At 45.3% G+C, this 72089-nt stretch overlaps 1 protein-coding gene across 2 annotated transcripts; it reads right to left on the reverse strand.

Moving 5' to 3' along the window:
- Positions 1 to 316: 316 nt before the first annotated feature.
- slc1a5 (solute carrier family 1 member 5) lies at positions 317 to 36914 on the reverse strand. Of its 2 annotated transcripts, XM_069908510.1 has the most exons (8): positions 36111 to 36914; positions 23013 to 23055; positions 22047 to 22133; positions 17345 to 17511; positions 12333 to 12566; positions 11540 to 11734; positions 8248 to 8382; positions 317 to 6305 (listed from the first exon to the last, which is right to left on the reverse strand). In XM_069908510.1, exons 1-8 carry the CDS (start codon positions 36731 to 36733, stop codon positions 6080 to 6082), a joined length of 1710 nt encoding a protein of 569 aa, XP_069764611.1. In that variant the 5' UTR covers positions 36734 to 36914; the 3' UTR covers positions 317 to 6079. The 2 variants fall into 2 exon arrangements, with proteins under 2 accessions (XP_069764611.1, XP_069764612.1); XM_069908511.1 differs by lacking the exons at positions 22047 to 22133; positions 23013 to 23055; positions 36111 to 36914 and adding an exon at positions 21773 to 22021.
- Between the last annotated feature and the right edge of the window lie 35175 nt (positions 36915 to 72089).

Below are 72089 nucleotides of genomic sequence, written 5' to 3' on the forward strand. Positions count from 1 at the left end.
AGAGAGAGAGAAAGAGAGAGAGAAAGAGAGAGAGAAAGAGAGAGAGAGAAAGAGAGAGAGAAAGAGAGAGAGAAAGAGAGAGAGAGAGACCTGGAGGAGTGAGATTGGACTGTGAATCAAATAACTTTTCTGAACTTATACACATACATTACACGTGGGCTTAGAATTAGAAGGGGGTTGTTAGTTAATGGTAATAGTAAAATTAAAAGTAACATTTGTTAAAGTAACCATTTGTCTTGGTGAATTTCTATTGCTGCTGGGTTTTGGGGTCCTCTGGGCCCGTCACACTTTATAAAAAAATAAAGCAAGAAACTACTTTTCCACTTACTTCGATCGACAGAGATGTATTTATTATCAACATTTTTGATGAGATTTAATTTTTCAAAATAAACGTAACACTGCTAATCTTCTCTTCACACCTCACCATTTTGAACTTTGATAATGAAGAGAAAACAACTGCATAATTAGACCCCATCTGAATTTAACGCACACACACACGCAAAAGTACAATCATGACCATCACTTCAGTCAACATCATATGACACATTCCTGTTAGGTAATGACATAGATATATACAAAACACAAGGTCCAAGTCTCGGAATTACAATGTCAGAAAAAGAACTGTGTATTAAAAAAAAGACCCAGGATGTTAAAGCACTGAATATCATTATTTGGCCAAACTGTGAAGATATTCACCTCCTGAAAGAGTAGGCTGAGTCCCTGCCATTTTAGGCCTCAACACTCGACTAATGTGACTTCCCCATATTTTGAGGCCTCATATTATTCAGCAAAGTGCTCAATTGATGTTTAAAAAATTCACTCATGTAGCAAAGAATATCATGGATGTATCCGAGGCTTAAAAGCAACAAACGTACCCAGGCTCAACAAATTTCAAAGAGGATAAATTTGAACAGCATGAAACCTGGGCCAAGAGTCACCAATAAGACCAGTAGCCATTCACTTCAGATTTTGCCCTCCTGTTCTCGCTAATGCTTAAATTAATTAAGAAAAAACTTTTCCATCCTTGGAACTCAACAATGATTTCAACACAAATTAAATTCCACCACTCTTTTATCTTTCAACGTTTGATTGCTGATTAGTTTTATATACCTCCTCCACTGTCAAGTTTTTTTCTTGTCCAAAGACCATTTCTTTGCCTTATTGTCTCTTAACTCACTCATTGCCTCCATCACCCCATCGCAGACATTCCTCCTTTGTTCCATTCTTCCTTTACCTCCTGCTATCTTAGTAGCTACAGAACAGTTTATCTCTCTGACATGGTCAGTGGTGGAGGGAAGTACATTGGTGAATTTCAACTCGACAAGCATATGGAGGAATTTAAAGTGGAGGCAGGGTTTAAGGGTCCGCATAACATTGTAAGCCAAAGGTCCTGTACTGTGCTGTACTGCTCTACCTGATGCTTCCTTCACAACTTTTCACCCATCAATTCTCTCCTGAATAATGCTGACTTCATGTCGGCACTCAGGAGAGAGAAGAGCCTCTGAACACTTTTGTGTTTGGCTGACTGTGTTATACACCTTTATATCAATGTGCGGAAACTCAAGGTCTCTGTCTCCCCCCGCAACTGGATCCTTGACTTTCTCATCGGAAGACCACAGTCAGTACGAATTGGTCACAACGTCTCCTCCTCACTGATTATCATCGCATCCTTGGGGTGCGTTGATAATCATTGAGGACAGATAGTCCCTCGTTGCCATCAGATTCCTGAATAATTAATGAACCAAAGACACTGCCTTACTATATTTTTTTTAAATCATAATGCTGTAAGATGGTGATAATATGAAAGTTTGCCCTACGACGCTGCCGCAAAACACCAAATTCCTTCACTTGTCCATGACAATAAATTCTGATATTTTCAGTTGAGTTTATACAGTGGTCCCAGTGTTGAAATTCCAAAAATTTTGACTAAAAGGCTACAGGTGATGAATATCCATGAAGGAATCTGACTCCTTCTCGCTAGAAGATACAGCAACATCTTAGAGGAACCATCCCATCATTTCACTGGCAGGAAGTAGTGTGTTCTCAATTTAGGTACCTTTTCTTCACCATGAGTGACAGACATGTACCCAACAAATCAGTACCCACTGTACACCTCCACAGAATAAGAAACACCAGTTTTACACAGATAATGATCCATATTCCCAAAACTCAATCCCACATCTACATTAATGTGATTATTATATGACGGAGGCAGAGACCCATCAGTCCTATGCACCAACAAAATATAATATCAGATCTATATCCATCAGTAGTGCTAAATGTCCTCATGACTGGATGCTAGTTTTATGAAGTTTGAAATGTTCACCACTTGAAATAGTCAATAATAATAATAATAAGGGGACAAACTGCAGAGCTAAAGAGAAAGTAACTGAAGAAACAGTTCGGAGAAATGAGAGGCAGCATAAAGGTTTGGCAGAATAAAAATGCCCCTTAGGGCTGGGAACTTAAGCTGCTCTGCTTTTAATTTAGACAGAGCCTGGTACAAGCCCGTGCCGTCCAATTGCATCCAATTAACCTGCAAGCGCCCCACCCCCCCCCCCCTCACCCTGTACGTTTTGAAGAATGGGAGCACCCAGAGAAATCATACGCAGGAGACTGGGAGAACGCACAAACTCCTTACCGATTCGAACCTGGGTCGCTGGCGCTGTAACTGCGTTACACTAACTGTGACGACCTATTCAACCCAGGAAATCTATTTGATAAGTGTGATTTCATTTTCTTATTATCTAATATAATTTACAAGTAGAAGTAAATATTTAGTAGTTCTACAATATATACAATGCCCACCCATTGACAGGCTCCTCTTTTGCAATGTTATATAATTACCTTGTTAAATATAGCTCAATTTTTCTCTCTCCTGGTGGGTTCTATTAGATGAGGGAGGCTGCAAAAAGACTCACTCCGACTGTTCTCAGAATGTGGGGGGGGGGGGGGGAATTCCCTACATCTGGATCACTAACATTGAAGGTCCCGCTGAGGTACCACTGGAGATTTTGGAAACTGGATGAGAGAGATGGTACTGTGAAAAGGAAGACTGGATTTTGAAAAGTGTGGAGGTTTCCTTCAAGGGAAGAAAGACATTTGTGCCCTCCTCCCCACCTAAAATAGAAAACAGTGAAAATGAAGGGGTCAGTCCCTTTTGAGTAAGAAAGGTTAATGCCCGGCATAACCCTTCCTCTTTAGGTTCCAGCAAACATCTCTGAGTTTTCTACCATTTATCTGCCATTTCGATTTACCCATCACCTCAAGGAAAAATTTTGAAGCCTCGGCCTGGAAAATTTTAGCTCTGTCCGGGTTGCTAGTAATAGAGTCTCAGACAGCGGACTGCTGGAGACTGGCTGAAGGGGAACTGGGATGCGAGAGGGTGCTGAAGGCTTCCTGATCACGTTGGGGGTTCAGATCTGGAGCTCGGGGTGCTGACGGTTTGGACTGGGCTCTGTGTGGCTGCGGAAGCAAATCCACTCAGTGACTGAGGAGGGAATTCTCTTTTGCTTCTCTTTCTCGGACTTCAAGAGGCACTTCAGGCAATTTCTGCCGATGGCAAATCTGTCTGTTTTATGGCAGACTAAAGCAAATTTTATGTAATACTGTCTTTATTGTATAAGGATAACTCGAATCTTGAAACATTCATTCCTATTTTATTCTCTCTAAATTCTCAACAACCTCTCCAGATCCTACCACTCATCCATGCATTAGAGCAGCCAATTAATCCTGATGGGCCAATGCTCCTATATCTTGTGAACCTTCAGATCAGTACGTGGGAGGAAACACAGGCCGTCACAGGGAGAATGTGCAAACTCCATACAGGTAGCACTGGTGGTCAGGTCTGAATTTGGGTAATTAAAACTATGAAGCAGGAGCTGTGTCACTGGGCCTCCACCAAATCAGGCCCTTCCCTCGATCTCTCACCACCTTCGTAATTAGGTCAATGAAAACCAAGGGAGTAAAAAATTGAAAGATCCCAATGGAGACACTAGAGATTGCAGATGCTTGGAATCTAAAGCCAAGAATAGACTGCAGGAAAAACTTAACGGTTCCTGCAGCATCCTTGGATGGAAATAGGCATGTCACAGTGTTTTGGGTTGAAGCCCTGCTTCAGGACTGCCAACAAAAAATTTTTTGGGAAAATGACTGGAGCCAGACCTGAAGCAGGGTTTTGACCTGAAACTATAATTTTTAATTTCCCTCCATGGACACTGCCTAACAAGCTGATTTAATTTTTGCTCAAAAATCCCATTAGTTCATTTGACTCCTTCATCTTGGTTGCTACAATATCTTTGGTTCAACTAAGTCATTCCAGGCAGTCCTGGAGAGTAAATAACCACCAGGAAGCAACATTTTTAACCCATCTCGATTCACAGGTCCAAACATATGGGGTTAATGTGGGATCATCGGTCTTTACGTGATGTTGAGGGATGGATAAACAGGGGTCAAGATTCTTTGACATGTTGCTCCAAAAAAAGACATGGGATGTCTACTTAAGAGAGCAGTTGGAGATCCGATCTGAAAAACTGTCTCTCAGGGAAAAAAGTAGGGGAATGTAATTGACAATATTGCCCCCGAGAGAAGGCACAGATTCAATGGACCAAAAAAAGCCCCCTATGGAAGAGGAAGGAGGCTGCTAAAAGGCTCAAGCCTTTTTGTCCTCTCAAAAGGTGGGAAAATACCCAACATCGCTAGCATGTTAACAAGATACCATTGGCGATTCAGGAAGAGGTATGAGGAACAGAATGGAAAAGGAAGCTGTGGATTGAATAAGTGTTAATGTGAGATAATATTGCATTCCAGAATCTCAACCTGGATTTTGTGCTCTAGTGTCAGAAGGGGATCACAAGTGAAAGCTGCTACCTAATCTCAGGAACTTATGTCAAACTGAGCTTTAGATAGAGAGCAGGATACTGTGTTGTTAGTGATTTCAACTGCCAAATTCAATAAGAGATGCTTTGAAAAACAACACTAAAGATATTAATATCTTCACCGCCTCCCCAAATTTTCATCCTCTCCCACTCCCTGACTAAGCTGAAAGTTAAAGAGTGGGAGGTAGTCTTCTCTTTGACTATCTGAAAAGCAAATACAGCACATGGCGGAAATCCGAGATAAAAATCAGAATCTGCCATGGAGTGGCACAGCTTGCGTAGCACTTGGACAACGCTGTTACAGCGCCAGTTTCCTCCCACCATTCAATACGTATTGGGGTCGTAGGTTAATTGGGTGGAACTGGGCGGCGCGTGAGCCGAAAGGTCCTGCAACCTTATTGTATGTCTAAATACATTTTAAAATTAAGGGCAGGCAGCATTTTTGGAGAAAAACTGGGTGAATATTTCTGACACAAGGGCATCAACCTGAAATATTAACTCTGTCTCTCTCCAAAAATGCTGCCTGAACTAATTTTTTTTTTTTAAATTGGTTGTTTCTATCTCAGGTTTCCAGCCTCTACTTCATTGGCTTTTCCAATACTCCAAGAGAAGTCTGCAGATGGTGTCTGACCGCTGAGTATTTAATGGCAGCAACAGTTCTAATTTGTTCAGGGTATTAAATCTATTAAAGCCTGTCCCTCCCCATTTCACTCTCTCCCTTCACCAATAAGTTATAAGGATTTCACATACCCGCAACAGCTAGCCCCAGCACATCTATAGTGATAGACATTGTACGAGAAAGCGAGCTCCTTGGAAAACCAGGATATAAGGCCATTGGTTACACTGAGGGCAGCTTAAACATACTACAGGCTGACTAGACACACTATACACCTGTATTGGTTTTTGGAGGCCTGTCTTCAAGTCCATTGCGTGAATACCAAGGGATGCCAAGTTAGATGCATTATTAGAATCCTCACTGGCGATGGTTGAAGTTTCAAAGCTTGCAATGAAAATAGTTTCTAGGCTGAGGGATAGGGAGAAGCAGCAAAGGGGAGATAATGTTGCATGTTATCACAGGGTTCTCAAAACCCTTATTCACCCATTTCTGTATCTCTGGGGTTGGGGAATCCATTGCATTTCCTTAGCATGATGTTCTCAAGTATTTGTCCAGGTATAGAAACTCTGATCCACACAGCAGAGCTTCACATCATTGATTCCTTCTCCTGAGAGCTGTTGCAGCCTTCGAGGGATACTTTCACATCTTTCTTGATGAGGGGAGCCCCTTCTTCATCAGACTTCACTGCTGACACTCCTTCCGTTTTCACCTCAGTGAGTTCATCCTTGCCTTTCTGCTTGTCGGAGTAAGATTGCAGGAGACCAGCTCCGTAAGCATCACCTTCCACGTTGATGACTGTGCAGGTACGATCTCTGCAACGATACATTTAGAGGTAAACACATATGTCAGTCATGCCGTGGCGACCCATAGGTGATGCAGCCCTGACAGCAGTGCCCACCCGCTCCCACCTCAGCCCCCGCGTCTTCCTGCTGCCCATCGAATGGTGGGGTGGGACGGAACGAGATTGAGAAAGGGCAAAGAGTCGGGGAAAAGAGCAATGGCAAAAAGAAAGAGAGTGGAAAGAAAAGTTTGTTGGTTGGGACAGTAAATTGGGGAGTGGAGAACAGGAAGAGAGAGAGAAAAATGTGAAGTAGGGAGGGAGCAGAAAGAAGGTAAGACGAGAGACCATGTTAAAATAACATTCTTCCCATAGTCCTGGTCTCTATTAGATTATCTGATTATTATATTGGAAATTCTCAGAGGTCGCTGTGCAGAAATTAATTCTTGCATTTCCTCAATATTGCAGTGCAAGAACAGAGGAGTCACGCTTTATACAGTAAAACCCCTGGTATCCAGCACCTATGGGGATTGGTAGGTTCTAGTGAAGTGTGTTTTCCAGTTGCTTGAGACTTACACTTACAAAGCCCAACTAATACACCTGCCTTAAGAATAAACAGTTTCGAAGACAGAAATATTATACTGTATTTACACAGAACACAATTTGCTTGCATGAATATATAAACTTTAAAGCATTTTACTTTATTTTCAGTCACATTCTTAGAAAACATTTAACCGTCTCTGCATCTGCAGGTTCCTCCCTGTCCATGGAGCTGCCTGAATGACGAACAATAACATTATAGCTAATTAACCCCCCTTCCCCCAAGTTTACAGATAAAACCTCTTACTAAGCAGGTCTAAGGAGACACTTTAAGAGTGTCACCCCAACGGCAAGTGGCAACAACCATCTCTTCATCCTCGGCGACGCCAATGCTGTTTCACGCAACTTATCAATTAGCTGCTAGGAGCAAAGCCCGACCAAGACCCTCCACTGGGTGAATATATGCTCCCATCTTCACCAAATGTATTACTTACAATTTTAAACTTGTGTACTTTTTACCTGCTATTTTATTCTTATTTGTTTTAATTTTTTAAATTTATTTTCCTCAATTTTTTTGTCTATTGCTTGAGGCTGCCGTTTCTTTGAATTCTGGATACCAGGGATTTTACTATATATCTATAAATCTTTGAATATTGGAATGGATGTGGAGAGATCAGTTGATCAGATGATCCAAGGACTCATAAATATGACAGAAACTACAAAAGCAGCTAAATTATGACTGAACTTGATCGACATGAGTGGAGAACTGGATCAAATCAGCTTCATTGGACTCCAGGGGAAAAAAGTTGCTCTCCAAGAGAGGGTGCAGAAAAAGTTTGCCCAAATGGCTCCAGGAGGAAGGAGTTTCCTCCCATCGTTCAAAACGTAACGTGGTTTGTAGGTTAATTGGGTGTAAATTGGGCGGCACAGACTCTTGGGCTGAAATGGCTGGGTGTCCAAATTAAAACATTTAATTTACTGCTACAGGGCAAGGCAGGAGAAGCTGCAGTTATTCTGCAGTAAAGAGGAGATTTGAATTACGTATGATATAGAGAGTTCGTAGATGGAGGAAGTTCCCATGAGCAGATGATTCAGGGACAGGAGAAAACTATATTAAAGTTCAGACAAAAGAAGATTTTTTTTTAAACCACTGATTACTTAAGAACTTAGGGTGGCTGAAACTGAATAGGGTTTCAGAGTGGAACTGGACGGGCACAAGGGAACATATTTGCTGAGCTGTGGGGAAAATGTGGGAGAATAGGACTGATTGGCTTGTTCTACTGTGCCCTTTGGCTTTATCATGTCTAATGAGATACCTTTGCAAGCCTCTATACAATCTGGACAATCTGACGGGTAAGTTTTTGAAGATGGGATGTTAATGCCTGGATAAACAAACTACATCAAAACACTTCTTTGACAAGACAAGTTCTACTCACACAAGCCAGTCGACAGCAAGGATCAGTGAGATCTCACTGGTGCGCAATCCCACTGCCTCCAAGATGATGGCGAGCGTCAGGACTCCTCCCGCGGGAATGCCAGCAGCACCTACACTCGAAGCAGTGGCAGTCACCCTGTTCAAAAAACCAGACACCGCCAACATTAGAATGCCAAGACCCCAGATCCAGGATGAGCAAGGCCTCTATGCCACACGAGACATTGTATTGCCACAAAATGAAAAAAATAAGGGCATGGCTTTGTGCTCGGCAGGGGGAGGTTGTGGTTTTAATTTAGAGGCACAGCATGGTAACAGACCCTTCTGGCCCACGAGCCTTATCCTGCCCAATTACACCCTTGTGACCAATCAACCTACTAACCCTGCACGTGTTTGGAAAGTGGGAGGAAACTGGAGCACTCAGAGGAAACACACACGATTGTGAACGTACACGCGCCTTACAGACTTCAGGAGAAAGTATATTTGCTATCTAAGTGAAGAGCTGAGAGCATGGCAGTAAATATAATGTGGAAACAAATGTGAGGTTATCCACTGTATTACGCAAAACTATATTTTGTAATGGTGAGAGCTTGCATGATGTTAATAATGGGCTCTGGGCTTGCTTATTATGTTCACCTTACTATGAGAGAAATTCAATACAAGGAAGTCCTACTATTGCAAGTACATTGATGAGACTGGATCAGGTGTACTGTGAACACACTGAATGCTGGAGCTTGGACATCTGCAGACTGGGGAAATAATAAAAACACCAAGATGCTGGAGGAGGGTCTCAGCCGGTCCTTTCAGCATCTATAGGAGACAAAAATACGTCGCCGACGTTCTGGGCCTGAGCCCTTCTTCAAGGAAAAAACAGAAAGGCAGAAGGATCTATCAGAAAGTCTCAGAATTCAAGCAATGGGGGAGGAATCCAGACCAACAAAAGGTGGTGATAAGGGACTAGGTAGAATTGATCATGTCTGTGCAAAAGGAGACAGGGAATGGAGAGATGACAGGGGAAGAAGGGGGTGGGTTAATGAAAGCCAGAGGTCGACGTTACTGCCATCCGGTTGGAGGGTGCCCAGTCAGAAGATGTTGTTCATCCAATTTACGTGTGGTCTCCGTCCGCCAATGGACAGATATGTCAGCAAGGGAATGGGATAGAGAATTGAAATGTGTGGCCACTGGGAGATCCCCGCCATTGTGGCGGACAGAGCTGAAGGGCTCAATAAACCAATCTCCCAGTCTGTGTCCGGTCTCTCAGATGTATAGAGACAGCAAAAGCAGGAGCACTGGATGGAATAGATAATCCCTGCAGATTCACAAGTCAAATGTTGCTTCACTTGGAAGGTCTGTTTTGGGCCTTAAATGGTGCTGAGGGAGGACTTTCTGACAATATCCTACTTCTGTGTTTTCTGATTTTTCCTTGAAAACATTATCTATCTTTGTCTCCTACGGATGCTGAAAAGACCGGCCAAGTTCCTCCAGCATCTCGGTATTTCCCCAGTCTGCAGATGTACAAGCTCAGTTCAGGCTCAGTTTCTGTGGCCCCCACCTCCCCATATTCTCTCATAATGCATAGAGAGTTGCCGCCACCTTCCCAATTCTCAACCCACGGCAGTTGCCTTTTCAAGAAGCTATCATGAATGTGATGGGCTGAATAAACCTCCACACTGGACCAGGAAAAATGCCTGTGGCCCAGTGGATAACACTGTCACTTTTGAACCTGATGGTAACAGAATCAAGTTTTGGAACCGATTTCTAATGGATGAATATGGTCTGATCCTCCGGCAAAGAGTGGTTGATTTAAATTTAAAATTTACATTTTTTCAAATTTTAATTCAGGCATTCATACAGCACGGTAACAGGCCCTTTTGGCCCATGAGCCTGTGCCGCCCAATTAACCGACAACCCCATGACATTTTAAATGGTGGGAGAAAACAGGAGCACCTGGAGGAAAGTCACGCAGACACGGGGAGAATGTACAAACTGCAGCAATTCGAACCCCGGTCTCAGTCACTGTAACAGGTGTTTCACTAACTGCCTCGTAAACCGTGTCGCCCTGATGATACTAACATTTGGATGCAATACATATCCAAGTTCTCTCAAAAATACTTACTTCTCTCTTACTTAATATTGCTACTAAATCTGGTCATCTGGGTTGTCTTGCTCCATGGTTATCTCAGTTGATTAACAACAGGATAATGCCATAGAATGGAAACAAACTTATCCACACTGACCAAGTTGTCTATCCAAGGTTAATGTGTGAAAAAAATAGACAATCTGCTGGAACTCAGCAGGTCGAACAGCCTCCGTGAGAGAAAAGGAATGGTTGGCGTTTTGAATATGAACGCTGTATCACCCTTTGGTGAAGGGTTTTGGCCTGAAATTTTGTCATTTATAAAAAAATTCCATTGATGCTGCTCGACCCACCCTCCAGAAGAATGCGTTCAGCTCCACTATGCAGCATCTGCTATCTCTAATATGTCACCATGATTCCTGCAAGGTTCGATTCCACAGAAGTCCTCACTGTGGAATCACACTGCACAGAAAGAGCCCATTCGATTCATTGAGGATGTGTTGTATTTCTGAGAGGGCTGATTAATCCCTTTACTCTGCTCTTCCCCCACCGCTTCCTTGTCCAGTTTCCCTTTGAAAGTTATTATTGGGCATCATGGTTTAACATAGTGGTTAGCATGACGCTGTTGCAGGGCCGGCTACTGTGGTTCTGCCTGTAAGAAGCCTCCCCTTGGTACATGTGGGCTTCCTCCGAGCGCTCCGGTTTCCTTCACCCTTCAAAAACGAGTGGCGGTGGTGTAGGTTAATTAGGCGGCATGGGCTCGTGGGCCGCTTTTTGTCTAAATCAGTGGTTCTCAACCTTTTTGTTTCCACTCACATCCCACTTTAAGTGATCCCTAGGTCATCGGTGTTCTGTGATTGGTCAGGGATTGCTTAAAGTGGGATGTGGGTGGGAAGGGAAGATTGAGAATCACTGCTCTCGTGTTGCTGAAATATTTTGTTTGAGAAAAATTTCCTTTGGAGTTCTGAAACCGTGCACATAACGAGTTCATTAGGTACGATTAAAACATTGGTTTTTTTTTCCACCCACATACCAATCACAGAGTGCATCTGGCACAGGGAATACTTAAATGAGATGGAAAGAAAAAGGTTGAGAACCACTGGGCTAAATTGAAAATGTAAATTTAAATATTTAAATGTAGAATCTGCTTCCATTGAACACATTTAAATTCTGATACAACTCATTCCGTAAAATACTGTAAAAAGTGAATGTTCCTCACAGTATGGTGATAACCTGCACAAAGTCAAGAGACACATTGTTGAGCTGGGCTATAAACACCGCAGCCACACACTGGAAGAGGGCTGCACCGTCCATGTTCACCGTAGCACCAATGGGCAGAATAAAACGGCTGATCTGCTTGCTCACGCCGTTATTTTCTTCCACACACTTCATCATGAGGGGCAACGTGGCAGAGCTGAGGATGAGAGGGTGAAAGAGAGGTGTAAATGAGAGAGGAGAAAAAAAATTAAGAGCAAATGTTCTATTAATAGGGCATATCAATTTTAGTTTAGTATAACCATCGAGTAAGTTCTCCCACCGCTCAACGAGAGGGTTTGTGTGTTGCAGTGGTTTGAAGTTACGGGCAATGCAGCAACAGGGCCCATGGCACAATCAAAGGTGCAGTCTTTTGCCACACCAAATCTCGTGGACCCAATAGACCCTGGACAATGTTGATACCCCACCAGGGTTGGCATCAGAATAAGTCTAATCAGGGGAGGGGGCCATTAGGGTAACCGCAGTGGGGGAAAGGGGGTGCAATCTGCCGTTTGAAAACTCGCTCAGCGGGGCTGGTGGTGATGGTGCCGACTTCTACCATATGCCACACTTCCCCCTCCCTCTGACATAACGCTGCTTATATTGCGTGGAGACTAGTGACGCTGAGGTTGGAGGAGTCATGGGGGGGATCCCCAATGGCACCCAACAACAAGAAAGAAAAGCTGTTTGTGAGATGGTCCTGTGCACTATTAGGCCTGCTTTTCTACTCTGTTGTGGTTAGCTCCTCTCCAACCTACCTCGATGCAGTTCCAAAAGCAGTGGCCAGGGCTGTGAAGATGCCCCACAAGAAGCTGTAAGGATTCTTCCGGGTAAAGATGAAGTAGATCAAGGGCAGCACGATTAACCCATGAATAATGTGCCCCACTATACAGCAGCAGATGTATTTCCCAAGGCTGGTGAACAGCAACAAGACATTTTCCATCTCCACAATCTTGCCAGCTACCAGGAACATGATACCGAGAGGTGCATACCTAATGAGAAGAAACAATGCATTAATGAGGCAGTTTCCAAAACTGGACGGAAACAGTCCCTTCAACCCAACTCATTTACGCCTAACGAGTCGTATTTCCCTATATCCTCTAAACATTTCTTATCCATGTATCTGTCTAAGTGTCTTACACGTAGAATGTTACAGACAGTACAGGCCCTTCAGTCCTTGATGTTGTGCAGATTCCTATCCGAAATAAAAACTATCCCCTTCCTACCTCGCAACCCTCTATTTTTCTTTCATCCAGGTGCCTGTCGAAGATTCTCTTAAATGCCCCTGTAAAAGGTTAAAACCCTGTGCTTTTTGACTCAGTTAATTTTATGCCTATCTCTTTAAGAGAACTATTGTTTGTCATGTCACCATAGTGACTACGATGTAAGATGTTATAAGATATGCCCAGATTAACGACTTGCTCATTATTGTACGACATGTAGAGGAAGCGAGAGCACGAGAAAATCTTTCTTTGAATTTTTTGGCTCTCTAAATATTTTCAGTTTCTCTTTAAATACTTTTTGGTCCCTTTAAATTTGTTTTTCTATATCTTTTGAATCACTTTAAAGTTTGTGCATCTTTATTATACAGTAAAGGCTTTGTTATTCATGGTTATTAAAGTCTTAGTGTGAAATGTTTATTCATTTTAATAACAAATTAAAACTACATAGAACAGCAGCCACAGAGTTTGATTTTATATTTATATTAAAGAGATTGAAATTCAGAATATCGTAGCTCATGCTTTTGGAAGATGATACTTAAAGTTAGGATATATTAGAACCAGGAAAGTGTTGTCTATAGCCCCTATTGTTCTAGGCTGTACCACCATCCCTGGCAAGTCATTCCTGGTACGCACAACTCTGTGTAAAAAAAAAACACATCTCTGAGGTCTCCTCTAAACTTTCCTCTCTTCACTTTGTAGACATGTCCTCTGGTGTTTGCTACTCCCACCCTGGGAAAAAGGCACTGGCTGTCAACCTTATCTATTATCTCTCTTAATCTTTTACACCTCTGTAGTCTCCTCTCCTCCTTCTTCACTCCAAAGAGAAAAGTCCTAGCTCTGCTAACCTTGCCTAATCAGACTTATTTTCCAATGTTATACTTACTTATATAAAAAGTGAAGGATTGAACCCTGCAATTAGAAATCAGCCATTATAACCTCAGTGGGGAAACTTTCAGATTTATTTTGTTGTAATCATTTGTCTCTAATAATACTTCCTTGGGCATCCCATACTCACTACCCTCCATGTGAAAAAGTTGCTATTCAGGAACCCCTGAGTTCTATCCTTTTTCACTTAAAACCAATGCCTTTTGAGTTTTAAACTCCCCTATGTTGGGAAAAATTGGCTGACTGCCAACTGTTGATTTTATATTCACAGATTTTGTGGAGGAAATCAACCAGTCTTGCAGTGTCCAGAGGAAGTAGAGCTACTCCCCGACTTGCAACCTATGCGACCTATGTCCAGCCGCACATACAACCTCTAAAACTTATGCGGTTAAGGTGAAAAATCAGGCTTATCTATGGTGGCCACCATGTTGACTGGTGTCAAACCCATCGCGAGAGCTGGCCTTGATAGCCACCATGTTGGCTGGTGGGCAACCTCTCGTGAGAGCTGGCCTTGGTGGCCGCCATGTTGAGAAGGTTCACCGCATTTTAACTCCTTGTCCCATTTTTTCTGATTCTGTTTCTCAACTTTCTGATGGTCAGACAGATATTAGAGCCCAGTAGAGAACGCAGGGTGCTCAGGGGCTGCACCAACAGAGATCACGGACACATATCAGGGAGTACCTGCAAAGATATATTACTGACATTTCAGTCCTGTGCTCTTTTTCAAGGTATGAGCAAAAAACAGGAAGGCACCTGAATAAAGACTGAAGCCTGTCAGGGGGTGGAGTGAGATCAACAAAAGGTGTTAATTGGATTGACTTTAGCTCTGAGAAAGGAGACAGAGGGAAAAGGGAAGCGAGAAACAGAGCTGGGGGAAAGGCGACAAGGGGAATAAGTGGGTGGGGAAGAAGTAAACAAAAACAGGAGGACATCTGAATAAAGACAGAAAAATGTAAGCAAAAACAGCAAGGTGCCTCTTGCCTTTCCTCCAGCTCTCTCTCTCTCTCTTCCCTTCCCTCCGTATCCTTTCACAGAGACAAAATCAATTCTCACCTCTCCTCTTTTCATATCCATTTAACACCTTTTGTTGGTCCAGACTCCTCCCCCTGCCATTCCTCAGTCTTTATTCAGGTGCCTGCCTGCTTTTTGCTCATACCTTGAAGGGCTCTGGCCCAAAATATCTTTACCTCCTATGGGCGCTGAGGCACTGGCTGAGTTTCTTCAGCATTTATCTGCTTTTTTACTACAATCACAGCGGGTTTCGTGTTTCACAGGATTTGGACGACTGGAGCTAATGACCATCCCCAAATGACCCCTTGATTGGTCATTTCCAGCACCAATCAAGTTATTGCTCCGATCATCTGGACATATGGTCTAATCTGAGCGAATTTCCCTCAAAATCCATTAATCGATTTTGGTGGCAATGCAAGGTGTGTCCGACTGTTCATTTATTTTAATGTCGTGGGATTTTAACTTCTAATCATCATTAAAACTCTGGATTATTACTTCCTTATCTTAACTACAAGTTATCTATATCTGCTTCAAAGGATTTGCTTTAACTTTTTTGGACTCTGGCCATTTCTAACCTTTCATATATATATATCTGGGCTGAGTCAATGAGTAAGCTTTTACAGTAGAAACTCCAGTACAGACCAGCTGGTGATTGGCTATAAAACCAGTCCTGAGGAACGGGTACACAGAATATGTTGGTAGTCCCGGAAAACCGGGCCACAGAGACCAAACCATTAAGAATGATAGAATAATTTTTTTTTAAAGGATCATTTGTTTTGAATGAAAACCGACATAATTGCAACATGGGCTGTTTATCTCGACACATAAACCTTGGCTATTTGAGAGAATAAATATCACAGCTTATCCCACGAGTAGAACCAGGAGCTATAAATACAAGATAATCAGCCATAAATCCAACAGGAAATTCAGAGAGTGGTGAGAAGGTGGAACTCATTACCACTTGTACTGGTTAAGATAAATAGCACAACTTGATAAGATATGTAAACATTTGAGCGAAAACAAATATTTTGCTCAAACGATCTGTGGTATGTTAGGAGTAGAGATACAAGTACTAGTTATTGGGTCAAAGGCTCCTTTTTTTTCTTGTCACTTACTAAGTCTGGGACAACATGTGACCCTTACCAAGTCTACCCCTACCCATTCAGAATGCAGGGCTTTATTCCCTGGAGCACGAAAAGATTTGAGAGGGATACAACATTGTAAGGGGTACAAATGCAAGCAGGCTTTTTCCTCTGAGGTTTGGTGAGGAGAGAGCAAAAGGTGGGATGTTCAGGGGAATGTCTTCAGTGGTGAGAGTGTGGAATGAGCTGCCCACGAACGTGGTGAATGGGGCGGCGGGGGGGGGGGCCTCCATTTTGACATTTAAGAAAAATTTGGTTCGATTCGTGAATTTAGAGGGCTATGGACCAGGTGCAGATCAGTAGGGTGAGGCAAAATAATAAATCAGCATGGAGTGAGGTCTCTGTTTCCGTCGTGTTTGTTCTGTGGCGCTATGGTTCCAAGAGGCAGGCGTGCAAGTGGGGCACTTTATAGCCATTTATGCTGACCACCATTTGAGAAGGTGGAAGTGGTGAAGATGAGTAGCATAACTCAATAAGATAGGTAAACATTTGAGCAAACAAAAATGTTTTGTTCAGACGATTTGAGGAGTGTTAGGAATATACAGTAGATACAGTACAAGTTGTTGATCAAAGGCTCCTTTTTATACTTATCACTCTTACCAAGTCTGAGCCGACATGAGACCATTACCAAGTCTGGCCCTACATGGGACCCCTAGCCATACAGAATGCTGGACTCTCATTCACACCATCCGAGACTCCCATTTGCACAAAACAATATTTATTTATTCATTTTTATAGATAAAATGCCTGTCCTGCCTCTGTCTCTATATCTGTGCGATGTCTGGTCGTGTGTTTCAATGTTTTGCGTCGAGGACTGGAGAATGCCGTTTCATCGCTTGTTCTTGTGCAATAAGAACAATAAACTTGACTTTAGTCCAGGCCTGTTTCTTCAAAATGCAGCAAAGCCAAAAACTGAATGTAATTTTGCCCTGCCGCACCCTTCCTCCAAGAACAAACCTTCAGCAAATATTGGAATCACAATATCATGTGATTGCCAATTGTGCCAAATGCCTTTTTAACCATCCTACCTGTGTCGCCACTTTCAGGGAATAATGTACTTGTGTTTGGACAAAACAAAGTATTTAAATGTCCAAAGGCCATGCTAAGAGTAAATCCTGAATATGATAGAATAGTGGTGGCCCACTGGCTGTGCTCGGCCTGTGATCCAAATTTATCCACCTCTCCCGTCCAGCACCGCCGCCACCATCCCCCAGCCGTTCAACGACTGACATTGCATCTGGCCCACAAATGGAAAAAGGTAGAACATGGAGGAGGTGGGAAAATGGCACAGATACGTTAACAGTCTGATTGGCTAGCACTGAGGCCCATTCTATTCCTCACCTGTACTCAAGACTAAGAGGTCATTGGATATAGAGAGTTAGATCACAGTTTAGGCAGTCAATTCAACAGAAAAGGTTCAATAGCGCCTACTTCTATTCTTATACAGTGAGCTGGTGGCAGGAAAGTCCTGCACAGAAACACTTGAAGGAACCCAAGCAAGCCACTTACCACATGATCCATGAGACCAGGATCATGGTGGCCTCATTGAAGGAGGTGAAGAAATTTATCAGGTTCTCCCCCTCTGCCCCAAGTTTCCGGAGGGCTATTCCAAAGACGATGGCAAAGACAACCAATCCCAGGATGTTCATTCCATCCACGTTGCTCGGTACAGGGATCTGGAATGATGCAGAGACAAGTAAAATAAAATATAAAAGAAGTATTGTATTTCTTCCTCATTCACATCCTCAAGAATTCCCAAACAGCTTCTTACAAAAGAAACATGGTAGCCAATTTCTGCACAGCAAACTCCCATAAACAGCAAACCAATACCAGTCAAATCACACTGGACAATGAAGATTTCACTTCCTGTATTTTATGGATTTTGGGCTGTTGATCACACAAGAGGATGATGTTGTTTTTGCCATAACAGGAAATCATACAGTTTTGGAGTATTACAGATGACACCTAGACTAGCATATACATATGCATTTTTGTTAAATATCCATACACAAGACGTGATGTTGGCTCTAGGGGATGGAGTCGTGTAACAGTCATCGCACTGGATTAGTAACCGAAGTTCCTGACAACTGACTCAAGCATAAGCTGAAATGTCAAGTAGCAGATGGGGACATTGAAATCAAAACGTGAAATCAATTTGGAATTTAATTGAAAAGGCCAATCTCATCCTTGGCAACCATGAAATTACCAGGTTGTTGTCAAAATCCACCTGGTTCACTGCTGTCCTTCAAGGAATGAAATCTGCCATGCTTTCCCACTCTGGCCGCTCCGTGACATAAGAACATAAATAGAAGCAGAGTTGGCCACCCGGCCCATCGAGCCTGGTCCGCCATTCAACATCTTATCTGATAATGGGCTCTTCTCCACCTATCTGCCTTTTTCCCCATATCCTTAATTCCCCTACTTTGTAAAAATCTATCCAACCTTGTCTTAAATATATTCACTGAGGTCGTCTCCACTGCTTCAATTTGCAGCGAATCCAACAGATTCACCACCCTCTGGGAAAAGCAGTTCCTCCTACTATCTTGGACCTTGAGGCTATGTCCCCTAGTTCTAGTATCCCCCACCAAAGTGAACAACTTACCTACCACTATCTTATCTTTGCCTGCCATAAGTTGATATGTTTCTATAAGATCTCCTCTCATACCACGTGACTTTGATTTGGTTTACTAATTTGATTCACTCCTAACTGCCTCCTCAGTCAATACAATGAGGGATGAACATTGACTAGTGGAATTCTGCAGAAGTCTATTCTGGGACACCTTGCTCTTTCTGATTTTTATAAATGATTTAGATGAAGAGGCGGAAGGATGGGTCAGTAAGATTGTGGATGGTTCTGAAGGTTACCAAAAGATAAAGACAGGATGCAGAGTCGGGTGGAGAAGTGACAGATGAAGCTCAATCCGGATAAGTATGAGGATATACCTGTAATGGTTGGAAACTTAATAGTATGGAGGAACAGAAGGAATTTGGGGACCAAGCATCTCTCAAGGTTGCTGTGCAGATATTTAAGAAGGCCTATGGGAAGCTGGACTTCATTAGTCAGGGGATTGAGTTCAAGAGTCAAGAGGTCATGTTGCAACTCTACAAGTCTCTGCTGAGACCATATTTGTGTTCAGTTCTGGTCACCTCATTATACAAAGGATGTGGAAGCTGTGGAGGGTGCAGGGGAGATTTACCAGGACATTGACTGGATTGTTAATTAAGTCTCATGAGGCAAGGTTAGCAGAGCTAGAACTTTTCTCGTTGGAGTGAAGAAGGGTGAGAGGAGACTTAATAGAGATCTACAAGTATATAGGGTTGACAGCCAGTGCCCTTTCCCCAGGGCAGGAATAGCAAACACCAGGGGATATCTGTAAAGTGAAGGGAGGAAGATTTAGGAGAGACATCAGGGGTAAGTTTTTTTTTTAAACACAGAGTTGTGGGTGCTTGGAATGCCTTGCCTGAATGGTGGCGGAGGCTGAAACATTAGCATATTTAAGAGATTCTTAGACAAGCACATGGATGAAAGTAAAATAGAGGAATACAGGGTAGGGAGGGTTTAGTAAATTTTTTGGTAGAAATATATCGATCAGCACATTGAGGCTGAAGGGCCAGTACTGTGCTTTGCTCTAAGTCAGCTTCATTGACAGGTGTAATGAGGCATACTAAGAAAGTTTAATTGCGAGCAGTCCAGCGAGTTGATCCATTACATAGTACAGCAGTAAAAACACAATAAGGAGTGCAAGGGGAGAGAGAGAGAGATCACTAGAATGAGCACAGCAACATAATTATACCAGTATGAGGTTAACTCAGGAGCCTGATAACAGTGGGAAAGAAATGGTTCTTGAAACACATGTATGGTTTTTCTGACAGGAGGATCATTGTTTGATGTTGGCTGTTTTCCGAGGCGTGCGAAGTGTAGATGGAGTTGGTAGGGTGTGGGGTCGAAGTGTGATGGTCTTAAATGCATCGAGAATTAAAATTGGCCTTTATAGGAACAAGTAGACAAACCCATCAAGTCCTTAAGCGTCATAGCATTGAACCTCTTTCAGGAAATACAATCAACCGGAAACCCAAACAACTGGCCAAAAAAAAAAAATAAGTTTAAAATTGTAAATGCTCTCCGAAGCAGCACACAACTCCTCCGCTCAGCCAGCGGAGTGCCCTGATCGTGCCCTGTCCACAGCAGCTGTTTGAATAAAAATGGCGGCATCCAGGATGGAAGAGCTGGCTGATGCCGCTGCGGCAATTCTGCCCAGGCGTCTCCCTGTCCCTGCCCAGTAAGAGTCTTTATTAGGTATTAGGTATATTAGTGAGGCTTTATCTGTAAATTTGAGGGAGGGGGGGGTTAATCATGACAGTGGTAGAGTTAGCGTAGCGGCTAGCGCAAAGCTGATATGGCACCAGCGACCAGGATTGAATTTAAATTTGGTAAATTACAGGAATTACCCGATTAAAGTGAACTTTACATCATTAAATACAACATTACTGATGATTTTTTCAAATTACTTTATATTTTGCACTGTCTTTTGTCTTTTGAGCTGTGTATTCTTAATGTAGGTGTATTAGTTATTGTAACAGTGTGTCTCAGGCAACCGAAAAATTTTCATGTGCGCCATCCACGATATTCTTCACCATCCATATCACCTGGTCATTAACTTCTAGGTTTCCCTGCACGAGGACATTTGCACATCCGAGATCTGAATTTTAACCTCATCCAAATAGTATTTTGCCTGTTTGTTTCCACTGCTGTACATTTCTCTATGTTAAATCTCATCTGCCATAATTTTGTCCAGTCTCCTAATCTGTCTGTATCCTTCTACAACTTTACGGTTTCTACCACACTTCCTACTCCGCCGTCTATCTTGATGTCATCCGCAAATTTGGCCACAAAACCATTTATACCACAACCCAAATCACTAATATAAATTGTAAACAGCGGCAGCCCCAATACCGACCCCTGCAGAACACCACTCGTTACAGGGTGTCAGTCAAGTGGGCTCCTTTGTCCTGGATGGCTCTGAGGTTCTTTAGCTGCGCTCATCCAGGCAAGTAGGGAATATTCCATCACAGACTTGGGAGAGGATCGGGGAGTCAGAAAATGAGTCACCTGCTGAGGGTTACCAAGTCTTTAACCATATAACCACTTACAGCACAGAACAGGCCAGTTCGGCCCTACTAGTCCATGCCGTAGCAAATCCCCACCCTCCTTTGTGTTGCCTTTGGAGCCAAAGTATTTTTGTGGAGGCATATCTCTGCATTGGTGAGAAATGTCCAAAACTGCAATGCAGGTATGAAGGGTGTGTAAAACTGGGAGTGCTACCTTCCTCAAAGAAAGGAATGTTAAAACACTGGAGTTTCAGGTGTATACAATTCATTCACACAAGAGACTGGCACAGCTGGAATCTGGCACAACACACCGTCTGCCAGAGGAACTCAGCCAGTTGATTTGTATCAGTGGGAGACAAAAGGAAATGTCCGTATTGCAGGCCGGAAGCTGATGAAACATGTAGCATTCTCTTTCTCCTGCTGATGCTGTTCAACCCGCTGAGTTCTTCCCCCAGCAGATGGTGCGTGGTGACACCACTTATCTCATATCCACAGCACAGAGGCACTAGTCACCCTGACATTTCCACTTTAGGGCCTGAACAAATGTTTCCCTCTATTAACAGCAACAAATAAACCTCAGGCCACTTGGTGAGATCTTGTTATGGATATAACTGCCACATTTTCATCAACAATTGACAGTATCTCAAAGTGTGAAGCAAAATCCACAGTAAAAACGCCTCAGGGATTGGGTCGATCTGGATTCTCAGGCAAATTCAAATTTAAAGAGAATAAACAGGTCAATTTTGATAGTTTTTAAACATTTTTTCCTACAAAATACAATTTTATAATAATTTCAGATAATATAAAGAACAAAAAACATTTTCTTACGTTTCCACGACTTCCGCGTGGTCGCTTGTTGCCGCTGTGGCGCTTACGCATGCGCGCACAGAGACAAAGGCAGAGTGTTTTCGAGAAGTCCGGATTCTTGGGTGGTCCAGATTTCAGCCGAGAGCTTTCGTGAAGTCCATATTCTCGGGTGGCCTGGATTTCCGGCATCCGGATTATTTTGGACTTTTACTTGTAACCCGCTTGAGAGGGATAATAGGAACTCTATAAATGTAAGCATTTGTACAGGCACATTTGTCCTGCCTTTTCAACTCACCCTTATCTCCTCAGTGGTCTGGTTAAAAACTCCAAACTCGTCAGTAATATTTTTCAAAATCTTTACGTTTATGTAACTTGTAGCATACTGCAAAGGTGGATGGGGGGGGGGGGGTGTTGGAGAGAAAAAGATGGTTCAGACATGAGGAAGTAAATAAAACTGCAAAATTATTGAATAGCTGTGAAAACTGTCAATTTCTGTACTGGAGAAAGTCAGGCAATTGAAGACACAATAGTAGGCGTCTAGCACAGATATGGCCATTCGGCCAGACAGTCAGATGGACTTGTCATTCTATCCATGTACACAAATCCATTCCCCACCAGCACAACCCCCCCAACACCAATTTTACCACTATGTAATTTACAGCTGGCAACTCATCTATCAGCCTGCACGTCATTGGAATTGTGGGAGGAAAGAAGGGTACCCCAGGGGAATCCACATCGTTACACATGCTCACTGCAAGCACTACAGGGGCATTACCTCAGGCGAGGATAGAACGCGAGTTACCGGAGTCGCGAGGCAGGGGCTCTTCTGGCATCGCAGCGAAAGTGGCAGGCAGGTCTCTAAATTTTAAATTTAAATTCAGACCTACAGCCACGGTAACAGGCTATTCTGCTCCATGAGTCCGTGCCGCCCAATTTACACCCCCCACCCAATTAACCTATGATCCCCAGGGAGGAACCCACGCAGACATGGGGAGGGCATACTAACTCCTTATAGACAGTGCGGGATTCAAACCCTGGTCCCGATCACTGGCGCTGTAAATCACTACACTATCCTACACAATCCCATGGGCTTTAATGCATCCAAAAATTTCATTCCGAGGTTTTATTTCTTTTAAATGAATTCAAACTCACGGGTTTTGAACTTGCTGCATTGCTTTTCTTCGCCTATTATTTTATGATCAAATACATTTTAAGTTACATATGATGAAATAATTTTGTGATGAATGAAAACATGACTCACCGATTTAAATGCTGCCGAAACCAGGTTAGATGGGAAGATGTTCCTGAAAGAAGAAGTTGAAAAAGAATGACGGATTTGCCTTAAGAGCTCCCAAACCATCTCCTTTGGTGGACCTCTCAACCACACAGCTCTTAACCTGATGCCACCAAGCTCCTTCTTGCTACTTTCTCGCCAATCTGGTCTTCGACAGTGGGGTCATCTGAATGGAAAGGACAGCAGGATTTGGCCGCACGCTCGCGGAGTAAAGCAAGGGACGGAGGTCGCAGCCTTGTTGGGGCAGCGGAGTCAAGGATTATTATGGAGGTACGGTCTTCGGGTCGGGAAGGATCCGGCGGCAGAAGTGGTTCTGAAACCATGGTCCAGGAGTTTGGAGATAAGTTTGGTTGGAACTATGTTGTTGAATGTAGAGCCATGGAATTGCTTTGTTATTTTGTTCACTCCGTAAAAACCTTGGACGACCTCTTTAAAATCCATTCCCATCAAAGGAGAAGAATGACTCTCATTCCACATCAATGCAGTTTAAATTTAGCACGGTAATAGGCCCCACCGGTTCAAATACACCAATTAACCTACAAACCCCATATGGCTTTGGACCATGGGAAGAGACTGAACCATCCAGAGGAAACCCATGCGGACACAAGGAGAACATACATACTCCTTACTGAGAGGGTTGTATTCAAATCTGGGTTGCGGGGTTGCTGGAACAGCATTGCACTAATCACTACGCCAACAGGCCCCTTCGGCCCTTCTAGGCTATGCCAAATAATTTTTCTGCCTCGTCCCACTTACCTGCACCCAGTCCATAACCTTCCTTACCCGTCCCATCCATGTAACTGTCCAAATTCTTCTTAAATGTTAAAATTGAGCCCAAATTCTCCATTTCACCTGGCAGCTCGTTCACTCTCTGCGTGAAGAAATTCTCTCTTATGTTCTCCCTAAACTTCTCCCTTTCACCTTTAACCCATGTCCTCTGGTTTATATCACCTACCCTCATTGGATAAAGCCTACCTACATTTACTCTGTCTACCCCCCCCCCCCCATAATTTTAAATACATCTATCCAATCTCCCCTCATTCTTCTACGCTCCAGGGAATAAAGTCCTAACCTTTTTTAACCTTTCCCTGTAACTCAGTTCCTGAAGAATGGGCAACATTTTAGTAAATCTTCTCTGCACTTTATCAATTTTATTGATATATTTCCTGTATTTAGATGACAAGAACTGCACACAATACTCCAGATTTGGACTCACCAATGTCTTATACAACTTTACCACAACATCCCAACTCCTACACTCAATATGAGTATGTGAGTTAATTTTCGTATACAGCTATTCCCCGACATACGTCTGAGTTTCATTCTGACCGACTAGTCGGATCTCGAAATGGATGCAAGTCGGACGTATGTTCGCAGGCACACTATCAGTCTCTACACTGATCTCACTGCCCCGCACTCTCCTGTCAGTCCCTTCACTGATCCCACTGCCCCACGCTCTCCCAACACCCTGTTATCAGTCCCTGCACTGATCCCACTGCCCTGCGCTCTCCCGACAGCCCGCTATCAATCTCTACACTGATCTCACTGCCCCACGCTCTCCCAACAGCCTGCTATCAGTCCCTGCACTGATCCCACTGCCCCGCACTCTCCTGACAACCCGCTATCAGTCCCTGCACTGATCCCACTGCCTTGCACTCTCCTGACATCCTGCACTCAGTCACCACACTGATCCCACTGCCCCACGTTCTCCCCACAGCCCACTAACAGTCCCCACACTGATCCCACTGCCGTACTCTCTCCCCACAGCCCCGTATCAGTCCCCACACTGATCCCACTGCCCCGCTCTCCCCACAGCCCTGTATCAGTCCCCACTCTCTCCCCACAGCACTGTATCAGTCCCCACACTGATCTCACTGCCCTACTCTCTCCCCACAGCCCCGTATCAGTCCCCACACTGATTCCGCTGCCCCTCTCTCTCCCAACACTGCTGTATCAGTCCCTGCAAGTTTTCCGACTGAAATAAAAGTGATTGACCAGAGAGGGTACAAAGAACTCACTTTAGAGGAATTATCAAAGTTTACTGGAAAAATCAACAATGTTTGCGATGACCTCACTTCAACATATTACATGAAAAGTAAATGACGGCCACATTATTGTTACCACCGTAACTTCATAAAATCATGTCGGACCTTCGTAAATAGGGGTTACAACCCAATGAGACAGTGTTCTCTCGTCCTCAGTGTAAAACGCACAGGCACACAACCAGACATAACACACAAATGAACAATTAATGCATATGTAGGACAAGTAAACATACATAAAATTAATATTGTTTAATACAGATGTCATCAATGGGCGAGAGGTTGATGAGAGGGACGAGGGTGGAGAGATAGGAGAGGAGAGGGATCACGGAAGGAGGATGGAAAGCAGGGGACACTGAGAGAGAGGGTTGAGGGAAGGGAGATAGAAAAAGGAAGATAGAGGGTGAAAGGATGAGAAAGTGGATGGAATGAGAGGTGGTGAAAGGAAGAGGGAGACCAAGAGTGGAGGCATGGGGGAGTAAGATAGAGATAGTAGAGAGAAAGGATGAGAAAGTGGATGGAATGAGAGGTGAAGAGTGGGAAGCAAGGCTAGATATTCAAAGGTTTGATGAAAACATCTGTTAGGTATAGGAGCTGAAGTCTGCGAAATCCTTATTTTGAAATATCCCACTATTGGGGAGTCTATTCACCACCACCACCGCATCTGCCTGTGCCAGTCGTACAACAAACAAGCTCTGCATTCAACAGCCATTTCCTGAGCTGAACTCTCAACAAGCCTGTGGAATGTAAGGCAGCTCGTTAATTTCTGCACTGACGTGACCTAGTCTTTTGACCCCACCTTCAGAGCAACCATTGTTCCACTCAGCCCAGAGGGCATGAGAACCCCATGGAATATCCACAGTTTCAAAACAGGATGCCCACATCCTTTGTTGGCACATTTTCTACACCGCCGACCGTGCCTCCCCATCGCTGTTCCCGCAGGAACAGGAACTGTGTACACAAAAGCAGGTGCCATGGATGAATGGGAACGAGAATGGCCCATGCGGCCCCCCCTTCCCTGCATGAGCCCACCCCCCTCCCCCAAGAACAGCGGATTTGTACCCATACTCCATTAACCCATCAAAACCAACAAGAGGCGCAAGGGACTGCAGATGCTGTAATCTAGAGGGAAAAAAAAACACCGGAGATCAAAGATTTTGCTCCTTGACCACTTTATGAATTTTGGGCTGCTGTTCACAAAATTCACCTCAAACCAGTGGTTCTCTAACTTTTTTTTCCCCACTCACATCCCACCATAACTAATCCCTATGCCAGAGGTGTTCTGTGGTTAGTAAGGAATTATTTAAGGTGGTATGTGAATGGAATAAAAAAAGTTGAGAACCACTGCCTTAAATATCTCTGATCATATACCTTTTATTTAGATATAACCTACCTCTGCGATTTCCTGACCTATTTTAAGTCTACTTGTATATTGCCTACGAAGCAAGCTGTATTGGTCAGTCCACCCTTGCAGGTGCTATACAAATGTTATTTTAGGCCTTGGTATGCTTAGTCAGGATTGATGCAGACATGTTATAAAGGCAGCCCACATCTACAGATGATTATAGATTGAACACATGTTGATGTGCATGTTCTTCAAGGAATAGGATACTGAGTGTACTTAACAATAGCAATTATTGTCTTCGGGAAGATTCAATACAGCAGAAATATCTCGTCAATGTCGCAACAGCTGCGATACATTCTGTTACATTTGTGGCGAGTATACGCTTAAAGCTCAAAGACGCGGCATGACTGCATTTATTAAGAAAGCCTATGAGCTCTACTTCAGTTGTAAAATTGGTGACTAAGACAAACCCTAGGCCCCTCACATTTGTTGTGCAATATGTGCTGTCAACCGGAACGTTGAACTGACGCAATGAGTCCGCATCCTGACGTGATAAAACGTGCTAAATTCAATAAAAGTTAATTTAATGTTTCTTCAACTTCCTACGTGATACAGCAAATATGAAATTATCTTTGTGTTCAGCATGAAGTTGTCTATCATAATCCCCTTTTTTGTTCAGGAAGCAAACCTTTTGAAAAAAATGGTTGTCCAATGAAATCAAACTGCTGGAGGAACTCAGTTGATCAGACAGCATCTTTGGAGGAAGGGGTTAGGGCAGGAAAACTTCAAGTAGAAAGTGAAGTAAAACACGAAAGCCTGCAGACACCGAGGTTGAAGTAAAAACACGAGGCTGGAGAAACTTGGCAGGTCAAACAGAATGCCTTATATCGCAAAGTTAAAGATACAGAACCGACGTTTCGGGGTTGCGGCCTTCATCAAGGTATGAGCAAAATGTAGGCAGGCATCCGAATAGCTGACTTCTCTGGTTTCTGCAAGCCCACTCCCTCAATAGTGAGGAGGGTTTTGCCTGTGATGTCCTGGGCTGGGTCCTCTACCTTTTGGCACTGGACACAATCCACCTCACAAAATAAATAAAAATAGTGCAAGAAAAAGACAAAGTGAGGCAGTGTCCGTTGCTGCTTTCAGGTGGACAGAATACCTGATTGTAAAGCCGCCTATTCTACCCCAATGCTGCTGTCGAGTGACCACTTGAAAGTGGAGAACCCGCAGCACTTACCTAACCCTCCTCGGGTAGGTATATTCTCCAGCTCGGACCATCTCCCATTGCACCTGAACACAGCACCGTGAATGCAGCCCAAGACACAATCCTTCTAAGATATTTAATATAAGACTTAATATCCTATTAAATATTATTTCTCTTGCCATCAGGTAGGTAACAATTTAACAACAGCGCCTTACATTTAGTTTGTGACTTTAACGTCGCAAAGCATTTATTCCATTTTTTAAAAAAAAATACTTTGGGGCATTAGATTACATGACCAAAAACTCGGTAAAAAAATAGTACATTGCTTCCAAAACTCAGAACCTTGACAGCAAAAGGCAGGGCTGCCAAAGTTGGGACAATTAAATGCTGATATAAATAAGATCAAAATTAAAGGTCTGAAGAGATCTCAAAAGAAATACAGGGCTTGGAGAGGGGAAGGGAACGCAACAGTGACTACGGCCAGTCTACAGGAGCCGCGTTCGCCCAGACATGACTCTCCTTCAGCTGGCACGTTCAGGTGACAGAAAGGCGTCTTCTCCTCAGCCACCTGAACGTCCCAGCTGCGCTCCCCCAGCCGCATTATCTGCATCCGAGCACCTGAAAGCGGCTTTTGGTTCATTGTCCATTCAGGAATCTGATGGTGGAGGAGAAGAAGCTGTGCTTGTGCCGCTGAGGGCTCGTCTTCAGGCTCCTGCACCATTTTCCTGATGGTAGCAGAGTGAAGTGGGCATGGCTTGGGTGGGGGTCCTTTTGGATAGTCTTGAGCAAAATTGTCCCACTCTTATTAGAATTTAGATGAGAGATGTCTCTCGTGCAGCCATTCTCAACTGGGGCCACAGCAAATTTAAGGGGGGAGGCATGGGCTGAAATCATGATTTTTTTAAAAATACTTTTCATTTAATTGGTTGAAATATAGAAGAAATCAACTAAAGACTGCCTCAAAGGGAAGGGGTTCCATAAATGTTGAGGGGGCCACAGCCAAAAAAACATTGAGAATGACTGATCTAATGCATTGCTTTGTCTGATGCAATCCACACAAAGTCTGACACTATCCGCACAATGTCTGACGCAATCTGCCTTTCTTTTACTCTTCCTTCCCCTTATCACCTTGCTCCACATTCCCCACCCCACCCACCCCGCTTTGTCCTCTCTCCCTCTCTTTTTCACCTTTCAATCAACTGCCTCTGTCTCCCCCATAATCTTTCACCTCCCTGGTTCAACAGTTCCCTGACTCAGAATCAGTCTTCCCACCTCCATCATCAGTTTGGATGAAGAGGTTTTGATTAATCCCCTCTCAAATCAATCCCTTCCCTCTCCCCCCACTGATGCTGCTCATCCAGCTGAGTTCCTCCCACAGATCAATGACTGCTCTTTTTTTTCCTTTATTTGTTTGTTTTGCAATATCTGTGCTTGGTTGGTGCCAGCATTTAGTGCTCATCCCTAAATGAATTTTTTTTTTTAAAGTAAAATTTAGACACACAACACCATAACAGGCCCTTTCAGCCCACAAGCCCGTGCTACCTAATTATACCAAACTGACCTACAACACCACCCCCCCACCCGGAACATTTTGGAGAAAACCAGAGGACCCGGAGGAAAACCCATGCAGACATGGGAAGAATGTACAAGCTCCTTACAAATGGCGCGGGATTCGAACGGCCTGTCTCGAGACAAGGACAGACGGCAGATGGCCTTCCCCGAAGGAAAGGTTTTTACAACAGTCACTGGTTTACAATTTACTGCCACGTTATAACATTAAATTTCACAATTGCTAATAGGGTTTCAACTCAGATCTTCTCATTGTTACTTCTGGATTACAAACCTTGTAATCAACTATTCTGTCACACCCGCATCCTGGTTTACCACACCCTAAGGAATTCAAGAGTTATGGTGTGAATATTTATAACCTTTCCCTATTAACATTTGTTGTCAGTCAGTGATGTTGACAACCAGAGACCTGTTCTACACTGTCACTCCAAATGTACTTCCTTGGGCCCCTTCTAAGACCATGAACCTTGTCACACTATCCCCTGGTATCTACCTACACACATGCTTACACACACACACACACACACACACACACCACACAGAGCTCGGCCATGCCTGTATTCCACAGCCAATTTCCTCTTTTGAGCATGCAGTTAACAATGTGCAATAATTACTTCATTATTTGTTCATTTATTAAGTACAAAAATATTGGCTATGCACTCTTGCTATTACCACATTTCAAGGACTCAGAATCCTCAGCGAAATTTTGATCTTGATTCTGAACTTTTTTTGAACAAAAGACTGCAGGGAAGTAGTTCAGGACCATCAAAAACCATCAAGTTAACTGGATGTACTCAACAGCTTTTTATGCGGGCAAAGAAACAAATCGTTCAGTTCTTGAGTTAGTTACAAACCAGATTCTGATTTGTGCACATCACACTGAGAAGTTGCCTCCCCCATTTCCTGACAGCAGCGCATAATCTTGGCCAAGACTTCCAGCACAGAACCCAGTTGGGGAGCTGTATTTTCACACGGGGATGACGAAATGAGCCTCCTGACCCCTCTGTCATACAGCTATTCTCAAAGCGCTATACAATCCCCCAAGGGTGGGGGGAGGGGGGGGGACACACCGCATTCAAGGAGGACTGAAATCTTAAAAATGTTTTTATGTAAAAACAAAAGCTGGAGAAACTCAGCAGGTCAAAGAGTGTCCATTATACAGCAAAGATAAGATACATAACCAATATTATTGGGCTTGAAGCCTTCATCAATGAAGGGCTCAAATCCAAAACAACGGTTCTGTATCTTTATCTTTGCTAAATAAAGGACACTGTTTGACCTGCTGAGTTTCTCCAGCCCATGTGATTTTACTTCAATCACGGTGTCTGCAGACTTAAGTTTTCACTTTGTTTTTTGTATAGTCGGTAGGAGGGAAGTTGGGAAGAAACCAGCTAAACTTCACTTCCTCACAGGGAAGGGGGCCCCTAAACTTTGAGAGCACCCCCCCCCCAAAAAAATGGTTGAGAATGGCTGCTCTCGTGGATGTAAAAGTTATTTCCCACCCCTCCACTGTTCGGTCATCATCCTTATCTTAGGATCCTTCTGTGAAAAAGGCGCGGCGTTGTTAGTGCACTGGCGATCGGGACCGGGGTTCAAATCCGGCGCTCTCTGTAAGGCATTTATTTGCACGTCATCCCTGTGTCTGCACGGGTTTTCCCCGGGGGCTCTGGTTTCCTCCTACTGTTCGAAATGTACGGGGTTGTAGCTTAATTGGGCGGCACGGGCTCGTGGGCAGAACGGGCCTGTTACTGTGCTGTACGTCTAAATTTTTGGCACAGACCACTTCTTCCATTCAAGCTGCTATCAGTCACCCATCCGACACTCATTGTTCGATCAGAATAGGACCCACCAAGCCTCACCAACACAACGCTCTCTGAAAGTTTCCACCCATCTAATTTACTCAGTTTTTTAAAAATATATTTATCTGCAGGATGTGGATCGTAATACTCTACAGTAAAACCTCCAGTGTCCAGCACCTATGGGAATTGATAAGATGACGGATAAGTGAATTTTCCGGTGGCTTGAAACTGTGTGATACATGATAGGTGAACTGACCACTAGGGTGTGCCAAATTTTAAACTTTAATATTTTTTACCCATTTTCCGTGATTATTTTGCCAGTTGCAAGAATTCCAGGTAACGGGGATTTTACTGTACCATCATTTATTGTCCATTTCTTAAATGTATTAAGAGTCAATCGGAGGGGTGGGTCTGAAGTCAAACCAGATAATGCCAAAGAACGAATTTCATTTTAAAGTCCAGTGGTTTTGTTGTCACTCAGCCGGTCTTGCAGCGTCCAAAGGATAGGTCAGTAAGTTTATGGATGATACGAAGGTTGGAGGAGTTGTGGGTGGCGCTGAAGGTCGTCGTAGGTTTCAAAAGGATGTAGCGACTTCATCACCAACATCGAAGTACTCGAGATGGCAGAGGCCGACAGCATCGAATCCACTCTGCTGAAGATCCAACTGCGCTGGGTAGGTCACGTCTCCAGAATGGAGGACCATCGCCTTCCAAAGATCGTGTTATATGGCGAGCTCTCCACTGGCCACCGAGACAGAGGTGCACCAAAGAAGAGGTACAAGGACTGCCTAAAGAAATCTCTTGGTGCCTGCCACATTGACCACCACCAGTGGGCTGATATCGCCTCAAACCGTGCATCTTGGCACCTCACAGTTCGGCGGGCAGCAACCTCCTTTGAAGAAGACCGCAGAGCCCACCTCACTGACAAAAGACAAAGGAGGAAAAACCCAACACCCAACCGCAACCAACCAATTTTCCCTTGCAACCGTGTCTGCCTGTCCCGCATCGGACTTGTTAGCCACAAACGAGCCTGCAGCTGACGTGGACATTACCCTTCCATAAATCTTCATCCATGAAGCCAAGCCAAAGAAAAGAGAAGAGAGAGGATGCAGAGTTGCGTGGAAAAGTAACAGATTGAGTTCAGTCTTGATGCGAGGTGATGCATTTTGGAAGGTCAAAAGAAGTCCCAATACATACAACCTTCAAGGTTGCCGTACAGGTTGAAAGGATAGTGATGTTGGGCTTTATTAATGGGGGATTGTGTTTAAGTCGTCATGTTGCTAACCTTTTCTTAGCTTCTTTAGATTCAGAATTTATTATCATGAAGGTTGTTTTTCTGCGGCAGCGTCAAAGTGCAAACTCTTATATAAACCACTAAATAAATAAAAATAGTGCAGGAAAAGTCAAAGTGAAGCAGTGTCTGTGGTTCATTGTTCATTCAGGAATCTGATGGTGGAGGGGAAGAAGCCGTCCTTGTGCTGCTGAGGGGTCGTCTTCAGGCTCCTGGACCCCCTTTCTGATGGTAGCAGAGTGAAGAGGGCCTGGTGTGGGTCAATGAGGATGGAGGCTGCTTTCTTAAGACACCGCCTCTTGTAGATTTACTGATTATAATTGCAATTCCCCAGGTGCCGTGATGGGATTTGAACTTGTGTCCCAATGATCGGAGTCCCTGGCCAAGGAAGATAACTACCTGCCAGACAGATCTGCTAACAACTCCTCTCCCCAGCACTGCATTCTCTTTCACAATGCCATAAACTAGTAATCAAGCCACTAAACTTGATTCAGTCTTTGAGCAAGAGAAGGTCAAGAACTTCAAATTCCTGGGTGTCAACATCTCCGAGGATCTGTCCTGGAGCCTCCATGTTGATCTAATCAGGAAGAGGGCTCGCCAGCGGCTATATTTCGTGAGGAGTTTGAGGAGGTGCGGTACGGCACGGCACCAGAGACTCTCGGAAACTTCTACAGGTGAGCCGTGGAGAGCATTCTGCCTGGTACGGAGGTGGCAACGCTCGGCCTGTGACATAACGGGCACCGGACATCACTCCCTCGAGGACATCTACAAGAGGCGGTGTCTTAAGGAAGCAGACAGAAATGTTGGAAGAACTCAGCCGGTCTCACAGCTGAGCTCCTCCAGAATTTTTGTGAGTTTTTAATAACAATCACAGCTTCTGCAGACTTTCGTGTTTCACTCTCTTAAGAAAGCAGCCTCTATCCTCACGCGCACCCCCCCCCCCCCAACCCCACCTTCTTCGCTCTTCCACCATTGGGGGAAGGAGGTACAGGAGCCTGAAGATGAGCTCCCAGCAGCAGAAACCGACCAAAGTTTTTAATGAACCCATCTCGGGTAGAGAATTCCAAAGATTCACCATCCTCGCCTCAGTCCCGGACCACCCCTTGGGGGAAACATTACCCATGCCTTGACCAATGAGTCTGTTTCCAGATTGAGAGTAAAACACGAGTCTCTGCGGAGGCTGCAATTGAAGTAAAAACCCAGAAATGCTGGAGGAACTCGGCCGGTCTCGCAGCATCCATTAGGAGTATTCCTCTAGGTGTATGAGGAAGGGCTCAGGCCCGAAACATCACTAATATATGTTTACCTCCTACGGACGCTGCGAGACCGGCTGAGTTCCTTTTCTGTTTTTTTCCAGTTAGCAAGAGTGTGGATCAAACTGCCGGTTAAACTGTGAACATGGGCTCAATGATGGACACTTGAGGAAAATTTAGATCGGTATATAGATGGGAGGGGTAGGCGATGGTCCAGGTGAAGGTCAATGGAACGAGGCCTATAGTTCAGCACAGGCTGAAGGGCCTGTTTCTGTGCTGTAGCATTCTGTTTCCAATGCATAAACCATTGTCCGTGCATCAACAACTTTGATCCCCCGTGCTTGAATAAAGACACAATTAAAAAAACTCAGCAGAAATGCTAAAAAAGTTGGAACCAGAGCCAATGTTCTAAACTTCTGGGGAAGTTGGTTGGACAATAAATCTCAAGTACATTTCAGAGTTTGTGGATGCTCTGGTTAATATCTTTCAAAATTTAGAATAGTTTGGAATGCTTCCCACAGATTGTAGTGTAGCAAATGTGACCCATTATGTAAGAGGGAGTAAAATATGAAAGTCGGCAGACACGGTTGAAGTAAAAACCTGGAGAAACTCACCAGGTCATACAGCGTGCTTTATGAAGCAAAAATGAAGATACTTAACCAACAGGTTGGGATGAGCTCTTCATCACAGTGTGAACAAGATGTCGGCAGGTGCCTGGAACAAAATGGTGGGGAGGGAGGGGCAGGGGGACGAGCGCGTCCCGCAGGCAGCAAGTAATAGATGGATAAAGGAGGGCACACCAGCAAAACGGGGAGGAATTGGCCCTGTGAATGGAGAGGTGGGGGGTGAACTGGAAAAGATAAAGGAAAATGGAAGGGAGGGAGAATGGGCCAGCAGAAATGGAGAAGTTGATGTTAATGCCACTTGGTTGGAAAGTGCCCAGATGGAAAATTCTGTCCATGGCCTCGTACTGTCCAACCAAGGCTGCCCGTAAAATGGAGGAACACCTTATTTTCCGTCCGGCCGCTCTCCAACTGGACAGCATTAACATTGCCTCTCCAGTTTCTGCTAGCCCACTCCCCGTTCTCCCTCTCTCTTCCCCATCCCGTTGTCTCCTTTCCTCCACCCCCCCTTCCCTCTCCATTCACAGAGCCATCCCCCCCTCCCTTATCCTCCTGTTAACTCCTGACTGTGGGCCCGTGTTCCTCCCCCTTCCCCATCATTTTGTCCGTACCTTGATGAAGGGCTCAAGCCTGAAATGTTGATTATGTATCTTTATCTTTGCTACATCAAGTACATGGTTTGACCTGCTGAGTTTCTCCAGCACTAAGTTTTTCCCCACTGTGTAAGAACTATTGATCTAAGAATCAGTGTGTAAAGTTGATTCTGTAGCCTCAATTAGAGGATGAGATAACTACTGGATGAAGTTTAAAACCCGGAGATCTGTGAAACAGAATATGTTGTCTTGCCCTCACGTGGACGGAGATGTGCAAATATTTCTTTCTGTAAATGTTTTGAAATCTTTGGAATTCTCAAGTGTTTGGCCAGCTGAGAGGTGGAAAGCCAGGAAATCAAAAGACTATTAAAACACATGATCTTTGACGGAAACATCAGAGAATTATTTATTTGCACAAAAGATGTGGACATCAGTGACGATGCCCCTCTCGAATTGCTGTGTGGAACATTTACCTCTAATTTTTACCTAATTTTTGTTAAAAACCCCAGAAATGTAATGCTCTAATTGCAGTGGTTTTCAACCTCTTTCTTTCTTTTAAGTATTCCCTTTGGCATAGGTGTTCTGCGATGAGTAAGGTGGTGGAGGAAAATAGTTGAACTCGTCCCTCGTGGACTCGTTCTGTGCACGGGTTCAGATCTCCAAAGGAAACGGGCCAACGACAAATCTCCACAAGCCAACTATTTCAGTAACAATTGGGTCCCGAGCAGTGACTCTCAACCTTCCCTCCCCACCCACCTCCATCACCGAGCACCCGATGGCAACAGGGGTTCCTTGAAGGGGGGTCTGTGAGTGGTCATTCAACCTGCGCTCCTCCACCTATGCCACCGGTGCTCAGTGGCGAGTCAGGGATCCCTTCAAGTGGGGATTCGAGTGGAAAGGGCCACTGCTCGAAAGCAATCGATTCGAATTTAAAAGCGAGGCGTGGTTTTGGAACATGCCCCGGGTTGGCCGTCCCGGGCTCTGCCCCACACCGATCGGGTGAACGGAGGGGCAGAGCGGCCCCTCTTTCTCGAAGAGAGTCAGCAAGACTCGCTCGGTTTTACTTTGGGTGCCTCCACTCGCCCCGGCTCCCCTGTTTCACGTGGCGTGCCTGAATTCGCCCCGACCTGGCTTGATTGCATCAGACAAGGCAGCGGGCGGATTGGCAAGGGAGCAGGCAAATCGCACACGGTTTTAACCAAGGGGACGCGGGCGCTGGGGAGGGGGGCGCTGGGGAGGGGGGCGCTGGGGAGGGGGGCGCTGGGGAGGGGGGCGCTGGGGAGGGGGGCGCTGGGGAGGGGGGCGCTGGGGAGGGGGGCGCTGGGGAGGGGGGAAAGAGATCTCACCTCACTAGATCCAGAAAGGAATCAGTGACTTCCTTGGCTTCCGGGATCGCCTGCTCCATGCCCGGGAGCTCGGGCTTCGCCTGGGCGCCGTCTCCGGGCTTGATGATAAAAGCCATGGTCACTCCGATGGTGGAGGCCAGCAGGGTGGTGAGCAGGAAGAAGAGCATCGCCCAGCCCCCCAGCTTGCCCAGGGCTTTCGTGTCCAGACTGGCGGCTCCCGACACCAGGCTGCACACCACCAGCGGGATGATAATCATTTTGAGCAGCCGGATGAGCAGCTCGCCGGGGAAGGAGAAATAGATGATCTGCACCCTGGTCAGTTCCAGGCTTCTCACCGACAGGCCGATCACCACGCCGATGATCACCCCGGTCACGGTGAGAAGGACCAGCAGGTTCCCCTTGATGCAACCTCGGAGCTTGTCCGCCGGCTTCGTGCTGCTTTCAGTCGCTACATTGTTGCCGCCGCTCGCTACATTGTTGCCGCCGCTCGATACATTGTTGCCGCCGCTCGCTACATTGTTGCCGCCGCTCGATACATTGTTGCCGCCGTCCGCAATTTTCACGGCCAGGTGGATGTCGCCGTTGGAGGTGCCCTTCAGATCCTCATCCTTCCTGGTTGCCATGAGCCTTGCTAATGTGGCTTCTTCCAAATCCAGTCCGCCGCACAAAAATTTCCAGAGAGAAACGAGGGCCTTTTTAATTCCCGAGCGGCGAAGTGAGAGGCAGACGCGAGCGAAGGCTGTGTTTCACTCTGGCCCACGAGGTGTGGACGAGGGGCGGGCCAGGTACTCTTCAATCAGTCGGAGCCACTGAGCAACGTGGGTGGGTGGGAGGGAGGGAGGAGGGTTGCTGCTCTCATCTCCGGTTCCCTTCTAGCGTGTGCGTGAAGGAAGCAGAACGTGATTGCCGGACTTACAAGCGCCTGGTGTCTTTTTTCCATATATACGTTCCAAAGAATTTGCAAATGAGTCATCTTTCCTAAACATCTCCTCCAAAATCTCCAGATATGATCACTGAAGTGGGCAGGAGGGAGAGAGATCAGCTCGTGGAGTGGTATCTCGACCACATTGCACTCCCCAAATCAAGGAGCTTATTGTGGGCTTCAGGAGGGAATCAAGGCAACACGACCCAGTCCTCAGTGGAGAGGGTACCCTCAAGAACTTCAAATTCCTGGGTGCCAACTGTGGTGATAGGTAATTCCACCACTAGGTCACCAGGGCTCACCCCGGTGACCTTGTACATAAAGCAGTCCAGAGCTACAGTCTAGCCTTCCAGGTTCGTCTTGCAGAGAGACAAGACCTCTTAGTGTACATATTAGTTTATTAAAGCTGTCTTATACTCGCACTGCTGGTGTGGTTATTGTCAGTACACCAACATCTCCGAGGATCTGTCTTGGAGCCTCCATGTCGATGCAATCACAAAAAAGGCTCGCCAGCGGCTATACTTTGTGAAGTGTTTGAGGAGATTCTGCACGTCACCGAAAACTCTCCACAACTTCTTCAGGGGAGAGCATTCCGCCTGGTTGCATCACTGTCTGGTACGGAGGGCAGGAGAAAACTCCAGAAGGTTGTTAACTCAGGCTATGACACCAGACTTCCCTCCATTGAGGACATCTACAAGAGACGGTGTCTGAAGAAAGCAGCCTCTATCCTCAAGGACCCCCACCACCTCTTCACTCTGCTACCATTGTTGGGGGGGGGGGGTGGGGGGAAGGTACAGGAGCCTGAAGACGAGCACTCAGCGGCTCAAGGACGGCTACTTTCCCGCCGCCGTCACATTCCTGAATGATCAATGAACCACAGACACTGCCTCACTTCAGATTTTTCTTGGCACTATTTTTATTTATTGAGTTAGGTGGTTTTATATAAATGTTTTCCCCGTGAGGCTGCTGCAAAACAATGAATTTTTGTGACATGTTCATGACAATAAATTCTGAATCTGAAAACCCAAAGGTAAACATCAACCATTCTTTAACTCCTGCTTAACGACTGAGCCGAGCCCCTCCAGCGATGTGTTTAGCTTCAGATTTCAGCATGAGCTGGTCTCCTGTGTAATTCCAAAAATATCAGTAGATCTGTATTTGAAATGTTGAACAAAGAATGAGTATTGGTCAGGACCACAGGGTCTTCTTCAAAAGAGCAATTTTACAACCACTTGATAAAGTGGAATGGTTCGCAGTTTAAGAGAAAATCTAAAAACTGCAGGTCCTGCAAATCTATCATAAAATGGAAGAATCATGTCAATTTTCTTCAGGAGTACCATTCAGAATATACTGGCCGACTGCATCACAGTGAAGTACAGATACTGTAGAGAAATGGATTGGAGGACAATCTACAGGACTATAAGGGTGGCAGGAAGGATCCCTGGAGTCTCCCTTCCCACCCCCCCCCCCCCCCATAATGGACATGATCGACCAGGACCTTTGCCTGGAGGGTGCCCAAAATTATTGAGGACCCCTTCCACCCCGCACACGGCATGTTTCAGCGGCTCCCGTCGGGGAAGAGATACTTGAGTATCAGAACCAGCTCCACCAGGCTTCTTCCTACTGTCAGTGAGAGTGCTGAACGACCAAAGGAACTCTGTCATATTTATGAAATATGTTTATTTTTTTATATATGTATGTATGAATACTTGTCCTGGATATTATGTGCATTATGTCTGGTTGTGTGTCTGCGTGTTTTACACCTAGGACTGAAGAACGCTGTTTTATCGCGTTGTACTTGTACAGTCAGATGACAATAAACTTGACTTGAAAATACTCATCAGGTCAGGCTGCATCTGGTAGAAAGAGAAGCAGAATTAACATATCAACTTGAAGATGCTTGCTTTGACATCTCTTTGGAAAGATTGGAGTTCCAAAAGCGCCATGCTTCCTAATAGTATACTGGAGTGTTTTTAAATTGAGAAAATAATTGGGCAGGTACAGGTCCTTCTGGCCCACAAGCCCATGCAGCCCTAATGCACCCATGTGACCAGTTAACCTACAAACCCTGTACATCTTTGGGGCAAGGGAGGAAACGAGAGCACCCAAAAAACCCAGGTCACTGTGTACAAACTCCTTACACTCAGTGCCAGATTCAAACCCGGGTCAATGGATTTCTTGTTAGGCAATCCTTTGGGCTCAGGATAACTTGCTTTGGCTCCAATTCTACAAAGTGAAAGATGACGGACTGCGAACACCTTTTAACTTGGGGATAGATATGGAACACCAGATCCCATGTGGAATTTGCAGACCTGAGTCTCTCCCAGGGTGTCATGACCAACATGTGTCTGTCATTCAAAAATAAATTGGCAGACTGGTATAATCATGTTGATGTCCAATGGCAAAGAGGTTCAAGGCCACCTGAGATCAGCCTCAGGTGGACCAGAGAACATTGTTTCATCGGGTTATAGTCATGCAATCGGATGATAAATGAACTGGATATACTGTGTCCACTCATTAAGGAATATCATGGAACGTTTTATTATTATTATTAAGTGACCATTATTGTAACAATTCTTCTTGGCCTCCGTCGGTCGTGAGGTACTGCGCCTCTGGTAGTAGTCACTGGTTTGCTTACCAGAGTTGCCTGTGGTTCTGGAGGCCGATCCGAGAATGGCAGGCTCTACAAATAGAGGGCATCGTTGAAATGTTGTCCGCTGTGCTCTTCGCTTGGCTCCCAGCTCCTCAAACTGACTCAAGATCACTCTTTTGCCTTGCTCGAGGGGTCGATGAAGAGTACCTCGCCATTTGTTGCGGTCATCTGCTCCATCCTCCTAGTGCTCTGTGTTGATTTTTGCGCTTGCCAAGATGCCTGAAGCAAAGCTGGGGGTCCACCAACGTTCCTCTTGCCTATTGCTAGTTCTCTGTAGAGGATGTCCTTTGGCGGCCTACCATCCTTCATGCGACCAACGTGGCCCAACGAGCATTGTCTTAAAACCGTGAACATTGTGGGAAAACCAGTACGGGAGAGGACCTCAGACTTTGAGATCTCCAGGAGATGCCGAGGCTCCGGTGAAGGCCATACAGGTGAAAACTGTGGAGTTTCCTTTTCGTCTTAGTGGTCCAAAACTCGCTAACATACAGGAGGGTGATAATAACACATGCATTGGTCTTTGTAGTGAGTTTTTGATTCTCCCAGACCCGCAAAGAGAGTCGAGCAAGGATCGATGCTGCTCGCTGACACGCTTACTGATTTCAGCACCAAGAGAGAGACTTGGGATCCACCATTAGCGACACTCTCTCCCTTGGTGATGAAATCAATAGGCATGTCGACAGAGCAGCATCGATCCTTGCTCGACTCTCCTCGCAGGTCTGGGCGAATCAGAAACTCGCATCCTTGCCGCAGTAGTTGAATGAAAAGTTCTTTGAAAATGCATAACGTTGGATTTCTTGAAATGAGTTCATCCTTTACCCAAGCAGTCCCTGTACACATTATGTGGTTTCCTGAACCCTCAGCTATTTTATAGCTTAGTTTAAAGATCAGTGGAAATACGTGGTTTAAAGCATCTGTTAGCTTGTGAGGGAGTAAAAGAGGAAGCAAGCTGTGAGGACACAGACAGTGAGAAAGAAGGTGGAAGACTAGATTTAAACCCAAGTCTCGGGATTGACAGCTCGGGAAGCCGTGTTACTGGTTGTTTAACCACTGTGTCACCACTCATGGGATTTGTTTACTGGATTATTGCTCCTCTCTCGTTGTGTGTAAGATGATCTCAGACGCATTATTTGAATTGTGTTGAGCGTTTTCCTCTTTCAAAGAGCTGCCACTGCCACAATAGAGGGCAGGCCTTCGACCTCTCATGGTCTTAAGGCAACAACGTGGAGGAAATGTGCCGAGAGTGGAGGTGGTTTTTCATTTATTTGCTCGCAGATGTGAGCATTAACCGCATTGACCTTGGCTTGTTGCCCTTTTTAGAAACCAGGCATGAGTCAACCACGTTGGAGTGTCATTTTGCCCTGTCTGGAGGTGAGACTAAATAAAGACTACATTAGTGAACCGGATGTTTTTTTTCAAAAACAATGCAGTAATTTCATGTAAACACAATCACTGATAGCAAGCTCTTATACATTTAATTCCCTTTTACCATGATGGAGCCATTAGTGTAACACATTATGTTATATTTGATATGTTTGATATGTTTTAAAGGAGGTAAATTGTGGCAGGTTTTTTTTTAGTGATACAACCACTTCAAAACACATCCCATTTAAAATGCCAGAGCTCTGCTCAAGCCTGACAGTCCAGGCTCTGAGTGCCTTTGCAAATCTTTGAAGAACGCCTGTAAGGACTTCACAAGTAGGGGTTAATTGGACATGCTGTGGAGTAATGGATGTTGTTTTGGAAAGCAACAGATGAATGAACTTGGAAGATTAGGTCCAGAGCTGCAGTCGGGCTGAGTGCAGTTGGCTGTTCTAAGAGGATGCTGTGATTTTCTCTGAGAGAGAGAGAGAGAGAGAATTCAGTTTTATAGTTCAGCAGCTGGGACTGGAACAGGACAAGCTGGGAAGCTTGTGGAAAAACCCCATTTTGAGGACAGGTTGTGAGTGCTTTGTTCAGCCTGGTCAAAGCCCTTGTGGTCCACACAAGAGGAGAGGACTGGCTGTATAATGTTTCGCTTGAAATAAGGGAAACAAAAAGGAACTCTGTGACCTGAAAGAAAGTTATCATCTGGAAAACCCTGATGGGGCAAGTTTCTTCAGCAAGACACTGAAGTGGATGATCGAAAGGGATCACTTGTGGGTGTCCAACGAGCAACAAATCTCTCTCTGAAAACAGACAAGAACCTTCCTGAGAGGTAACCATTTACTTTTCAAGCACCAAAGCCCGGTGAACTTTCTAAATGTTTTCTGTGCACAGTATAAGAATTGCCTGCAACCGATGAACTTGGAGGAGTGAGATTGGACTGTGAATCAAAGCGTTCTTTTTGAACTTACATACACATTACATACACGTGCGCTTAGAATTAGAAGGGGGTTAAGTTAATAGTAATTAGTTAAAGTTTGATCCTGTTTTCATGTTTAAAGATAATTAAAAACAACTTTTGTTTAAGTAACCATTTGTCTTGGTGAATTTCTATTCCTGCTGTGTTTTGGGGTCCTCTGGGCTAATAACGTTAGAAGTTCAAAGTTCCGAGTTCTTGTCAGAGTACATATGTGACATCACATACAGCCCTGAGATTATTTTTCCTGTGGGACAGGCAGAACTTCTACTTATCAGTAACTATAAACAGTTAAGTATACAAAATGGAGAAATGTAAGCAAGAAAGAAATATAAACTGACGATGCAAAACAGTGAAAAAAATAACTATTCAGTAACAAATACCATATGTACTCGTGTAATTTGCAAATCTATTTGGACCACATTTTCGGGCCAATAAGGAGGGGGTTGACTTTTACACCAATCAAATTTTTGACCTTGGTAAGTACCTGTGTCAAGGTACTGGCAGCTCCGATGGCCGGGAATGGATGCTAAGTCAGCAGTTGGAGCTTAGGGAGCTCAGATGGCTGGGCAGCTAGGGCAGCGGGAGCTGGGATGGGTGGGCGGCCGGGGGGACGGGAGCTGGGATGGGTGGGCTTGAGAAGCGACAGATACACGGTCGGGAGCTAGAGAAGCTGAGGTGAGGATCTGCGGTTGTGAACTCAGATGGGCGGGTGGCCAGGGTGTCGGAAGTTCGGTTGGCTGGGCGATTGGGGCACCGAGAGCTCTGGTGGGCAAGTGACTGAGACGAAAGTCCGCGGTCGGGAGCTCGGACGGGCGGGTGGCTTGGGTATCGGGAGTTCAAATGGGTGGGTGGTCGGGGCCAAAACTAGGGGTGTCGACATAAAGCACAACATTTTTGAGCAAAAAAAATGGGGGGGGGGAGGGATTCGACAATTACACGGTATCGATGATTACACTAGTATATATGGTAATGTGCAAAATAAGAGTCCTTAAATAAGTAATACAGCACAGAAACAGGCCCTTCAGCCCAACCTGTTCATGCTAGTTAAGCTAGTGCCATTTGCCTGCATTTTGTCCATACCTCTCCCAATCTTCTGCCCCAATTTCTTCTAAATGTTGTAACTGTACCCGACTCTGGCAGTTCCTTCCACGTACCCATTTACCCTCTGTATGAAAAGTCAGCCTGCGCTGTAAGAAAACAAACAGCAAAACCAATTAAGCACTCAACAGTTCCTTTCTTTAACCTTGATAATGCGAGGGGGAGTGAGGAATGATAAGGAACTCGTTCTCTACACTGAACCCCCCACTCAAAGTATCGGAGTGTTCACCGCACTTTTATACATCTTCTGGGCAGGGGTCTGTGCGAGACCCTTACAAGTTTTACCTGAGTTTCACACATCTGGAAATTTTGGGTTTACATTGAACTCCCATCCTCCTCCCCCCCTGTGGTGTCTATAAATGTCAGAGTGTCCTTTAGTCAAGGTATATTGACATTCTTGTGGAGTTAGCTACTATCTCAGTACGGTACAGAGAAGGATCTGTGGAGAAGGCAATTATATTCCCACCATCTTACAAGTCTTTTCTCCCTTACCAATCACAGAGCACTCATGGCTTAAAATGGTATATGAGTGGAAAGAAAAAAGATTGAGAACCACTGGTCTAGATAAATACTTGTTCTCCATATGTATTGTTTGTCTGTATGTGTGTTATGTCTGGTTGCGTATCTGCGTGTTTTGCACCGAGAAATGGAGAATGCTGTTTCGTTGGGTTGCACTTATACAATCGAATAAACTCTACATCGGAGAGACTGGGAGATCATTTTGTTGAGCACCTCAGCTCTGTCCGCCTCAATAGCGTGGATCTCCCAGTGGCCATCCATTTCAATTCTCTGTCCCATTCCCTTGCCAACCTGTCTGCCCATGGTCTCATGTGCTGCCAGACTGAGGCCACCCTTTAACTGGAGGAACAGCACCTCATCTTCCACCTGGGCACCCTCCAACCAGATGGCATTAATATCAACTTCTTTGGCCTTTGTTAAACTGTGCCGTCCCTATCGTCTCTCCATTCCCTGTCTCCTTGCGCACAGACATGATCAATTCTACCTAGTCCCTTATCATATCCAATTGACACCTTTCGTTGGCCTGGATTCATCCTCCATTGTTTCAATTCTGAGACTTCCTCATATATCCTGCTTCTGCGTTTTCTGATTTTTCCTTTGTGGTTTTTAGACTGCAGGCATGCAATGACAAAATCAAAGAGTTTTGTGACTACATGGCAGTCTGAAAAGGAACGTGCAGGAATTTTGAGTCAATTCCTGAACTGCAATTTATCCTGCAGGACTCCTGTGACTTTTTGGAGGAAGCCCGCAGCGCAAATCGTATCTGGAAAAATTCATTGAGAGTCGTCCACTCGACTGCCTTTCCAACCCCTGGGACTGTTGCACTCAGGGACTTGTAGTCTTAAAAAAGGCGCCCAGTGTGAACGACCGCACATGGAGTGATCATGTTAATTTTTTCCTGTGATTTTCCCGACATTGCGGTCTAAAAGCTGCACTTGAAGAAGGGCTCAGGCCGACGGAATTTATTATGTAAATTCCATCCTCTAATTTTTCCACTCGGACCCCTACGCATTTTCACGGAGCAGCTGGGGTGTAAAATGACCACAGCCAGTGTAAGAAATAGGCCTAAAGAATACGACGTTTCCCCCCTCCGTCAAACTCCGCAACACAGGAAGGCTGTGTAAAAATGCCCCTGTGTAAACGACCACCTTGGGACACACCGGAGGTAAGTATGCTAATTTATTTTGAATAACTCCAAAGTTTCTGTGTAAAAATGCCATTTGTCCCCTGTAGAATGTAGAATACTGAAAAGACTGGCTGAGTTCCTTCAGCATTTCAATGATTTTACTACAGCCTATCATGTTTCACTTTGACAATAAACTTGACTTGGATATGTAAGTTTACCTGGCTATCGTGAGGAAATGAATAACCTTTAATTCTCAGGGAAATATCCCAAGACTATAGCAATAAATTAACATAAATGAATTATTCAGAAGATAACCCCCGCATAAGTTGCAATAAAATTTGTTTTCTTATGTTATTTGATGTGCATATCATAATATGGATTTTAATTTCCTCCGGAAATTACTATTTCTTTTAGATATCACCCTTATCTAAGCTTTGATTTAGATTGAGAGTTTTTATCTTTGGCATATGGTTGCAGTATTTTGTGTTCTTTTAAAATGTTAAAGAAAATATTTTAAATTAGATAAAGGTGCATTTCTTACAGAGCTGCCTTTGGCTTGAAAATATTGCTCAGTCACATTGCCACTACTGGGCCAGAAGCCAGGTGGGCCTTAGACCATAAAAGGCTGAGAACCGCTGGTGTAGAGAGAGGGCTGTAGACCAGATGGAAGCAGATGGGATTAGGCATCAAGGTCAGTATGGATTAATGGGCCAAAGGGCTTCTTCCTGTATTGTACTGTTCTTGATTCGAGAATGCAGCTCACAGCCGCACCTTCTCTGGGGAATTTGAGATAAGCGATGAATGCCATATGTGGCAAGATGTGGACACCAATCCTCGAAGGGATTGAGAAAAATGAGGAAGCTTCAGATTCTTTCCAATAATGCCAATTTATTCACTGGGGAAATGAGTGCAAACTGAACCATGCATCCCATTGCCTTGCTCTCCATCCAATCATATTTGTCGTATACAACAGTAGCACTCCAGAAAGGAATGTGAAATATGTTGCATAAAACCCAAATAATTTCAATTCATGGGACCTTTCAAGAAGCAGAGAGGATCACTGGGGTTCCTACCTCCGCCACCCCCCCCCCCCCACCCCCACCCCATTTACCAGGATCGCTGTCTAAAGAAGGCTCACAAAATCCACCCTGCACACAGCAACTTTTCACAACTCCCGTCGGGGAAGAGATCCAGGAGGATCAGAGCCAGCACCACCAGGCTGAGGATCAGCTTCTCCCCACGGGCAGTGAGAACGCTGAACGGCTGATGAACTGCTCGTACAAAACCTTCAGAGACTCTTCTAGTTATTTAACAATTTTTATGCATTTTTATGTATCTAAATACTGTATGTCCTGCATAGATATCGTTTGTACGTGTGTTATGTCTGGTTGTGTGTCTGTGTGTTTTGCACCAAGGACCGGAGAACGCTGTTCCGTCGGGTTATACTTGTGCAATCAGATGATAATAAATTTGAACTTGATTTTTTTTTAATGTTTGGTGTTGGAAATATGAACTTGAAAAGTTGGAATGTTGAAAAGCCATGGCTAATCTCTCAACACGTTGGTTCCTTGATCAGATGACTTTTTGCTACTGGTTGATTTATGAAATTTGGTTCAAATGTTACGGTGCCAATGTAGCTCATCAAGGAGAATATTTCTAGCTCCTTGCAATGAGTGCCTGCTTTGTTGTAATTTACCATCTGTACAATAGGTTCACGTCCACATTGGGAATGCTATCTTCAGTTCTGCTACAGGCAGGATGCCATTAAATTGGAAAGGTTGCGACACAGATTCGTCAGAATGTCGATGGGATTGGGAAAGGCTTCACCAGTGGTTCTCAACCAGCGGGCCATGGCGTGTTTCTATGCGGGTCTTTAAAAATGTTAAATAAAATACTTTTAAATTTGATAAAGATGTGTTTTTTACAGAGCTGCCTTTGGCTTGAAAATATTGCTCAGTCATTTCCCCTAGCAGGTTAGGTCAGAAGTCACAATCGCTGACCCTCTGATTGTAGATGTTACCCCCTTCTCCTTCGGTGAGACCGTTGTCGATGTTGAGTTTATGTTTATTGTTTTTTTCTTTGGCTTGGCTTCGCGGACGAAGATTTATGGAGGGGGTAAAAAGTCCACGTCAGCTGCAGGCTCGTTTGTGGCTGACCAGTCCGATGCGGGACAGGCAGACACGATTGCAGCGGTTGCAAGGGAAAATTGGTTGGTTGGGGTTGGGTGTTGGGTTTTTCCTCCTTTGCCTTTTGTCAGTGAGGTGGGCTCTGCGGTCTTCTTCAAAGGAGGCTGCTGCCCGCCAAACTGTGAGGCGCCAAGATGCACGGTTTGAGGCGTTATCAGCCCACTGGCGGTGGTCAATGTGGCAGGCACCAAGAGATTTCTTTAGGCAGTCCTTGTACCTTTTCTTTGGTGCACCTCTGTCACGGTGGCCAGTGGAGAGCTCGCCATATAATACGATCTTGGGAAGGCGATGGTCCTCCATTCTGGAGACGTGACCCATCCAGCGCAGCTGGATCTTCAGCAGCGTGGACTCGATGCTGTCGACCTCTGCCATCTCGAGTACCTCGACGTTAGGGGTGTGAGCGCTCCAATGGATGTTGAGGATGGAGCGGAGACAACGCTGGTGGAAGCGTTCTAGGAGCCGTAGGTGGTGCCGGTAGAGGACCCATGATTCGGAGCCGAACAGGAGTGTGGGTATGACAACGGCTCTGTATACGCTTATCTTTGTGAGGTTTTTCAGTTGGTTGTTTTTCCAGACTCTTTTGTGTAGTCTTCCAAAGGCGCTATTTGCCTTGGCGAGTCTGTTGTCTATAGAGCGCGTCGAAAGAACCAAAGACTTGTTGGTCCAAACCAAGGCTTTTATTAACTAGAAGACTGGAGCATATCGCAGGTAGGTCGACCAGTCCAGAATGATCTGGTCTAGCTAGGAGCAATCCTTTAAGACTTGCCAGTAGATGTGGCTACGCTCTCAGCCAATCAAAGTCTTCCTACACGACCATCTGTACATCGACACATTGGTGATAGAATCTGTACTGTCACACTTATGCAATGAAAAATTACTGAATTAGTCTTCCATTGCAGTGTTCCTACTGGACCATCGATCAGCGAGTTCATCTCCTGGTGTCTGTAGTTTTACAACCATCATTTCCAATTTGTGGAATCTGCTTCACCATCTGCAATGTCTGGCTTCACGTGAACCTGATTGGGAGGCTAAACAGGTACTGCACCTTGCCGAAGGGTGATGGAAGGAGCGCCTCCTTTTGCTGAGCCTCTGTGCAACACTGACACCAAAGAACAATTATAAAACGTAAAAGATATTTAGACTGATACAAGGACAAGAAGGGTTAGATAGGAGAGACGTGGACATAATGTAAGCGATTGAGATTAGCTTGGGCAGTCAAACTTGCCAACAAAGGGCCTATTCTGTGCTTTATAACACTGACTATCTTATAAATAAATATAGATCTTGATTTTATCCTGAATTATATGGTATTACAATGAACAAACAAGCAGCTCTCAATGTGCAGTCCAATGAAATAAGCTGAGGGAGGTGGGTTGTTTTGGATCTCATGACACAAAATGTGTTCGGCAAGATTAACGTCGCGGTCAGCGCAATACTATTACAGCTCTAGCGACCCGGGTTTGAATCCCACGCTGTCTGTAAGGAGTTTGTATGTTCTCCCCGTGTCTGCATGGGTTTCCTCCCACCCTCTGAAACACACGGGACTAGCAGGCTAATTTGGGTGTAATTGGGCGGCACGGGTTGAAATGGCCGGAATTGGCAAATAAATTTTAAAAATAAAAGTTTAATTTGTGAAATCACAGCGCTGGAGAATCTCAGCGGGTCAAACAATGTACTTTATGCAACAAAGATAAAGATACAGAGTCAACATTTCAGGCTTGAACCCTTCATTAAGGTACGAGCAAAATGTTGGCAGCCGTCTGTTCAAAATGGTGGGGGTTGGGGGCAAGGAGAGGAACACAGTCCCACAGGCAGGAGGTAATAGGTGGATAAGGGAGGGAGGCCACTAAAGCAAACAGGTGGGGGGGGGGGTGGCTCCGTGAATAAAGAGGGGAGGGGTTGGAGAGCTGGAGGAAAGGAGACAGAGGGAAAGTGGAGGGAGGGAGAACAGAGAGTGGGCCAGCAGAAACCGGAGGAGTCGATGTTAGTGCCATCCGGTTGGAGAGCGCCAAGATGGAAAATCAAGTGTTGCTCCTCCAATTTATGGGTGGTCTTGGTGGGACAGTAAATGAGGTCATGGGCAGACATGTCAGTGCGGGAATGGGGGGGGGGGGGCGGAATTGAAGTGGGAGATCCCCGTCACTGATGCAGCCAGAGCGAATCCGCATTGCAACTTAATTTGCATTGTATAAAGCTGCAAGTCTCAATAGTAAAGCTTTTTAGGAACTGACACCTTCTTACCTGTTGACAGACCACTCTAACATAGCTAACATAGAGAAGGGCTTTCTCCAACGAATGTGCAAGGGCCAAACTAAATAAATAAAGTGTGTTTTTTAATTGGTCAAGTATGATAGCAGAGAGTACACAATGCCACTTACATCCGTTAGTTTGCTTGAAAAATTACAGAAGCAAAGGGATGCCAAATGGTTGTCCAGTAACGTTAGCAGATCCTGGTCTCCTGTCATCAGATTCCAATGAATAGCCCTTTCAAATATTACTTCTCCACTGGCCCACTCCAAAATGTGTCAAAGAAAGTCTCAGGTGCGCCGAGAACTAGGTGTTGCCTGTATTTGGTGTTGGATCCAGAATCCCAGTGTCTGGTATTACGAGTCCAGAGGACCCCAGAACCCAGCAGCAATAGAAATTCACCAAGACAATGGTTACTTAAACAATGGTCACTTTTAATTTTCTTTAAACATAAAAAACAGAATCAAACTTTAACTTATTACTATTAACTTATCCCCCTTCTAATTCTAAGTGCACGTGTATGTAATGTGTATATGTTCAGGAAAGTTCTTTGATTCGCAGTCCAATCTCACTCCTCCAAGTTCACTGGTATCAGGCATTTCTTCAACTGTGCACAGAATTTAACATATATGAATTTTCACCAGGCTCTGGTGTTTATAAGTAATTGGTTCCTGCTCAGGAAGGTTCTAGTTGGTTTCAGAGAGAGATATGTTGCTCATGAGACACACACACAAACAGATTTCCTCCGATCAGCCACTTCAGTCTCTTGCCGAAGAAGCTTCCCCCATCTTGGGTTTTCCAAATGACAACCCCTTCTTCCAGATCACCACAGAGTTCCTCTTGTTTCCCTTCCTTCAGGAGAAACACTCTAGCCAGCCATTTCCTCTTGTATGGACCACAAGGGTTTTCAACAGGCTGAACTCAGAACTCACAACTCGTCTTGAAAAATAGGGTTTTAGTAAGCCTGCCAAGTTACGGCCTCCAAAAGCCACTGCAAAACAGTCTTCTCTCTCTCTCTCTCTCTCTCTCTCTCTCTCTCTCTCTCTCTCTCTCTCTCCTTCTGTTTGCAAAACCACATGACCCCTCTTAGAACAGCAAACTGCAACCGGACAGATTGCTGGCACAGGAATTAGTTTCTGCCTGGGCATCTGTTGCTTTAAGGACAATAGTCCATTTACTCCACAGCATCAGTTCCCCCCCCCCACCCCCACCACCCACCCACAGCCAAAGCAGTACCTGCTCTGCACGGAAGGGTTCAGCTCTGGAGGGAGGCTTGAACTCACTACCGTTGCTTCAGAGATGAGCTGAAGACCCAAAGCTGTAAAGTTGTGGTGGTGGGGAGGGGTAGGGGGTGGCCAGGCAGGGGGGATGGGAGAAGGAAAACCTGGCCGATTTCATCTCTGCCCCTTCCATGGCCAAGACTAAACCATCAACCCCATTGGAATCGGCTGCCTCACTGGAAAACAGGGATTGAATGAGGACAATAGTCTGTGACCCAAATTTTGCAAAGAGCCACATTCCACTAAACTTAGGAGATAAAACACTAAAATAACAAGAGTTATTGAACAAGAGCGTGTTTTCATATCGCTGATCCATACAGAGCTAAAAATACCGTATCTGATCTCAGTCAGAACTGATAAAAATAACCCTCGGCAGCAGTTGGTTTAAGTTCATTTAAAGGCGAGAGTGATGGTGTGCAGTTAATCTTCTTGCCTTTCTGTAGGTCAGGTCAAGAATAGAATTGCATCATAAATCCAACCGACACAGGATTTCTGACTGTGTTGTTGGATCTTTCACACTGCCGATCCCTTGTGGGGCTGAACCAGGTAATTCACCGGGTCTGTACCTGGTAATCACGTGGTGTGAAACGTCCCAACCTGGCAGGGCGAGTTAAATTCATCCGGGCTCAGATACTTGGAGGGGGCAAGTGTCAGAGCCCAGCCCAGTTAACTCACTAATCGCCTTCTGGCAGCATGAAAGCACAAGCTGCTCTTGCATTGTAACCGCTGGAGATGGGACCCCCCCACCCTTTAAAATGCCAGATTGCTGATTGACTGGTAAATCATGGAGCAGTGTAGCAGGCCCGGTAAGTTTTCCCACTTCCTAGGAGGGTTGGCAGTGTGAAAGGGGATGAGACTGACTCTTTGAATAGACATCGCTACCAAATTTCATGGTAAATGTGCAGTACCATGATGGTTCGTGCCAATAGTGATTGTAGTCAAGAGGTCTGGATAAATGATCGGGCGACATGAGCTTGGAAACCATCCCTGCTGCTAAGGACAAACAACAATGGCTGGAAACGTCCATGATTTTCCATAAACCACTCTTAGCCCCCTGCTCTACACCTATGACTGCTTGGTAGACAACACCATCTATAAATTCACTGACGATACCGCGGTAGTGGGCTGTATAAAAAGGGGCGATGAGCCAGCGTACAGGAGGGAGATTGAAAACTTGGCTGAATGGTGCACCAACAACGACCTTGCACTCAACATCACCAAAACCAAGGAGCTGATTGTGGACAAGAGGTGAACATTTAGGTAATCAGAGGTGGAGAGGGTCAGCAAATTTAAATTTTTGGGTGTCACTATCTCGGAGGAACTTTCTCAACACACTAATGGCATTGTGGAGAAAGCACGACAGTGCCCCCTACTTCCTCAGGAGTTTGGGATGATATCAAAAACCATGGCCAACTTCTACAGAGGTGTGGTGGAACGGCTGCATCACAGCCTGGAATGGAGACAACAAGACCCCAGAGTGGAAAGCCCTCCAAAAGGTAGTGGCCACAACCCAGTACAAAATAGGCAAATCTCTCCCCATCATTGAGAAAATCTACAGGGAACACTGCCATTGGAGAGCAGCAGCAATCATCGAGGATCCACACCACCCAGCTCTTTTCTCTAGAGGCTCCGATCATCCTCAGTCATCTCCAATGGGTGGGCCGCTGTTTGGTCCATCTCTCTGCAAGAGATTTCTAGGAAAGACCAAGTTTTTCAGGCTGTCCTCAAAGTCTCCTTGAAATAATATAATGAGCTCACTGATTCCAATGAATCCCTGGCCCAAGGCCACTCAGAATGGAGAAGGAGGATTTGGGAAGGTGTGGAGCATCAGAAGTTTGCACAATTGGTGTGAAACATGAAAGCCTGAAGACACTGGGTTTGTAGTGAAAACACAGAAATGCTGGAGGATCTCAGCCAGTCTCGCAGCGTCCACAGGGGGTATAGATATAGAACCTGCGTAAAAACACAACGCTGGAGAAACTCAGCAGGTGAAACAGTGTCCTTTATACAGGTAAATATATATAAACAATGTTTCAGGCTTGAGCCCTGCATCAAAGTATCACCTGAAACATTGGTTCTGTATCTTTACCTTTGCTATATAAAGGATACTGTTTAACCAGCTGAGTTTCTTCAGCCTTGTGTTTTTACTTCATCTGGGGAGTCTGCAGACTTTACTTCATATATATGGGCAGCAGGGATAGCGTAGCAGTTAGCGCAATGCTGTTACAGTGCCAGAGATTGGGAACAGGGTTTAAATCTTGCACAAGAGTTTGTATGTTCTCCCCATGCCTGCATGGAGATCTCCAGTTTCCTCCCACCCTTCAAAACGAACCAGGGGTTGTAGGCCAATGGGGTGTAAATTGGGCTCATGGGCTGAAAGGGCCTGATACCATGCTGTATGTCTAAAATGTAAAAAAATTTAAATAACTGACATCTCAGACCAGAGCCCTTCTTTAAGTCACACCTTGAGAAAGGGCCGAGGCCCGCAATGTCAGTTATGTATCTTTACCTCCTCTGGACGTTGTGAGACCTGCTGAGTTCCTCCAGCATTTCTGTGTTTCTTCCTCCACGGAAATACATGGAAGGAGTGGATAATATTCCACACTATCCCAAGTCATCAAAAGCCTCCAGATTCCACACTGGACTCGTTAGCCATCTCAGAAAACCATCCATGAAGAGTGGAATGAGGTCATCCTGATGGACTAGCTAAAAAGAGGACAGTTTCATTGATTTTTCTCATGTATCAAAGAACAGGGACTGAATGATGAACAAATAGAGACCAGCCTGTATCTAGTTGCACGGCACAACAACTTCAAGGGACTGAATGAACCCCCCCTTCTGATATTCTGACCTTACCATTGCTATTGACCAACTAAATCAACAGCTGTGGATATTGAATCTCAAGCTGTCAACACATCCACAGTCTTTGTTCTTACATTCACACAAGGATATGATGTGTCAATATTTAATAATGGGACCGTAGGCGAAACTGTACGTATCTTTGGGAAATAGTGAGTGGCATATAGCGTGATAAATGAGGAATGCTTCCTGTAATTCGGTTCGAATGGTGAATTGGCAACTCCTGCACTTCCTGCATATCAGTTCTTTTCTGGAGAATGAGCTTCCACGTCAGACTCACAAGCTGGCCTCTTGTCTGGTTTAAGGAGCCTGGTGTGGTAAGATTATTAGTTTCAATACCTCAAAGTCTGGCAGTTAAAAAGAAACAGGTGCATTTGAAACCTTCAGCATGTGCCAGAGGATTTTACAGCCCAATTGCTATGGAAGGGTTGGGCCTGTGGGAACTGCAGCATCTAATTTGTGCACAGCTAGCTCCCACGATCACCGATGTTTGTGGCGACGTTGAGTGAGGGACAAACACAGACTCCAGGGCACCGGGAACTCTCCAGCTCTTCTCCAGAACATTACAGCACAGCCAATGGTTGGCGCATCGCCTTTACAGCACCAGCGATTAGGACCCCGTGCTGCCTGTAAGGTGTCTGTGTGGGTTTCTCCCGGGGGTGGGGGGGCTCCGGCTTCCTCCTGCCCTTTAAAACATACTGGGGGTGGAGGTTAATGGGGTGTAAATTGGGCGGCACAGACTCGTGGGCCGAAAAGGCCTGTTACCGTGCTGTATGTCTACATTTCTGAAAAATAAATTAAAAAATTTACAGACCCTTCAGCCCACGATGTTTTGCCAAACTCAACAATCAGAAATAGAATTTGATTTATTGTCACGAACACGTGTCACGAAAGTTGTTGCTTTGCGGCAGTGTTAATTATAGAACATAGAATATAGAAAATTGCACCACAGCACAGAATGGCCTGTTTTCTGTGCTGTGGTGTTCTATGGTTCTACAGGCCCTTCATCCCTCAATGTTGTGCTGGCCAATTTATTCCTACCAAGAAAAAGTTAAACTTTTCCTACCTCATAGCCCTCTGCTTTGCTTTCATCCATGTACCTCTATAGGAGTCTCTTATTATCATCACGGCCCATCCCTTCGCGAGCGAAGATGAACACGGTGCCTTGTAGCCCTTCTGCCCTCACAGAACTTTTTGTTGTTGTTGGCACATTCCGATTTTTTGCGAGGCCCTCCCAGTCAGTGTGGAATGACTGGAGATCACGCTTAATTACGTTTTTGTAGCGAAGACGTGGGTGGCCAACAGGGCGGGGAAGCATCTGGTAGCCCACCGTAGAGGATTTCTTTGGGTAACCGGCCGTCCTCCATATGGACAATGTGGCCAGCCCACTGCAGACGGCGAGCGCAGATGATTGAGTAGAGGTTCGTACTTCCAGACTCTTATATGCCCTTCATATTCCAGCCTCCACCACTACCTCTGGCAAGGCATTCCAAGTACACACAATTCTCTGTGTGAAATATTTGCCCTCGATGTCTCCCCTCCCTTCACTTTGCACATGTCACCTGCCCTGGGAAAAAGGCATTGCCTGTCCACCTTATCGATGCCTCTCAGAATCTTGTAGAGCTCTATTAAATTTCTTTTCATCCTTCTTCGGTCCAAAGGAAAAAGTCCTAGCTCAGCTAACCTTGCCTCATAAGGCTTATCCAGGCAACGTCCTAGTAAGTCTCCTCTGCACCCTCTACATAGCTTCCACATCCTTCCTATAATGAGGTGACCGGAACTAAACACAATACTCTAAGTGTGATCTCACCAGAGATTTCTAGAGTTGCAACAAGACCTCCTGGCTCTGAAGCCCAGCATCCCATAGATCTTCATATCCTATCAACCTGCCTGGGGACCTTGAGAGATACATGGACCATATATCTCTCAAATTAATCAAATTAACAGTTCATCCACACTATTAAGTATTTGACCACTAGCCTCATACTCAACCTTCTGGCTTTACCTTCCAAAATACATCACCTCACACTTATCCGGATTGAACTCCATCTACCAATTGCACCCATCTCTGCATCCAGTCTATATGCTTTTGGAACCCCTGACAACCTTCAGCACCACCTACAACTCCTCCAACCTTCGTATCATCCTTCTGACCCATCCTTTCGCCTCTTCACTGAGGTCATTTATAAAAATTACAAAGGGCAGGGGTCCCAGAACAGATCCCTGTGGAACTCCACTAGTCCCTGATCTCCAGGCGGTACAGGTGCACCAATTGCTATGAATTACATTTCTGTAAATAACATGATCTAAATAAATAAATTAGTGTAAAAGAAGCAAAGCCTTTTCCACCCCACACCCTTATAGCTCAGCGGTTAGAGCACTCACTGGTCTTGTAAGCCAGGGGGTCCGCGAGTTCGTTCCTTGCTGGGGACTCATTTCCGTGAGTGGCGACTCTCTGTTTTCCTTACGGTAGTTAAAGTATTTCATATATGTTACATTCTAAATATTGTATTACATGACAATAATGGAACCTTTAACCTTCCATTTTTCTTGCACCCATGTCCGTGTCTAGGAGTCTTTTGAATGTCTCTATACCAGCCTCCACCAGCAAAGCATGCCAGTCAACATCTTGCCTCTAATATCTCCCCTCAACTTCCTTCCACTCACCTTGAACTGATGTCCGCTGGTATTTGCTATTGACCTCCCATGAACAAGGTGCTGGTTGTCCACCCCATCTCAGAAGTACTGTGATTTTTTTTTTACACAGACTGGGGCCAGTACATTAGATGTTTAATCTGAAAGTACTTCACTGACCCTCTGGAGTCAGAGACGAAGATTACTCTATGAGCAATCTGGTCCTTTCCAAGCCAGTTCTCGAACATGAATATGTAAGAAATGGGCCATCTGGCCGACTTCACCTTCCGACGTGGTCTTGGACTTTTCCCCATAACCTTTGGTTCCGCTGCTATGAAAAAAATCTATCCATCTGTTTCATAAATACATTTAATGAGATGGCGTCTACTGTTTCTTTGGGCAAAGAATTCCACAGAGTCACTACTCTCTGGCAGTTCAATATCATTTACTTATCCAATTGTACAAGTACAACCTGATGAAACAATGTTCTCCGGTCCTCGCTGCAAATGATACATGCTTGTATACAAATATTAAAATAAATAATTATCATTGCTAAATAAATAGTTGAGTCATGGAGGGTATGAACGAGCAGTTCATCAGTCGTTCAGGCTTGGGAAGAAGCTGATCCTCAGCCTGGTGGTGCTGCCTTTGACACTCCTGCATCTCTTTCCTGACGGGAGCAACTGAAAGACGCTATGTGTGGGGAGTAGAAAGGGTCCTCCACCATTTTGCGCGCCCTCTTCAGTCAACGATCCCAGTAAATCCCATTGATGGTGGGGTGGGGGGGGTGTTGGAATCGGTAGTCTTGCCCTCCTCAGCCTCTGCAGGAGGAGTAGGTTGGCTGCTGTGCCTTCCACACTAATGAGGAGGGGTGAGTCCAGGATTTGTCACCTTGTTGATGCACACCAAGGAACTTGATGTTCTCCTCTTATATAATGATGGTGTCCATTAAAATGCAGTGGAGAATGCAAACGGTTGTTTCACGCTTCAATCTCCTTTATCTGCCTGTCCACCTTTATGTGACACCTTCATATTGCTCTCTTTGTTCGTTTCCTGCTGTTAAATCTCTTTAAATGGCTCAGTATTTGCTTTGACCCTTCCCCTCCAGCACACAGTAACTTTGACCCACGACCATCAGGAACGAGGTACTGAAGCATCAAAATCATGGCTGCCAGGCTGGGAAATAGCTTCTTCCCACAGACTGTAAGCCCCTTTAACACCGACACTTTAACCCAGTAATTAACCGCCCATCTACTGGTCACCGTGCCAGTGTGAACACTTGTGAACTGGCACGCGGGGGTCAAGTCACCCTGGGGATGAACTGCCGAGTGAGGTAACATCATTGCCAATTCGCTTTGAATTGGTTTGGCCAGTGTGAACGGGACAGGGGGTATGCAGGAGGTCACCGCAGGGGGATAGGGGCCCCTTTGTGATGTGCGATGGCGGGTGGTGAGTGTGAAAGGGCGCAGAGAACCGGCTAACGTTGGTTTAGTGTGAACGGCTCCACCAGTATTTTAAAGCGGCTCGTTGAACCCCTTTTTTAGTGGTTCACCAATGTGAAAGGGGCTTGTGAAATTGACGAACAGTATCCTGTCACTGATCAAATCATCCCAAAAATTTCTATATAAATATTAATGCAAAAACATAAATATATGGCCAGATATTGAAAATCTGTGCTGACCAACTGACTAGTACATTCACAAATATATTCAACCTCTCACTCCAACAGGGTGTGGTTCAAATTGTACCCGTGCCAAAGAAGAGTGTGGCAACCTGCCCAACGACTATCAACCAGTGGGACTCACATCAACAGCAATGAAGTATTTTGAGAGGCTGCAGTTGGAACAGGGATCTGTTCCAATTCACCCAACGCAACAACAGGTCTACGGCAGATGCCATCTCACTGGGTCTTCATGAAACCCTGGAACACCTGGACACCAAAAGATGCATTCATCAGGATGTTCTTTATTGACTACAGTTCGGCATTTGAAACTAATCAGTAATCTCCATGGCCTGGGTCTCAACGCCCCAATGTGTAATTGGAGCCCTGATTTCGTCACCCACTGATCCCAGTCAGTGAGGAAAAACATCTCCTCAACCATCTCCAACACCACCACAGACATGTGTGCTTCGCCCCCTGCTCTACTCACTTTATACCTTTAACTTTGTGGCGATAAATACAACATGAAGTTTGCTGACGATACCACGGTAGAGGGCCGTATAAAAAGGGGTGATGAGTCAGCGTGTCGGAGGGAGGTTGAAAACCTGGCTGAATGGGGCACCGACAACAACCTCGCACTCAACGTCACCAAAGCCAAGGTGTTGATTGTGGACTTCAGGAAGGGAAAACCAGAGGTGGACGATCCAGACTGGGGGATCAGAGGTGGAGAGGGAGAGTCAATTTAAACTAGGGAGTTACCATTTTGGAGGCCCTGTGCTCACCCATCATACAAATACTGTTGCGGAGAAAGCACGCCAGCGCCTCTAACTTTGGGTTTGCGGAGGTTTGGCATGCCAAATTTCTACAGAGGTGTGGTGGCAAGTGTGCTGACCAGCTGCATTACGGCCTGGTTTGGGGGCTCCAATGCCCCTGAGTGGAAAGCCCTGCAAAACGTACAGAGCCAGTGTGGTGAAACTCTGCTCATACGTTTTGGCTGTGTTAGTACTTGTTCTAGTTCGTCTGGAAATGCCCCTTGCTGAATCTACCTGTGGTTCCTCACACAGACCCCTGCATAAAGGAGACAGTTCTCTCGTCGGTCCAAGGCATTTGACCAGCATGGACGTGCCCTCCACGCTGTTGTTAAAAAAAAGCCTATCAGTTTTTATATAACTTCTAGTCTTTTGAAGTAATTAATGGTGCATCACGCAGCCCAGGACACCAAAGGCAAAACCCTCCCTGGTATCGAGGACGTCTACGGGGAGTGCTGCTCATGGGCAACAGCAGCAATTATCATGTGCACGCCCTGTTCTCGCTGCTGCCATCAGGTTTGAGGACTCGCACCCACCGTGTTCAGGAACAGCTGCTCCCCCTCCACCATCAGACTCCTCAACGACAAACTCCATCAGGGACCCATTTAAGGACTCGAACGTTATCTATGACTGAATATTTGATACATCTGCATTTGCAGTCAGTTTGTTTACACTTCCTGATGAGGAAAGTTTACAGTTACCGGTGCAGAAATTGGAAAGCCTGGCCTGCAAAGAAAGAATCTTAAGAGTGTCATGTATGTACACTGACAATATATTTGAACTATGAACTATTTATTTTAAATTATATCTTTAGATATACAGTATTTGGTATTATCATGTATGTGTGTGCACGTGTGTGATTGAGTGTGTGTGTGTTTGTGTGTGTGTGCGTGTGAGTGTGTGCACGTGTGCACGTGTGTGAGAATGCTTGCACTGTGGTCCGGAGAATCACTGTTCCATTTGGTTGCATATCTGCAGTCAGATGGCAATTAATTTTTATCTCCCATCCATCAAAACATAGGAGCAGTAGGTTGATGGGTGTAATTGGGCGGCATGGGTTTGTGGGCTGGAAAGGCTGTGTGTCAAATTTAATTTACATTTGAATTTAACCATGTGAGATGGCAAATGGCCATCAGAATGCATCTAGGTTCAAAGCTGTTCTCCCGTGCTGTGGGTATGGAATGAGCACATTTTCAAGGTGACTGCACGTACTCTGGTTACCATTCGCATCCCAATGGTGTGGTGTTAGATTTACAGGCCTTTGTATATCAACCCAAGGTGAATTGGATACAAATTACCCAAAGTGGAAATAGATGGATATGCAAAAAAAAATACGTAACAGGTAAAAATACGGAGGAAAGGGAGCCATGTGGTTTCTCTGAAAGCCAGCAGAGACTTGATGGACTGAATAGCCTCCTCGTTGAAGAAATGTGCTACGTAAATATGTGCTTGTAAGTGGAATGTAGACATTGATGCATTTCTAGCAGTCTCTGGGCTGTCGAGAGTGAGCCTTTACTGCAAAGGACTATATGCAAATATTTCCCTCTGCAGTCCTCCCTTTAAAAAGGGAGGTTCTGGAAAAACACACACGTGCTCGGCAGACTTTGGAATGGTCAGCTTCCTGTGTCTGAGCTACATTCCACTCTTCCCAGTTCATGAAACACGTTTAGGAATTGCACAAATGTTTCTCTGCACCATCTTCCACCTTCACAATTCCATCCCTCTGGAATGACATCACTTTTAGTAACTCGATAACTGACCTTGGGGCCTTGGCTTCTGGCTCTTTAGCATCTGCTGTAAGTCAGGTGTTTGCTCTTGTTCCCTGTTCGCTGATTAGTAGAACGCAAACACACCCCCATACACACGCGCACACACACACACACACACACACACACACACACACATAGACACGCACCAACCAACCCACACACACACACACTCACACACACACCCATCCACACACACACCCATCCACACACACACACACACTCACACACACACCCATCCACACACACACCCATCCACACACACACACACCCATTCACACACACACACCCATTCACACACACACACAAACCCACACACACATTCATACACTCAAACATACGCTACACATTCATACACTCACACATACACACACACAACCCACCCACACACACACACACACACACACACATTCACATAGACACGCACCAACCCACCCACACACACACACACACACACACACACATTCACATAGACACGCACCAACCAACCCACACACACACACACACACACACACACATTCACATAGACACACACCAACCCACACACACACACACCCATTCACACACACACACAAACCCACACACACATTCATACACTCACACATACACACACACAACCCACCCACACACACACACACACACACACACACACACACACCCATTCACACACACACACCCATTCACACACACACACAAACCCACACACACATTCATACACTCAAACATACGCTACACATTCATACACTCACACATACACACACACAACCCACCCACACACACACACACACACACATTCACATAGACACGCACCAACCCACCCACACACACACACACACACACACACACACATTCACATAGACACGCACCAACCCACCCACCCACACACACACACACACACACACACACACACACACATTCACATAGACACACACCAACCCACACACACACACACTCACACACACACCCATCCACACACACACACCCATCCACACACACACCCATTCACACACACACACACCCATTCACACACACACACAAACCCACACACACATTCATACACTCAAACATACGCTACACATTCATACACTCACACATACACACACACAACCCACCCACACACATACAGCCCACCCACGCGCGCACACATACACAATCCACACACACACAAAACCTACCCACACATACATGTACACACCTACCTACGTACACACACCCACATGCACACATACACACATATTCTTACACTCAAACATCCACACACACAAACTCTCTCTCACATACACACACAGCCATTGTTGTAGTTATTAGTATGCATCTGCTCCGGGGAACCCCTATGCCTTTCCATGGAACCCCGTGGAATCCAGTTTGGGAAACGCTGCTCTAAAGACACACTATAACGGTCAGCGTAGCGGTTAACACCACACTATTACAAATCCGGGCTGTCTGTAAGGGGGTCAGTACCTTCTCCCAGAGTCTGTGTGGGTTTCCTCCAGGTGTTCTGGTTTTCCTGCCGGTTCCAAAGACATTATGGAGTTAGTAGGTTAATTGGCCACATGGGTGAATTTGGTCTGGAAGGACCAGTTAGCAGAGGTAGCAGATTTAAAAAATCTTAGATTAAAGATTAAAAAATTAATCTAGATTAGATTAATCTATATAGATTAATAGATTTTAAAAATTTATGAATATAAGATAAAAATATTAATTAATTAATCTATTAAATCTACAATTCTAGGTGTAAAAACTCCAGATTTAAAAGATTCATTTAGATTTTTAAATCTAGATTGAAAACAGACTTTAAATCTGGATTAAAAATACTTAAAAGACTAGATTTTTAAATCTAGATTTAAAACAGACTTTAAATCTGGATTTAAAATACTTAAAGGTCTGGATTTTTAGATCTAGATTTAAAACATACTCTTCCTAAAACAAGGTGCTTCATTGTTTGAGGTCAGAGAATTGGTGACGCTGTCAGTTTTCTCATTCACTGTGGGAATGTTGCTCTAAATCCCAGCACAATTATTCCTAACTTCTGTTGATGTTACGAGTTCGAGTTTCGACTGTCAAAAGTAGCTTCAGGCACATTGTGAATAAGGATCAAGGGAGGGAAGCGTTCCAAACCACTTAATCTCCAGTTATTATTAGGTCACTGAAGTACTCTTTTGAAACTGCTTTGAGAGTTGGGATAGGAGCTTCTGATTCCATTCAGGGTTAGGGATTAATGGAGCTCAAGTTGATTGGCACATGACATCCATAATTACATCATTGTTCTGATGGCACTTGCCTGAGACCAAGAGCTTAAGCAAACTTTAAAAGTTGAAGTGTGTGAGATAACGTGAGGGCATCTAATCAAGTGAATGTCGAAGTCAGCTAAATGTCAACGTTAGTTATCTGCAACGGGGTCGGACTGAGTCTCACCAAATTGCAATCCAGTTCCAAAATTAATTTCCTGTAAGTTTCAATTCGCCACTTGCAAAAGCGTTTCACCTGTTGCAAAAAATGTCGCGGCCAGATCCATGAAAACCCAACTATCGGTCTGGTATGGGGACACCAAACCCCTGCCCCTCCCCCACCCCCACCGAGTGTAAAGCCCTCCAAAAGGTGGGGGACGCAGCCCAGGGCATCATGGGCAAAACCCTCCCCACCGTCGAGAACATCTCCGGGGAACGCTGCCGTTGGGGAGCTGCAGCAATTGTTAAGGATCAACACCCAGCTCTGTTCTCACTCCTGCCATCAGGGAAGAGGTGTCAGGGCCACAAGACTCGCACCCACCAGGTTCAGGAACAGCTGCTCCGCTCCCCCTCCACCATCAGACCCCTCAACCACAAACTTATTTAAGGTCTCTGACTTGTGCACTTTATTGATTTTTTTTAAATTCTCTCTCTGTATTGCACAGTCAGTTGGTTTACATTTCTTTAGCTCTTTACATTTGTTTACAAGTGTTCACTGTGTACAGTTCTTTTTTTGCAATAAATGGCAATTCTACCGTGCCCGCAGGAAAAAGACTCACAGGGTTGTGCGTGATGTCATGTATGTTCTCTGATATCTGAAAAAAATCTGAGGTGGAGCAGGTGATCGTTGTTTGTTGAATGGAGGGTGTTGGTCAGGACATCCCTGAGCACTTCTTTTGAACGTATCTACCCTAGAGGTTGGGCAAGGCCCCCTTTCAATGACCCCCACCAAAACTCATCAATCTTACTATATCTCCAAACTGATCACTTCCGGTCATCTCCCTAGCACAGCCTCCAAATTCACTGTTACCCCGCACTGCCTGTTTCTACCTCTTACCAAGGTCCAAAAACCCAAATGTCCCGGCAGATTGATGGTTTCTGCATGATCCAGCCCCACTGAACTGGTAACCGCTTACCTCATCTCTGTTTTGTCCCCCCTGATCTGGCCCTCCTCACCAACATCCAGGATAATTCACGTGTCCTCCATCACTTTAACAATTTCCAGTTCCCCGAACTCGACCGCCTCATCTTTACCAAGGACATCCAATCTCTACACCCATACTGAAGGCCTCAAAGGCCTTCATTTCTTTCTCAAGAATAGACCCAATCAGTCCTCCTCCACCACCTCTCTCCTTCAGCTGGCAGAACTTGACCTCATCCTCAATAACTTGTTCTTTGACTCATCCCACTTTCTCCAAGACAAAAGAGGTAGCATTGGGTATCCGCATGGGCCCTAGCCTTTTTATTGATTATGTGGAGCCATCCATTGCTACAAACCTACACAAGCAACCTACACTCAAATCTTCCTCTGCTACATCGATGATTATTTTGGTGCTGTCTCATGTACCCATGATGAGCTCATTGACTTTATCCACTTTGCTGCCAACTTCCGGCCTGACCTCAAATTCACTTGGTCCATCTCTCTCAACATTCTCTCAGTTCTTGATCTTACTGTCTCCACCTTGGGGGACGAACTTGACTGGCAACTTCTACAAACCCTCCAACTCACACAGCTACCTCAACTACACCTCTTCACACCGTGTCCTGTGTGAGGATTCCATTCCTTTCTCTCAAATCCTATATCCCCATTGCATCTGCTCCTTGGATCAGTCCATCCCAAATCATCACTGATATTCTCCTTCAAACAACGTGACTTTCCTTCTACCACCATCAACTTGGCCCTCAACTGTATATATTTCCTGTACATTGCCCTAGCCTCCCCTCTCCCCACCACACGCAATGAGGACATAATTCCCCTCATCCTCACCTACCACCCCACCAGGCTCCGTGTCCAATATATCCTCCTCCATCATTTCCACCACCTACCATGTGATCCCACCACCAGATACATATTCCCCTCTCAGCCTTCTACAGGAATGCTCCCTCCATGACTCTCTCATCCACTCCTCCCTACCCACCAGTTTCCCCCTTTGCACCTAGTCCTGTTACTGCCTACACGTCGTCCCTCACCATCATTCAGGACACCAAGCAGTCTTTCCAAGTGAAGCAATATCCGGTGCTCCTGTTGTGGCCTCCTCTACATCAGAGAGACTGGACACAGACTGGGAGATTGCCTTGTGGAGCACCTCGGCTCTGTCCATCGCAATAGCATGGATCTCCCAGTAGCCACCCATTTCAATTCTCTGTCCCATTCCTGGCTGCCATGTCTGTCTATGGGTCTCATGCACTGCCAGACTAAGACCAGCCACAAATTGGAGGAACAACACCTCATCTTCCAACTGGGCACCCTCCAACCGGATGGCATTAATCTCTGGTTTCCATTAAATTCCCCCCCATCTTCTTTGCTCCAGTTTCTCTCTCTCTCTCCCTCTGTCTCTTTTCACAGAACCAAAATCAATTCTCACCTTTCCTCTTATTATATCCAATTAACACCTTTTGTCCTGTTGGCCTGGACTCTTCCCCCTTTCTCTCCCCAGTCTTTATTCAGATGCCTTCCTGTTCTTTGCTGATACCTTGAAGAAGGCCTCAGGCCTGAAACATTAGTAATATATCTTTTACCTCCTGTGGACGCTGCGAGACCGGCTGAGTTCCTCCAAAACTCAGTTTTTATTGTTTCACTAATTTCAAAATCACTCAAGTAAGATAACACCTCCGGCGATGTTGACGTCACTCAAAATTGCACAGGCGTTGTCCACCTGGGTGACAATCTCCTGACGGACTGTTGATTAAGGGAGGAACTCCATAGGGGGTGAAGATACATAAGCAACGTTTCAGGCCTGAGCCCTTCTTCAAGGTAAAAGCAGACAGCCACCTGTACAACCTAGGTTCTGTACTGGAGTGTCTGGACTGGGTCCAGATCCAATGAGATGCAGATAATTAAATCCTGTCCAGCAGGCCGGAACAGTTTGCAAGATTTACCGGGCAACCTTCATGACGCTCAGACATCCCAAAGCATCCATTCCTCAACTAATATTCACACAACGCCCCGTTTCAATAGTAGATAGCGTCAAGATGGGCGCGGCGCGGTTAGCGCAATGCTGTTACAGCACCAGTTCAAATTCTGCACTGTTTGCACTTTCTCCCCATGTCTGGCTGGGCTTTCTCCGGTGGCTTCGGTTTTCTCCCAACATTCAAAACGTACCGGGGTTGTAGCTCGATTGGGTATAATTGGTGGCACGAGCTCATGAGCTGAAAGGGCCTGTTGCCGCTCTGAATGTCTAAATTTAAACAGAAGTCACAGGGACGTGCAGGAAATAGAGGTAAAAGTAAAACACAAAAGGTCTGTGTTTGTAGTAAAAAAGACAGAGACGCTGGAGAAACTTGGCCGGTCTCACAGCGTAAAAATATGGAGCCGATGCTTTGGGCCTGAGCCCTTCCTCAAGGTGTGAGCAAAAAGCAGGCAGGGGTCTGTATTATGAAGCTGGTGAAAAGGGAAGAATGAGAGGGAGAGGAGTACAAGCCTGGACAGTTGGATAGGATAGGAAGACAGGAGAGAGGAAAGGTGAGAATTGGGTCTGTGAAAGGAGACGGAGGGAAAAGAAAAGAGACGGGGGATGAGGGGAATAGAGAGAGAGAGAGGGAGAGAGGGAGGGAGTCAGAGAGGGAGGGAGAGAGAGGGAGAGTGAGAGAGAGGAGGGAGAGAGTGTGAGAGAGAGAGGGAGGGAAAGAGAGGGAGACAAAGCGAGAGAGGGAGCGAGGGAGAGAGAGGAGAGAAAGAGAGAGGGAGAGAGAGGGGAGAGAGAGAGAGAGAGAGAAAGAGAGAGAGGAAATCAGATAAGGAAAAGATGGAGGGTATAAATGGAAATGGGAGGTTGGATTTAATACTAGTCGGTGGAGGGGGGCCAGATGGAAGATGAGGTGTTGTTCCTCCAATTTGTGTGTGTTCTCAGCCTGCCAGTGCATGAGAGGATTGTCAGACATGTCAACAAGGGAATGGGATGGAGAATTGTAATGGGTGGCCACTGGGAGATCCTCGCTATTCTGGCGGATAGAGCTGAGGTGCTCAACAAAGCGATCCCCCCCACCCCCCAGTCTGTGCCCAGTCTCTCCGATGTAGAGGAGACTACAACTGGAACACCAGATGCAGTAGACGGCCCCTGCAAGTGAAAATTGGCTTCACTTAGAAGGATCATTTGAGGCCCCAAATGGTGGTGAGGGAGGAGGTGTGGAGGCAAGTGGAGAGCCTCCTGTGGTCACAGAGGTGAGAGCTGAGGTGATGCAACCACTACTATCGCCGTACTCCTACCGGCCTACTGCAGGGGGCAACCACTCTAGCTGCAGGTAGGCAACCTGGGAGACTGGCCCCACCATGCCGGCTGTCAATCACCGGCCTGTATAAAGACTCGAGCCAGTCCCTTCGTAAATCAGTCAGGCACGTGAAACCAGAACCAGAACCTGGTTTTCAACTTTAAACTGATTAAAGCCTGTAGTTTTGTGTTAGCGAATTTGAGGTCAGGGTGAAGTTAGCAGCAAAGTGGATAAAGTCAATGAGGGGGAGATACATGAGTCAAGCACCGAAGTAGTTGAGAAAGAGTTGAGGAGCCTTAGGCTTGTAGCATGGACTGTTCAACGTAGCCAACAAAAAGGCAGATCATGTAATCCCTGCCATTTATGGATTTCAATATATGTGCGTGTTGTCAGCATAAAAAAATGTGAAATAATTTGTTCTACCTGTTTATGTTACTATAGATGAAACTCTCAGGCCTGAGGGAAAATGCATTTCCTTAATTCACTCTCCTTCTGCATATCCATTCTTTCCTGGAACAAAATGACACGTTAAAGACATTCTTAGTCTCATAGGCGGCCACATGGACCCATTTTCTGTGCATGTTACTGGCTCCATGCTTAGCCAGGACAGGCACAATGGGCTGAATGGCGTTTTTCAGTGCTTTATCGTTCTCTGATTTTACAACGCCCGCGACTCTGGTGTCATGGTCTGTGTGGAGTACTGGCTTTTGGGATTTCTGCAAGCCTAATTTTCCAAACGAATGTCAAACGGAAACCAACTATGCACTCACAGGAGATGGGGAGGCTCCCATGTAACTATTCAAGGGAGTAATCTTTCCACTTCAAGCAATTTTTCAAGGAAAACTAGCTGCCGTGTTTCCAACAATAATCAGATCAGATACACAGATCAGAGGCTATTAATTGTCATGTAATAAAACAGTCAGGACAGAAATCTTGTTGGATGGCTGCGGGTACCAATACTATCTGTCGCATGGTCGGGTGATCAGTGACCAAACCGGCTCCCCCACCAGGTTTGCCTGGTGCGGATGGCGGCTAGACTCCCTGAAGGATGAAAAGCAAAACCTGTCAAAGGGTGGATGAACTCTCTCATGGAGTCAACGGTCGTCGAGCAAAAACCTGGACCGCTCGGGGATTGGGTCGGTCTGGGTTTTCCGGATTCCCGGGAAATACTCTTAAAATTCAAATTTTTCGAGAATAAGCCCGGTACATTTTCCTAGTTTATTAAAGAAACATTGTTTCACGTAAAATACAAAGTACAAAAAAAACCACATAAATATTTGTTCTTACATCTCTGCGTGGTCGCTTGTTGCCGCTATGCACCTGTGGCACTTAAACACGCACACGAAAGACGAGAGTTTTCGTGAAGTCGGGATTCTCAGGAGGTCCGGAATTCAGCTGAGAGTTTTCGAGAAGTCCAGATTCTCAGGTTGTCCAGCGCATAAAGGAAGTTAACATGTGTGCAAAAGGTTAGAAACTAGTTCATAGATTAAAATCTTCACAAAATACGTTACTTCGTAGAATACAAACGTACTTGTACTATATTAAAACATGCCAACATAGTTTTATTAGCCAGGAGAAATCGGCTGTACCAAAATGATCTTGAAACAATTTCAAGTTTACATTTGCACAAGCATTCAGCGCGCAAAGACTTCTGTCACAGGGAAAAGAATTTGCACAACGTAAGATTTTTGTGCACACTGACGACTAAAAATTAGAGGGAGCGTTCGGTCCAGCATTGAGATTTTTGGACATTTACCGTATTCAGTTTGTGTGTGCTGAGGGCTATGTTTACTGACTCTTTGTGCAGTTAAATGCTGGGATTGCCAAGAATGAGGAGGCAGCTTAGAAACACAATGTTCTCTCCCTCGAGAGAAGAAATGCAAGGGGCGGTGCAATGATTAGTGCAACACTGTTGTAGCACCAGTGACCAGGACTGGGGTTCAAATCCTACGCTGTCAGTACGTTCTCCCCGTGTCTGCATGGGTTCCTTCCCACCTTGCCCCATCAGGATTCTCCAGATAATAACCTCTTTCTTTCAGGTTATCACAGAGTTCCTTTCTGTTTCTCTTATTCCAAGAGCAACACTAGACAGCTGGTACTTCCAGCCATCCGCCGCTCTGGAACTTCTGTTTACACACACACACACACACACTGACTCCCACAGTCAAAGGCTGCCAGCTTGCTTGACTGACCCCCCCCCCCTTCGCTTGCAAAACAACATGATCTTTTCCATCAAACAATAGACGTTAGTCTTCTGGTTCATCTGTTGTTTCAGGTGAACAAGATCCCATCAATGACCTCTCTGTGAGCACTCTTCAAACTCTGCAAAGATGTATTAGGAGACAGTGTGTCTCTTGCTGTTGCTTTAAAGACAATAGTCCATTCATTCCATAATGTCATTTCAATTAACACCAACTTGTGAAGTCTCCATAGGAATTCTTTGCAACTTCTGCAAAGTCACTCTGGACATGAATTCTCCAGTATTTCAAATAGGATCTGTTTTAAAGTGTGTTTGCATGTAACCTACTCTAACCTTTCCCAATTTATCTCCCAAAAAATTTCTATATATTCTGTCACAGTATGTTCTCCCCGTAGCTGTGTGGGTTTCCTACCCATGACATTGGTCCCTACACGGACCACGACATTTGGATGCTAACCCCTCCCCCCTCCTGAGGATGCCGTGAACTCGATCTGCGATATCTCGGACCCTGGCACCAGAGAGGCCACATACCGCCCGGGATACTCGATCTCTTCCACAGAACCTCACTCATCTCCCTAACTATGGGATCCCCTATCACTACAGCTCCCCCCCTCCCTTCCCTTCTCAGCCACAGGACCAGACTCCATGCCAGAGACCTGATCACTGTGGCTTGTCCCTGATAGGCCATTGCCCCTCAACAGTATCCAAAATGGTATACTTGTTATTGAGGAGGATGGCCACGGGGGTGCCCTGGTCATCCCTTTCCCCATCTTGACTGTCACCCATCTACTTTCTCCTGCCTCCTAGGTGTAATGGTGTCCCTGGAACTCCCAAATGATCCAGAGTTCACCCAACTCCAGCTCCAAATCCTTAACTCGGCATGTCAGGAGCTGCAGCTGGATGCACTTCTTGTAGATGAAGTCATCGGGGATACTGCTGCCTTCCCTGACCACCCCACATCCTGAAAAAGGAGTCTTGGCTGCCTGTCCAACTGTTTATGACTAGAGGAAAAGAAATGAAATCTAAAATCTGCCCTTACCTATGGCTGCCTGCTGAATCCTTTTTGTTCCTCGGACAGGGTGGTCCTTTCTTACTTCAACTCTGGTGCCACCCCTATTCACTAAACCCTCTTGAGCCAAAGCCTTTCCACTCTGACTCAGCCTGTTCCCTTGATGACCGCTCTCTCAACGTCCGCTCCCTTGATGACCGCACCCTTGATGACCACTCCCTCAACATCCGACCCCTTGATGTCCACTCCCTCGATGACCGCTCCCTCGACCACTGCTCCCCGGATGACCACTCCTTCGATGTCTGCTCTTTTGACCACCACTCCGCGACACGGTGACTCCCTTTGGTCGCAATGTTTGGGTCTCCTGATCTCGACTGTCCTTCACCTGTTGAACTGTCTAAATTTGTTGAGAAGGAGGGGAGGGGTGGAGAGAGCAAAGGGAACGTCTGAGACAGGGAGGAGACCAGGAGAGGATGGATGAGATGGGTTGAGAGAGAGAGAGAGAGAGAGAGAGAGAGAGAGAGAGAGAGAGAGAGAGAGAGAGAGAGAGAGAGAGAGAGAGTGTGGGGGTGTGGGGGCTTATTAAAGGCAGCCAATCTTTCTGGAGGAGGCGAGGTTGTCCAACACCCCACAACCTTCGCATGTTTCATCTATATAGAATAATATTTATGACCCCTCCCTGAGACACCTTTATCTCACTGAGACAGGGGTGAATCTATCTCACTGTTCTGGGGTGGGCGGCGATGAGACACAAACTGGCCCTTTCTTCTAGGATCTAGCGCCATCTGCTGCTCACAGCAAAGTTATTGCACCCACTCAGCCTCTGCCAACCCAGAGGATTCAGTCCAATATTCCAGTGCAGCAATGGGAGAGATGATGACTTTAATCTCAAACGTTCTGCATAATAACAGGCTCTTCCAGCCCATGGGCCCGTGCTGCCCCATTACACCCAATTGGCTTACAACCCCCGAACAGTGGGGGGTAAACCCATGCAGACAGCGCCGGATTCGAACCCCTGTCCCGATCGCTTACCCTGTCACAGCCAAGCATGCAAGACATCATCAGACTGGTATGAAATACCTGGAGCTCTTGGCAAATGATCAGAGTTTTCTTTCCCCTTCCACCGGGGAGTAGATTCATGGAGCTGCAAAGAGACACAGCGGTGGAACAGGCCTTTCGGCCCATTGGCCGTGCACTGACCTCATGCACACTAATCCCACAGTCTTTCCCCGGTCTTCTTCTCCACTCTGCCAGACCTCTCACCTACTCAGGGGCCGCAAGTTAGGGGGAGTGACCACATAAATGAGGCACCCCAACGCATGCCAAATAATTATTTCTGCCCCTCCGTTTTCCCAAACGATACAACAAAATTGTAGTTGATTTCACGATCGTGTTATTTGAGAAAGGCCAGGAAAACTAAACTCAACCACGAGAGCACATTGTCCATCAACCAGACGACAAGTGCAAATATTTAAGTTTAAATTTATCCAGCTCTAAAATATTATTCCATCCATTTTTACCGGGTTACAATTAGTTTCTGATTGCCAGGTGAGTTTGCCACTCTACGTGAATTGCATAAGTTTTCCTCGCACCACTTTCTACACCCTACTCGACAACTCCAGTTCATTTAATCTACAACGATGTAACCACAAGGCTGGGGCTGCGGGTGTTGGCCTCCCATTGCATTTTGGGACTGGTAGTCCAATAGGGATTTTTTTTAAAAAATCCCCCTCCCATACAACAGGAAGTGACAACCTCTGAACTACAATTCCCAGCATCCCTTTCCTTCTATACGCAGGGGTGAGTGATCTGCCAATCACAACTAAGGCCAGGTCTCCATCAGGCCACTGGGAAGGGAGAAACTTCTGGATTATACTGTCAAAAAGTTGGTAAGAGTTGAGAAAAAGATCAGAAATCAGCATGATTTCTCTCTGCAGAGTATTTCTATCAAGGTCTCTCCTTTCAGATTTCCTTTTGTATTAACATATCAACTTTATTCAACTGCAACATC

Source organism: Narcine bancroftii, chromosome 13, assembly GCF_036971445.1.
Source record: "Narcine bancroftii isolate sNarBan1 chromosome 13, sNarBan1.hap1, whole genome shotgun sequence".
In the NCBI taxonomy this organism is placed as follows: domain Eukaryota; kingdom Metazoa; phylum Chordata; class Chondrichthyes; order Torpediniformes; family Narcinidae; genus Narcine; species Narcine bancroftii.

What these genes read in the sequence shown, in the direction of transcription:
- slc1a5 (XM_069908510.1), bottom strand. Translation starts at nt 36,733, where the DNA reads ATGGCAACCAGGAAGGATGAGGATCTGAAGGGCACCTCCAACGGCGAC. An exon ending in TCCTTTCTGGATCTAGTGAG is followed by an intron (nt 23,056 to 36,110) that starts GTGAGATCTCTT and finishes TTCTTCTTTCAG; the next exon opens with GAACATCTTCCCATCTAACC. An exon ending in GCTTTTGGAACTGCATCGAG is followed by an intron (nt 11,735 to 12,332) that starts GTAGGTTGGAGA and finishes TCTCATCCTCAG; the next exon opens with CTCTGCCACGTTGCCCCTCA.